This window comes from Triticum urartu, chromosome 7A, assembly GCF_056163025.1.
Source record: "Triticum urartu cultivar PI428250 chromosome 7A, HENAU_Tu73, whole genome shotgun sequence".
In the NCBI taxonomy this organism is placed as follows: Eukaryota; Viridiplantae; Streptophyta; class Magnoliopsida; order Poales; family Poaceae; genus Triticum; species Triticum urartu.
The window spans coordinates 50,594,537-50,665,076 of record NC_141879.1 but is presented as its reverse complement, the minus strand read 5'-3'; the positions used below and the strand labels follow the sequence as shown (position 1 = coordinate 50,665,076).

General features: G+C 43.9%; 5 protein-coding genes, 2 non-coding genes and 2 pseudogenes across 11 annotated transcripts in view; 6 read left to right on the top strand and 3 right to left on the bottom strand.

The window, feature by feature from the left end:
* Positions 1–4,898, bottom strand: part of LOC147957606 (uncharacterized) — a 5,132-nt gene extending 234 nt beyond the window's left edge. Inside the window, exons 1-7 of the mRNA XM_087534432.1 lie at positions 4,675–4,898; positions 4,010–4,355; positions 3,813–3,902; positions 3,610–3,720; positions 2,670–2,786; positions 726–2,577; positions 1–224 (exon numbers count right to left, since the gene is read on the bottom strand). The exon at positions 1–224 is cut by the window's left edge and continues 234 nt beyond it. Coding sequence (XP_087390558.1) covers positions 762–2,577; positions 2,670–2,786; positions 3,610–3,720; positions 3,813–3,902; positions 4,010–4,329 — 2,454 coding nt within the window. The 5' untranslated portion in view covers positions 4,330–4,355; positions 4,675–4,898 and the 3' untranslated portion in view covers positions 1–224; positions 726–761. The remainder of the gene's footprint in view (positions 225–725; positions 2,578–2,669; positions 2,787–3,609; positions 3,721–3,812; positions 3,903–4,009; positions 4,356–4,674) is intronic.
* A 22,805-nt stretch (positions 4,899–27,703) lies between these two features.
* LOC125529876 (uncharacterized) lies at positions 27,704–45,924 on the top strand. Of its 2 annotated transcripts, XM_087536042.1 has the most exons (9): positions 38,435–38,548; positions 38,647–38,890; positions 42,972–43,341; positions 43,435–43,582; positions 43,800–43,889; positions 44,761–44,815; positions 44,891–45,013; positions 45,283–45,339; positions 45,426–45,924. In XM_087536042.1, the coding sequence occupies exons 1-9, from the start codon at positions 38,474–38,476 to the stop codon at positions 45,554–45,556; spliced, it is 1,293 nt and encodes a 430-aa protein (XP_087392168.1). In that variant the 5' UTR covers positions 38,435–38,473; the 3' UTR covers positions 45,557–45,924. The 2 variants fall into 2 exon arrangements, with proteins under 2 accessions (XP_087392169.1, XP_087392168.1); XM_087536043.1 differs by lacking the exons at positions 38,435–38,548; positions 38,647–38,890 and adding an exon at positions 27,704–27,941.
* A 489-nt stretch (positions 45,925–46,413) lies between these two features.
* On the top strand, positions 46,414–48,180 carry LOC147957601 (small ribosomal subunit protein uS10-like). The gene is made up of 3 exons (XM_087536048.1): positions 46,414–46,651; positions 46,738–46,851; positions 47,872–48,180. The coding sequence occupies exons 1-3, from the start codon at positions 46,525–46,527 to the stop codon at positions 48,012–48,014; spliced, it is 384 nt and encodes a 127-aa protein (XP_087392174.1). The 5' UTR covers positions 46,414–46,524; the 3' UTR covers positions 48,015–48,180.
* Positions 46,989–47,074, top strand: LOC147957605 (small nucleolar RNA SNORD36; annotated as a pseudogene).
* On the top strand, positions 47,179–47,262 carry LOC147957604 (small nucleolar RNA SNORD36). Its single transcript, XR_015612443.1, has one exon. It is a non-coding gene; the product is annotated as a small nucleolar RNA SNORD36 (small nucleolar RNA).
* LOC147957603 (small nucleolar RNA SNORD36) lies at positions 47,439–47,518 on the top strand. Its single transcript, XR_015612445.1, has one exon. It is a non-coding gene; the product is annotated as a small nucleolar RNA SNORD36 (small nucleolar RNA).
* LOC147957602 (small nucleolar RNA SNORD36) lies at positions 47,692–47,766 on the top strand (annotated as a pseudogene).
* Positions 48,181–48,993: 813 nt separating the features above from the next.
* On the bottom strand, positions 48,994–56,232 carry LOC125521452 (lipid phosphate phosphatase 2-like). 4 transcript variants are annotated; one of them, XM_087536045.1, is made up of 11 exons: positions 56,134–56,232; positions 55,845–55,938; positions 54,165–54,305; positions 53,444–53,503; positions 51,640–51,861; positions 51,452–51,539; positions 51,263–51,372; positions 51,040–51,133; positions 49,805–49,993; positions 49,639–49,698; positions 48,994–49,551 (listed from the first exon to the last, which is right to left on the bottom strand). In XM_087536045.1, the coding sequence occupies exons 5-11, from the start codon at positions 51,853–51,855 to the stop codon at positions 49,331–49,333; spliced, it is 978 nt and encodes a 325-aa protein (XP_087392171.1). In that variant the 5' UTR covers positions 51,856–51,861; positions 53,444–53,503; positions 54,165–54,305; positions 55,845–55,938; positions 56,134–56,232; the 3' UTR covers positions 48,994–49,330. The 4 variants fall into 4 exon arrangements, with proteins under 4 accessions (XP_087392171.1, XP_087392173.1, XP_087392172.1 ...); XM_087536047.1 differs by having other exon boundaries at positions 53,444–54,305; XM_087536046.1 differs by having other exon boundaries at positions 51,640–53,503.
* A 6,931-nt stretch (positions 56,233–63,163) lies between these two features.
* Positions 63,164–65,237, bottom strand: LOC147957600 (uncharacterized). Its single transcript, XM_087537609.1, has 4 exons — positions 65,014–65,237; positions 64,349–64,694; positions 64,152–64,241; positions 63,164–64,059 (listed from the first exon to the last, which is right to left on the bottom strand). The coding sequence occupies exons 2-4, from the start codon at positions 64,666–64,668 to the stop codon at positions 63,891–63,893; spliced, it is 579 nt and encodes a 192-aa protein (XP_087393735.1). The 5' UTR covers positions 64,669–64,694; positions 65,014–65,237; the 3' UTR covers positions 63,164–63,890.
* Between the last annotated feature and the right edge of the window lie 5,303 nt (positions 65,238–70,540).

Sequence of the window (70,540 nt, the reverse complement as noted above, 5' to 3'; positions counted from 1 at the left end):
AGCTATAACTAAACAGCTAACCATCGACTACTCTGTTTTCAGTCGACACTGTCCAGAAGATAGCACCGGATCATCATCTCTAGTCCATTGCTACAGAACTTAAGTTACACCCTTCATATAAACAAAATCATATCGAATGATGTCGTGTTATCTCCGTCCTTCCATCTAAATACAGAGCCCACTACCATGAACTCTCTTTCACCACATCGGACCTCCAAGTGAACCTGCACCCATAAAAACGTTGTTTGATTAGCCAAGCAGGTTGGACAAACAACAGCAGTCTGAATTCCATTCATCGGTGTGATCCTCTGTGCTACCAGTGGAAAGCAGTTAGTTCAGCAGTAGGATTCTACCGAGAGAGAATATGCAAGGCAAACCAGATCGATTTTATATCAATAAAAACAGTGTGCAATTGACAAATGCTATGCAATGGTTTGCCCCCTCTTAAATCCTAGGAATATTGCTTCTCTGAGTCAAATCATATCCTGAACTCCAATACCATTTAATTGCATGCACCCTCAACTATCCACATTGATGTTTGAGTCAGTGCGGGGCTTGTTTCATTACAATAATCACTGTGAACATCACTGAAGAATTCCATCCACTATTTAAGATGTCACTTTTCCAGCAAAATTGACCAATTTGAACAGAACGTTTCGAACTGGATAGATCAAGGGAAGTGGTTATTTTATTGGAGAAAATGTGCGGCAAAAGACAAGATATACCTGCTATACATACTGCAGATGAAGAATTTGCTTTGTCTACAGAAGAGCTTCACACGTTGCCTTGTTGTGGCCAGCCTGCTTGCACCTGCTACAGAGCCGTATAAGAGTGGTTACCTTGTTGGGATTAAACCTCTTTCTTCTTGGTTTATCTGATGTGCGTGGCTTGGGAGGTGGGATCGTTGCCCCGGCACTAAAATCAAAGGTATCCATGTCAGGAATTGGGAGGATTGTTCCTGAATATGTCATATGGTAGCTCTCTATTTTAAAAAACTTGGAACAGTAGTCGTAGAAAGATCGTCCAATCCTGTTAAACACAGCAACAGCATGCATACAAGGGAGGCCAGAAAGTTGCCACCTCCGACATGTGCATTCCCAATTTGCAAGATTAACAACAAAAATACCACTGCCCCGCACTTCAAACACAGTCTCGGAAGAGCACAGCACGGTCAGCTTACTAGCCTTCGACATCTCACCCTGCGCTTTGAAATCCATGGAAGGTGTTAAAGGCCCTTCCCATGACTTGCAGGCTTCACGCCTTGCTTCCATTATCTCCGCTATTTTTATTCTCAGAGAGTCTATCATCAGCACCATGGACCCCTCCTTCTTTGTTGGTATCCAGTTATTAAATGCATCAACAATGTTTGATGAGAAATGGTCATACCGACAGCCCGTGAAGACGGCATCTGACCAATGCTCTGGCTTACTCGCAATGATCCAGTCGGCAGCTTCAGTGGATATATTCCTTATGCTCTCAATTGATGCATTAAACTCATCAATGCTGCATGCTTCGGCCGCACGAGTAAAATCTTCGACCATCGCATCTCTTATCTGTTGCGACCATGGTCCCTTCCTCAGTTCTCCTCTGAATTCCTCCATGATATGATGTAAACAGAAGGCATGGTGGCTATCTTCAAACACATGTGGGACAGCAGCATCCAGACCCTTTTGTCCATTGGACAAGAATGTCATAGCATTGAATGGGTAGCTGTGATATTGGAGAGCAATCCTCAGCTGCATCAAGAACCAAACCCAGCTGTCATAACTTTCATCTTCAACCACATTAAATGCCACTGGAAAGACACCATCATCTGCATCAACTGCAGCCGCAACCAGCAACTTGTACTCATTTGTGGCCTTGAGCGGAACCTTGTCAAGAAAAAGGAGGGGCCTGCACCCATTTGCAAAACCGTGTAAAGAAGCATGGAATGCGATAAAAACACGGCGTGTATCCACTGTCTGAGACAATTCAAGTGAGCTCCCTGGGTTAGTCTGAAAAAGTCTATCACGGTACCAGGGCAAATGGCCAAATGTCTCCCTCATAACATGAAACATCTCCTTCTGTGCCACTTCTCTACCCCGCCAAACCTGTGAATAGGTCAGCAGAACTCCATATTCTTCATATATTTCTTTGACAAGGTCCTTCGGCTTGAGTGATGCATTCACACGCAGTTTCTCCTTAATGATGGTAGTCAGCCACTGCCTTGTTGCTCGCCGCTGACCCTCTCCACCTTCTCCTCCACATGTGTGCACATCAGTCATTTTCTTGATAACAAACTTCTTGCTACGAGATGACTCAGATGCATGCAATCGCCAGGTGCAGCCATCCCCAACACACTTCACAGTCACTCTGGTGGTTTCATTTTTTATGAACCGGTACGCAAATCCTTTCGCGATGGAATACTTGCACAACTGAGCTCGGAAATCCTTCACGTTATCAAATTCTTGACCAACACCTTTAATAATGTCATCCCAGAACATAGTGGGGTTACTGGTAAGTTCCTGGGGAGGATCTATTATTATCTCCGAACCATCATATGCATTGATTGAATCATCAAAAGGCCCAATTAGTTCCCTGCAAAAGCCATGCAAGCATCGTTGGAACTTACATTTTTTGATTTTTACGAACTTTGTAAAGCACAAGACATAACTTGACTAGATAACTACCTTTGTGTGGTATCAACGAGAGCAAGCTTCTCCTGATTCATAACCTCTGGAGCAGAGGAAACAGCTTCAGCTGTGGTGGCAAAGGTAACATCACGTCCAAATTCTAGTTGAAAATCCCTAGTTTCATCAAGGACAATAAATTATTTGTTTCAAACAGCATCACATCACAAGTAAAATGATTGATCCTTAGTCCTTACAATCTACAAGTAAAGTAATCGTGCATAACAGTCCAACCAACGGATAACATATACGTAATCATGTGGCTGGAAGAGGGGCATCTATCTATGATGAACTAACAGTTCACTAAGCATTAACTGATCACAAAGTAGGGTTCATAAAAACAAATCTGTAACTCCTTCAAATGAAAGAGGAACAACAAAAGTAGCAGTAACAGAAAAATACAGAGACTGCAAAAAAAAAATCACCTAAGGCACGCAATCAGAACATGGAACCATTCAAATAACAATGCGAACCGCAGAAAGTGTCACGGGAAACTAGGTAAAAGAAACAGCTATAACATGGGCTACTAGTAGGTATGAATTAGCAGTTGCCATAATTGAAAGGAAGGGACAGACAGAAATTAGTGAAGATATGACATGTTTCATAGACAAAATGATGCTATAAACCAAGGTGCTGGCGAGATTTAACTAGAGATTTCACCAAACATGAATAAATGAAAATGATGGTATCGGTGGCAGAACTAAATACTCCAGCAAATAATGTAGGGTTTAATTTTCTATGATAACCACAGCTTGACAATCTGCACCTCTTTAAGTAGGCATATATTTCATTGACTGAAGAAAGGCTACATTAAAAAAATAGGGATTCTGAATTTCCTGTTTCTGTTTTGAAGGGCACAATAGATTGTAACCAAGGTACATGTCATAAGGTAGCAACAAAGGCACAACAGAAATGCAAAGATGTAGCAATAGAAATGTACTCGTTGTAATCATTTAAAGTCTCCACCGGTCTTGGCTGATTGAAATCATGGGTATTAGCTTGAACTGCAGCACCGTTAGCATTTGGAATCTTCTTGTTACTTTTGGATACCCTGGACACACACACACAGAGACCATTGAGTATAATGTGAAAGAGTAATAACTAATAACATTAGAAAAACAGAATCAGAGCAGTAGCACCTACTTGTTTTTGGAAGCTGGCCTTTTCCTTTTGTCACCCTGTGCATTAGATCCAGCTTTAACAGTGGAAGCTCCAGTGTAAGTTACAACACTCCTAGTTACCCAGTATAACAAAAATGTCAGTCGCATCAGAGATACTTGATATTGGCTCTTCTAGATGAACTATAAAAAGGCTACACAAAACAGTAGAAGAAGAAATACCTGTTCTCCCCTGTACTAATGACAAAAACGTCTACTTGCGCAGCACTAGCAGTAAAATCAACCATCCGTTGCAAATCTCGGTCACATGAGATTGTGATGAGCGTTCTGTTGTTGTTCGGCAGAAAGTATTTGAACGACATGTCAGTGACATCGACATGGAACACCTTGGACACCTCATCCTTGAAGATGTCCAGTGGCATCTCCCGAGAGACGTCAACGGCGTGCGCTTCCCCCCCTTTGTAGACCAAATTCCCATTGGGGCCAGAGGTGAACTCCCCGCCGTGCTGGCAGATGGCCACCACAATACCACCCTCCGTCATGCTTCCTCTGTTGTTCCGCAATGACACTGCATTTTAGAAGAAGAAATTACATTCTGGTACTGGAAAGTATATATACCATAAAGTTTATTCCCCCTTCAAATATTTAACTCCGCATATATAATTCATTTTCTCTTCATAGAATAATTGTGCAAACAAGAGGCTCCAAGGATTTCTGGTTCAGAAGAATACGAACTCTAGAACAGAGGTTGGATTGAAGATGAAATTTCAGATAATTCACCAATTGTATGACAAGTTGGCATAGAATTTCTTACACACGAGCAACAGAGGGGTGCAATTCCTTCTGATCTTTCAGGAGATACAAGCACGACCAGAAAAAGAAATCACCTTTAGGCTTCGCCGGGGAGGGGGGGCACGGACGGGACCGGCTCCGTTGGTCCTCGGGAGGCGCAGCGCTCTTCGGCGGGTTCGGAGAGGCAGCTGGCGTCGGGCAGGGCTGGGCGGCGGGGAGGGCGGCGCGGGCGGCGGCGCGGCGCAAACCCTAGGCCGCCGCTCCGTCGCGGATGGAGACGAGCCGGGAGAGGAGAGGAAAATCGAGGGAGGAAAGTGCGAATATACACTCAGTGGCAGACGTTCCGTAATTTGCTCTCGAGTCTAGGGGCATTTTTGAAATACTAATTGGAGACATAACCTGCGCACCCCCTCTCTTTAGAGCAAAATAATTTTTTCACGGGAACAAGAAAAAAAATTGTTTGCGGGTGAAAAAGAAAATATGTTAGCTTAGGCATGTCCCAAGGAGGATTTCTAAGCCGGACATCGGTTTTTTCTTACCTATAAAATACGGAGTATATTTTTAGATGAGCAAGAATACGTAGTACTGGATTTGTGTGCGCTCGATGAGAAACAACTTGCTATACTTTTCGGGTTGTATGTTGATCTTTTCTCTTAAACCAAACTGCCATGGTCATTTCAAGTAAAACTGAATTATGTGCGCTCAATGAGAAACAACTTGTGCTTGTCATTTTGTAAGAAATCGAAAGCTTCCTTGATGGGGTGCACTTGTGCTATGATATTTTGTGAGAATCTAAGAGCTTAATTAATATATTGCGCTATCTCATTTTGTGAGCAACTCCAATAGCTCCCCTATCCATAGAAAAACTGATGTTTACGGGAAGTTGGAGCGAACCTCTCTAACAGTTCCGTAAACCATTTATAACTATTTTAGGGGATCATATAACCTCTCTAACTGCCACCAGACCGCCTCGCACCGTCCCTCGCTAGCGGCCGTCACATGTGCCACTGATTGGCGGGTCCAAGACCATTATCTATTTTTTGTTTAATTAAAAAAATGAATTTAGGGGAAGAAATTTACAGGAACTGGCAAAAGTAGCTCTTAGACCACTTCCACTAAATTTATAAGTTTCTTAAGTGAGCTGTTAGAATTGCTTTTAGACTGTGAAATATGTGTTGTGCACTTGTGACTATTGGATATTGTTTGGATTGTTAGTCTCAAAATGGTCTATATTTTTGTTTATTTTCCTGTGGTATTGTCGAGAGGACCTGATATGGACATTCATTAGGTTTGGTCATGGACATAAAGTTTAGCTCGTAGGTTTTTTCCTTGGGTGGGTATAGAATGTCTTCATGAATTTAGGTATGGATTTGATAATGTTCAACCCGAGCTGAAACCAACCTATTGCCACTTTGTGTCATAAAAGTAGCATGCATTGGTGCCAAAATTCCTCTCACATCCCATGAACACCATTGTGGTGGTGCGTAGGAGCTTTGAGAAGTGTGGCTCTATGGTCCTTACACGAGCCGCACATGAACATCTGTCGATTCAGCTTGCATACATATGTTACTTCATACCGAGTCTAGCTTCGTCAGAGCATGATATGTGCATTTTGCATCACAACTTCATAAAGATAAATTGCTCAATATGCATACTCAACTATAAGTCTACTATTTTATCTCTACTTTCTCTCTTATTGCAAGGTTGCACGAAGGGGGGGGGAGGGGGGGCTGGAAGTCTATCAGAGCCGGAAAATGAAGGTTTCATGAAAAATACCTTTCGAAGAGAGAAATAATTAAGCATAAAATACAACAGTCTTTTTTGAAGGAAAAGATCATTGGAGACAAGATGGGTCCATATGGTGGCATATGGGGCCCATGCTCCATCGGCCCATGACGCGTGTGTAGGATGTGCGGCGCCCACATAGCTCCCCTGATTGCCTACTTTTACATGCCACCATCATCTCAACTGCCATAAAAACAACACCTGGCTTTACCATATTTTTTCACCACTTGGGAGGGACAAAGAACCATACTTTTCACCCTTACAAAGGTTGATCCTATGGGGTATGCTGCCTGTGGCCGGTTGAGTTCAAAACCATTGTCACCAAGTTAAAGGCCCTGATTGCGAGCATATTCATCCACTCCAGCATCACCAATTCCGTCCACAACACCAACCCATGTCTCCATCTCCAACAATATCTCAACAGTTGAACCGTTATTAAATGGTGTAGATGATGTCAATTTGCTCCACAGAGATGATGTTGTTATAAAGCTGTGAAATATAGCATACTCCGATGAGTATGTTGCATGTAAGACACTCAAACAACATGGCCCCTTGCTCGGAAATCTAAATTTTGTTGAACTGCAACCAAATTTTGTCGAATCTTGAACATAGGGCTCTAGCTCGAGGAATTTTTTCATGCACCCCTCATGTGGTTACCACGCGCATGTGCGACTGTGTCCAGATACCATGCCACGTTCTGTTTCCTAGATAACTTCGATTTTACTCTTTTTTTGTGAAGTAGTACCTTCCAGTTGGTTTACAATCATCCTCGTCCATAAGAAGAGTTGGGCCGTCGACTTCCTGATTCGCCAAATTTTCCTTGATCTCAAGGTTAGGCTGCAAACATTCCTTCAAAAAGTAACACATCTGATGAAGCACTTGACCTTGGATAGATCAAAATTCTGAGATTTTCGTGCATTAGATTTACTGGCCTTACCATGACTTGCAGTCAGTGTATCCGCCACGCTTCATCTAATTAGAGCTTTCACCACCTTCGCGCCTTCCTTTGCTACTTGGGGTCTCAGTAGCACACGAGTACAAGAGTTAGTTGTCTCATCCTCCCATGTTGGTGTTGCAGGTGAGTAGTTACCTTTGTTATGGTCATATTCTTGATGTATTGGTAAGCTGCTCTGATGATATACGTGAATTGTCAATCTTTGAACGGAAAATTTTCTCCATTGTCTCAACTTCCTTGAGGTTTCCACAAGAAAATTTGGTGGTGCGCAACCCTTGCACCTCTTCACCGCTCTCTTCGGTTTATATACTAGAGCTACAGACCAATGCACGGAGACTTGCCCCAACACAATAATTTGCTACAAACACCCCATTCCGGTTTACAAGTAAGTGACTCATACGTCATGGCTTTGATAAACAAAAATCTAGACAAACTCAATAATATACCACTCTCTCCATTCACTTTTATAAGTAGTTTCAGACAACTGAAATTGAGTTGTTTTGCACGCTGTCTGAAGTGTCTACAACACCTTATAAAAGTGAACAGAGGAAGTATCTTTTTTTTTTGCGAATGTGATAATAAACTATCTAGTATTATGCTTTCAAAACTATCTAGTATTACTAAACATCTGAACACAACTAGGTTGACATCTTCAAAGAATCGAAGTGTCACAGTATATAGCCACATCCACGCGATGCCCATCATCTATGACCACTGCACCACAATGGTCACTATCGATACAAAACTTATATGTCTTTTTTTTCTTTTTGGAGGAAAAAGAACTTATATGTGTTTCAGCAATATGCGCAACTGTTGCTCATGATGAATATTCCTCGTATATTTTTAAATCTTTCCCTGATTTCTAGTTTTCCTTTTTCTTTTAAATGGGAAACACTTGAAAATATCCTACTGGTAAATTTTGAGCTACAGATTGCTTTTCTTTCCCCTCTCGCAAGGCGACTATGGAAAGCCTTCCTCCTCTCGATCTCCATCGGCGAGCCTGTGGATTCGCCTCCCCTCTGCCTGTCGCTCCGACGGACAGTTGCGGGGAGGGTATTTTTGGTGCCTCGTCTCCAGCTAGTAGATAGGTAGGGTTTTAGTTCTCGCAGTGGCGATGTTTGGACGGAGGGCTGCATTTTCTTTTCAGGCCAGTCTTCCGGCCTTCGATTCTTCTCAAGTTCATCCGCTAGGACGGATTAGACGGAGCTCTGGCGTAGATTCCTGCCAGCTCTTTGGCACGGCGAGGTTAGGCTTTCTCATCGTGTGTACGAAATGCGATACTCAGTGTCAAATTCTTCGGATCGATTCAAGAATCCAACGGCGACGACTGCGACTCCGGGACGCTGGTCCTTAGGGGCACGTGCACGAAGACTTCTCTGCTGTCATCGACAAGGTCATGCTGGCTTCAGTATGGGAGTGGCGACAACGGCAATGGTCTTTCAATGGTCCATGGATCTCGATATAATTTTTATTATATCTTAGGTGTTTTGTACTTCAAGTGAATTTTTATAACAGATCTGATCTTTTTGTGAAAAAAAAGTTTAAATTTTGAGCTCTTACAGTACCCAGAATTTTGAGTATATTTACAGGGGCGATAGTTAAAGAGTCGCCTGTATGAAGCGTATGGAGCTGGAGAGATTGATCCTCAAGCGGAAATCAAATGCCAGCTGACAACAACAGTGGTCGATCATCGGTTGGACCCGCGAGCGGGCAGGCGGCCTCCTCGACGATGCACGGGAAGATCTCCGTGAGGGTCTGCTCCCTCCCGGCGAGCAGCTCCCGCAGCCGGCACTGCAGGTGCAGGCAGTTGTCCCGGTCGGCGGACAAGATGGCGCAGCAGTGCTCGAGCAGCCCCGGGATGCCGCCGCCCGCCGCGAGCTCGCAGGTCCTCCCCGCCGTCGGGTCGATGTAGCGGCAGCCGTCCGCCTGGGCCTCGACGGAGGCCACCGCCGCCACCAGCACCATTGCCACCACCACCGCCTGGGCTGCGCCGGTCATTGTCGCCAGCTTCCTCGTGGCGACGGCCATGGATCGTGGCTGCAGAGCAGATGCTGCTTTGAAGCTGTGTGCTGGGTCGGTTAGTTTCCGTTTGGAGCCCGTTGCGGTTCCTCGAGTCCGTTTTATAGACTCGTTGCTGTTCCTTAACTATATCATCAGTTAGCTGGAGGGATCAAGAGATGAATCAAGTAAACGCACTACTGTAAGCAAGCTGCATTATTATTATTGCAACGGAATTGGTTAGTCGTGTGCCAGGTCAGGGGAAATGCTTGCTTAACTATAATTCGCTGGCCCGATATATACGCAGCCTTTTAAGAACCCTGGCCTGTAGACATGTAGTAGTAGTAGTATATACTATATACATACAATTTGCATTTCAATATATTATCAGCACGTCGCAGGATCAGAGGCGGTTAGTAAACTAATGGGGCACGCAGCACGCGCTGGATCAATATGACTAAACCAAGGATTTGCATCGCCACGCCCATAGAAAATTTAAGGTTGCATTTTCAAGGCCCTTCTTCCTTGTGCGAATAACGATGGAGGGCGAGTAACGATGGCGAGCCACGGTGGAGCGGGCTAGCCATCTACGTGTGCCGAGGTGGTGGTGGTGGTGGAGGCAACAATTGGAGTGATTTGAGGAGACACCAGAGACAGTGAAGTACTAAGTGTTGACGGGCGATTCAGTGATTTGAGGACGATGAAAAGGCGAAAAAAAAGGCCCGCCGGAAGGGAATCATCGGTATCGCCCTCGGGTCAACAAGGCTAAGTTTTTTTTGCAGTAGGTGGCGGCGGCCTGACTTGGGGCAACGTCGGCCGGTCTAAGAGATTGATATGAATTGTTGGATCCGAATCGGAAAAGGTGGTCGTTGGGAAACTGAAAAGCAATCAGAGAGGTATTACCTACGTTGCATGCCCTAATTTACTCTTAAGTTTAGTGAGACTAGTACGCTACCACCGCCCAGGGGATTTGGACATGACGATTTCCTTCTAGGTGACCTTACCTAGAATTAACGGCACGAATATTTCTTCCATGCTTTTCTATCCTGAGTGGTATACTACTCTCTAAACCAATATATAAGACGTTTTAGATCACTAAAAGATTTAAACATCTTATATTAGTTTATGGAGTAAGTAGCTCATTATTATTTTCCTGTATGTATGAAAGAATCAAAGGAAGCGTCAAGAGGTCTTTTTTTCAAGTGACGTAGATATAAAATATTCAGAAGTGTCGTGGTAAAAATGAATTAACTGTCCGAGCATGCATCATCTCACCCAGTGGTGAATCTAAGGCCGAGTGTGGTTTTCTGTAGCTTGAGCTACATGGCAACCCTTATCATTGCCATCTATTTCTGCATCGTGATCCGTGCAGACACATTTGTCTTTTTTGTTTCTCTCAAACGACACAACATATAAACTTCAAATTTTGCAGAACAACAATACATTCTAACTACAATGTGGGAAAAAACTTTCAGATTTTTTTCATGCATTTTAAATACTTAAAAATATTTTTAGTCAAACAAAATCTCATTTTGTATATTTATATCAGACCAAAAATCTGAAAGTTTTTTCACACATTGATGTTCTAATGTTTGTTCGATCTGCAAAGTTTGAAGTTCATATATTGTTTCATTGAGAGAAACAAAAACGAGAAATCTTCTTGTTGTAAGTTAGTTGGAGAGCACGGATCTCAAAGTAAGGCTGGAGGGTTGAGGATAAGAGGTTTCATGTAGCCTGAGCTACACGGGACCTTTGTCGTCCCGTCCCCCCCCCCCCCCCCCCTCCAGAAATTGGAAAAAAATATTACTACCATTTAGCCCAGCCTCGTATCAAAATTTTAACATTATTTGGATAGAAAACTGCGAGTTAGTGGCTTTTTCTTCACATCGTTAACTTTGAGCCCCCTTCATTTTCTTCCAAGATTCGCCATTGATCTCACCAGGACTATCCGTATCCAATTTTCCATTATGCCTAGCCAGAAACCAAATGTAATACCAGTAGTATGTCCTACCAGATTTTTGTCCCGTATTTACCGCAAAAAAAGTTTTTTGTCCCGTATACAATCGACTATAATGTTATTTTGGATTTATAGCAATAGAAAAGGTCCGGTCAAGAGCTTGACACCCTCCGTGCAATGACTGCCAACGAGCTTGCTTAGTTGGGGAAGGGAAGCAGAACGACAAGATGGATATGCGTGCTTTATGGATAGACCGGTGAATTTTGCTATGTTTTTCCTTTTTACTCTACAAACTAAACAAGCAAAAAATATGCAGTGGATATAAAGAATCTCAGACTTGATATGATAGTTCATTGTTGACACAAAATAGAAAAACGAATATTTTAGTCTCAGTCAAGCTGCTGCATGCTCTTGAAGCCCACAAAACTGAAAAAGTATAGTTCACAAATTTGGAACTTGTTCGCTCCAGAAATCAGCATCAAAAGTCAGAACAAACTGCAGCTTGCAAGTTCTAATGACTGCCCTGTGGACAATTCTGCCATGTTCAGAAGAACGTGAACAGACAAACAAGTTTCCCGCAAAAAAAAACAGACAAACAAGCATATATATAAAAGCGACAAGTAGCAAAGTACCAAGCCAAAAGAATATTGTTCTCCCTTCATGTACACCATATTTATTTATTTATTGCTTCTCACTGGCCAGACCAAACAAATTAATGTATAAAATAGCTCTTTGTGTGTGGAAGGTGTAGTAGGTGCAGACGTGCATCATTTATGACATGCATATGCAAGGATACAACACCATCCCAATCAATATCATGATCTCACCGTGAGCTAAACACCTTTCTATCAGCTTCAATTCACATGACATGATAATTGTACTCTACTTGCAATTGAATGAGTGGGTGCTTGGTAACGGTGCAAAGGAAAATCAAACATGCAATTGCAAAGTTTTTCCAGTGGTTTTTCAGTTGCAACTCAGTGCTCCAACTCCATGAGTCATGACCGATGCTTGTTTTTTGCTGCAATATGATGCTTTCTGTTCTGACAAAACAATTTAGTCTTTCACTTGAGCGACTGTCCCATGCAAATATTTTGCATGGGTTTGATTGATAAGGACAAAGTTATAAGTAACACAAACTATTGCTCTTAATTCAATAAATTTGCAATCAAATTATTACCTTTCGCTCTAGCTCAGCTATATTCACATGCAGCGCATACATAACCTTTCCTGCAAAAATGCAAATGCAGAATTCATCTTAAAAACTGAGAGAGAAAGTGAATTCATAGCACATTTAAACCCTAACATTTTGTGCTAACTTGCACCATATAGATAAGATGAACATTTGGCACTTCACGAAGTTTTTCAGTCCAGATTTCCCACCGCTCTCCTCTTGTGTGAAGGAAAAGGAATTTTTGGTTGACAAAAAATCGGTACATCCTTGAAAAGTTGGAACTCTAAGTTCCATGCTATCTTGCCAACAATAACACACCAATTCAAGTTGTATGGATCTAACATGGCACTGTAATGATTCATCTATTTATCCCTTCTTTCCTTTTAATTACATATATGCTAATTAATATGGGCCTTTTTACCAAAAAGAATACAAACTTCATTTTTGCCAGTACAACTGAAGGATACGTAGAAGAAATATTCTTATTTGTAGTAGGAAAATACTACAAAAGGAAAATTTTAGTACAATGTGTTGATGTTGCACAAAGCATCTAGCTCACTTCCAAGAGGATGCATACATAAAAGAATGGCTCATGCACCTCAAGTTGAAACAAAAAAGGTTTTTGGAGGCTCATTCATCTAAAGTGAGAGCTATTGATCGGATGGAAACCTTCACTGCTAGGTCGAGATCCTCTTTCTCCACAATTTGACCAAAACTTTATCTTTGTGCCACTTTTTAATTTGCCCCAAACCAAATGCAGGTCGCAATAAACGATAAATCCCACAAGTCACATGAGAAGTCTGAAATCCCAGAATCCAATATACTCAAGAATTAGTAAAATGATGAGTCAGATCTACTTCAGCTAGGAATTGTCGGCCCCTGAGCATGTTGGAGGGGAAGCATTGGTGAAAGTTCACCATATTGCCAATATTACATTTGTCATTCTTAACTTTGCTAATTTCCTCATTTTCGGTGAACAACCAAACAATTCCTCAAGGTTTTCTATGTACATAATGTAAACCATATGCACATCGGAGATCTCTCCAAATATATTTTACTCGATGTGCAAGAATAAATTGTCAAATGACTCAAATTTACAAGAGTGACAACTTCTATCTCCATAGTGTCATTTTTGGTCAATATTATTTAGTAACTAAACATAGAAATATGTTGATCTTGAAAAGTTCCATAGGATTTCTTTTGGAAAATGGAAATGAACAACTACATGGGCTTGTAAAAATAGCTAAGCGTAAAACCTTTTGTTTATGCTGGAATAAGCATTTTTAGTGGCCTTGCTAAGACGAAGCGTTACCCACACAAAGTTTTTCCTAAAACTGGTTGTATTGTATACTTATATCCCACCGTGGTTGAGGACACTTGTGACACAAATCCAAACATTCCTACGTACTAGAACAATGCCTGTGTGTTGCTACGAAACTAAAATTTGAGGAGTAAGCTCACAGCTTAATAGCATAATTTTGAGTTGGATTCAGACTTTTGCATTTTGCTATTTGTGCATTCTTCAAGTGTTGATCTCACATAAAGTAGTAGTGTAATTGTTAGTTTGTTTTAGGTCCCACATATAAGTAAAAGTGCATTTGTTTATTTATATCTCTTGGAAGGTTGGTTCCCACATATAGAGTACATTTATGTATTGGTGAAGGTTGTTGGTCTTACAAGTGAACTCACCACCAACTCCAACCTGTTGGAAATATGCCCTAGAGTCAATAATAAATTAGTTATTATTATATTTCCTTGTTCATGATAATCGTTTATTGTTCATGCTATAATTGTATTATCTGGAAACCGTAATACATGTGTGAATACATAGACCGCAACATGTCCCTAGTAAGCCTCTAGTTGACTAGCTCGTTGATCAATAGATGGTCATGGTTTCCTGACCATGAACATTGGATGTCATTGATAACGGGATCACATCATTAGGAGAATGATGTGATGGACAAGACCCAATCCAAAGCCTAGCACAAGATCGTGTAGTTCGTATGCTAAAGCTTTTCTAATGTCAAGTATCATTTCCTTAGACCATGAGATTGTGCAACTCCCGGATACCGTAGGAATACTTTGGGTGTACCAAACATCACAACGTAACTCGGTGACTATAAAGGTGCACTGCGGGTATCTCCAAAAGTGTCTGTTGGGTTGGCACGAATCGAGACTGCGATACAATGTGACCAATGAGTTGATCACGGGATGATGTGTTACAGAACGAGTAAAGAGACTTGCCGGTAACGAGATTGAACGAGGTATAGGGATACCGACGATCGAATCTCGGGCAAGTATAGTACCGCTAGACAAAGGGAAATGTATACGGGATTGATTGAATCCTTGTCATCATGGTTCATCCGATGAGATCATCGTGGAGCATGTGGGAACCAACATGGGTATCCAGATCCCGCTGTTTGTTATTGACCGGAGAGTTGTCTCGGCCATGTCTGCATGACTCCCGAGCCCGTAGGGTCTACACACCTAAGGTTCGATGACGCTAGGGTTATAGGGAAAGTATGTACGCGGTTACCGAATGTTGTTCGGAGTCCCGGATGAGATCCCGGACGTCATGAGGAGTTCCGGAATGGTCCGGAGGTAAAGATTTATATATGGGAAGTCCCGTTTTAGTCACCGGAAAAGTTTCGAGTGCTATCGGTAATGTACCGGGACCACAGGGAGGGTCCCGGGGGTCCACCGGGTGGGGCCACCAGCCCCAGAAGGCTGCGTGGGCCAAGTGTGGGAGGGGGACCAACCCCAGGTGGGCTGGTGCGCCCCCCACCAAGGCCCAAGGCGCGTGGAGAGTGGGAAGGGGGCAAACCCTAGGTCCGGGTGGGCCTTAAGGCCCACCCTAGGGCGCCCCCCTCTCTTCCCCCCCTTGGTCGCACCCTAGATGGGTTTTGGGGGCTGCCGCCACCCCTAGGGATGGAACCCTAGATGGGGGCGCAGCCCCTCCCCTTCCCCTATGTATACTTGAGGTATTGGGGCTGCCCAACACATGATTTGATCTTCCTCTTGGCGCAGCCCTACTTCTCTCCCTCCTCGTCTCTCGTAGTGCTTGGCGAAGCCCTGCTGGAGTCCCGCGCTCCTCCACCATCATCACGCCGTCGTGCTGCTGCTGGACGGAGTCTTCGCCAACCTCTCCCTCTCTCCTTGCTGGATCAAGGCGCGAGAGACGTCACCGGGCTGTACGTGTGTTAAACGCGGAGGCGCCGTTGTTCGGTGCTTAGATCGGAATCGACCGCGATCTAAATCGCTGCGTGTACGACTCCACCAACCGCGTTCTTGCAACGCTTCCGCTTAGCGATCTACAAGGGTATGTAGGTGCACTCCCCTTCCTCTCGTTGCTAGATTACTCCATAGATTGATCTTTGTGATGCGTAGAAAATTTTAAATTTCTGCTACGATACCCAACAGTGGCATCATGAGCTAGGTCTATGCATAGTTTCTATGCACGAGTAGAACAAAAAGCAGTTGTGGGCGATGATTTGTTCAATTTGCTTACCGTTACTAGTCTTATCTTGATTCGGCGGCATTGTGGGATGAAGCGGCCTGGACCGACCTTACACGTACACTTACGTGAGACAGGTTCCACCGACTGACATGCACTAGTTGCATAAGGTGGCTAGTGGGTGTCTGTCTCCCCCACTTTAGTTGGATCGGATTCGATGAAAAGGGTCCTTATGAAGGGTAAATAGCAATTGGCATATCACCGTTGTGGTTTTGCATAGGTAAGAAACGTTCTTGCTAGAAACCCATAGCAGCCACGTAAAACATGCAACAAAAATTAGAGGACATCTAACTTGTTTTTTGCAGGGTATGCTACGTGATGTGATATGGCCAAAAGGATGTGATGAATGATATATGTGATGTATGAGATTGATCATGTTCTTGTAATAGGAATCACGACTTGCATGTCGATGAGTATGACAACCGGCAGGAGCCATAGGAGTTGTATTAATTTATTTATGACCTGCGTGTCAACATAAATGTCATGTACTTACTTTACTTTATTGCTAAACCGTTAGCCATAGTAGTAGAAGTAATAGATGACGAGACAACTTCATGAAGACACGATGATGGAGATCATGATGGTGGAGATCTTGGTGTCATGCCGGTGACGATGATGATCATGGCGCCCCGAAGATGGAGATCAAAAGGAGCAAAATGATATTGGCCATATCATGTCACTATTTGATTGCATGTGATGTTCATCATGTTTTACATCTTATTTGCTTAGAACGACAGTAGCTTAAATAAGATGATCCCTCGCAATAATTTCAAGAAAGTGTTCCCCCTAACTGTGCACCATTGCGAAGGTTCGTTGTTTCGAAGCACCACGTGATGATCGGGTGTGATAGATTCTAATGTTCGAATACAAAGGGTGTAAGCCAGATTTACACACGCAATACACTTAGGTTGACTTGATGAGCCTAGCATGTATAGACATGGCCTCGGAACACGGAAGACCGAAAGGTCGAACATGAGTCGTATAGAAGATACGATCAACATGAAGATGTTCACCGATGATGACTAGTCCGTCTCACGTGATGATCGGACACGGCCTAGTTGACTCGTATCATGTATCACTTAGATGACTAGAGGGATGTCTATCTGAGTGGGAGTTCATTAAATTATCAGATGAACTTAATTATCATGAACATAGTCAAAAGGACTTTGCAAATTATGTCGAAGCTTATGCTTTAGTTCTACTATTTTAGATATGTTCCTAGAGAAAATTTAGTTGAAAGTTGATAGTAGCAATTATGCAGACTGGGTCCGTAAACTGAGGATTGTCCTCATTGCTGCGCAGAAGGATTATGTCCTTAATGCACCGCTCAGTGAGCTGAACCTCGAGCGTCAGTTGTGGATGTTGCGAACATCTGACATACATGTTTTGATGACTACATGATAGTTCAGTGCGTAATGCTAAATGGTTTAGAATTGAGGCACAAAGACGTTTTTTGAAACATCGCAGAACATATGAGATGTTCCAAAGACTGAAATTGGGATTTCAGACTAGTGCCCACGTCAAGAGGTATGAGACCTCTGACAAGTTTCTTAAGCCTGCAAACTAAGGGAGAAAAGCTCAATTGTTGAGCATGTGCTCAGATTGTCTGAGTACTACAATCGCTTGAATCGAGTGGGAGTTGATCTTCCAGATGAGATAGTGATGGTTCTCCAAAGTCACTGCCACCAAGCTACTAGAGCTTCGTGATGAACTATAACATATCAGGGATAGATATAATGATCCTTGAGCTATTCGCAACACCGCGAAAGTAGAAATCAAATAGGAGCATCAATTGTTGATGGTTAGTAAAACCACTAGTTTCAAGAAGGGCAAGGGCAAGAAAGGGATACTTCATGAAACGACAAATCGGTTGCTGCTCTAGTGAAGAAACCCAAAGTTGAACCCAAGCCCAAGACTAAGTGCTTCTGTAATAAGGGGAACGGACACTGAAGCAGAACCACCCTAGATATTTGGTAGATGAGAAGGCTGGCAAGGTTGATAGCAGTATGTATTGGACATACATTATATTAAATGTGTACTTTACTAGTACTCCTAGTAGCACCAGGGTATTAAAATACCGGTTCAGTTCCTAAGTGTTCGTAACTCGAAATAAAAGGCTACGGAATAAACGGAGACTAGCTGAAGGTGAGATGACGATATGTGTTGGAAGTGTTTCCAAGGTTGATGTGATCAAGCATCGCATGCTCCCTCTACCATCGAGATTGGTGCTAAACCTAAATAATTGTTATTTGGTGTTTGCGTTGAGCATAGACATGATTGGATTATGTTTATTGCAATACAGTTATTCATTTAAGGAGAATAATGGTTACTCTGTTTATTTGAATAATACCTTCAATGGTCTTGCATCTAAAATGAATGGTTTATTGAATCTCGATCGTAGTGATACACATGTTCATGCCAAAAGATATAAGATAGTAATGATAGTACCACATACTTGTGGCACTGCCATTTGAGTCATGTTGGTATAAAACGCATGAAGAAGCTCCATGTTGATGGATCTTTGGACTCACTCGTTTTTGAAGATTGAGACATGCAAACCATGTCTATTGGTAGATATGCATGAAGAAACTCCATGCAGATGGATCGTTTGGACTCACTTGATTTTGAATCACTTGAGACATGCAAATCATACCACATGGGCAAGATGACTGAAAGGTCTCGTTTTCAGTAAGATGGAACAAGAAAGCGACTTGTTGGAAGTATTACATTTTGATGTGTGTAGTCCAATGAGTGCTGAGGCACGCAGTGGATATCATTATGTTCTTACTTCACAGATGATTTGAGTAGATGCTGAGTATATTTACTTGATGAAACACAAGTCTGAATTATTGAAAGGTTCAAGTAATTTCAGAGTGAAGTTGAAGATCGTCGTGACAAGATGATAAAATGTCTATGATATGATCATAGAGATGAATGTCTGAGTTACGAGTTTGGCACACAATTAAGACATTGTGGAAATCGTTTCACAACTAATACCGCCTGGACCATCATAGTGTGATGGTGTGTCCAAACATCACAACTGCACCCTATTGGATATGGTACATACCATGATGTCTCTTATCGAATTACCACTATCATTTATGGGTTAGGCATTAGAGACAACCGCACTCACTTTAAATAGGGCACCACACAATTCCGTTGAAACGACACTATATGAACTATGGTTTAGAGAAACCTAAGCTGTCATTTCTTAAAAGTTTGGGGCTGTGATGCTTATGTGAAAAAGTTTCAGGCTGATAAGCTCGAACCCAAAGCGGATAAATGCATCTTCATAGAATACCCAAAAATAGTTGGGTATACCTCCTATTTCAGATCCGGAAGCAAAAGTGATTGTTTCTAGAAACGGGTCCTTTCTCGAGGAAAACTTTCTCTCGAAAGAATTGAGTGGGAGGATGGTGGAGACTTGATGAGGTTATTGAACCGTCACTTCAACTAGTGTGTAGCAGGGCACATGAAGTTGTTCCTGTGGCACCTACACCAATTGAAGTGGAAGCTTATGATAATGATCATGAAACTTCAGATCAAGTCACTACCAAACCTCATAGGTCGACAAGGATGTGTACTACTTCAGAGTGGTACGTAATCATGTCTTGGAAATCATGTTGCTAGACAACAATGAACCTACGAGCTATGGAGAAGAGATGGTAGGCCCGGATTCCGACGAATGGCTCGAGGCCATAAAATCTGAGAGAGGATCCATGTATAAAACAAAGTATAGACTTTGAAAAGAACTACTTGATGGTCGTAAGGCTGTTGGGTGCAGATGAATTTTAAAAGGAAGACGGACAATGATGGTAAGTGTCACCATTAAGAAAGCTCGACTTGTCATTAAGATGTTTCCCGACAAGTTTAAGGAGTTGACTACGATAAGACTTTCTCGCTCGTAGCGATGCTAAGATTCTGTTGGAATTATGTTAGCAGTTACTGCATTATTTATGAAATCTTGCAGATAGGATGTCAAAACATTGTTTCCTCGACGTTTTTCTTGAGGAAAGGTTGTATGTGATACAACCAGAAGGTTTTGTCAATCCTGAAAGATGCTAACAAGTATGCAAAGCTCCAGCAATCCTTCTAAGGACTGGAGTAAGCATCTCGGAATTGGAATGTACGCTTTGATGAGATGATCAAAGATTTTGGGTTTATACAAAGTTTATGAGAAACTTGTATTTCCAAAGAAGTGAGTGGGAGCACTATAGAATTTTTGATGAGTATATTGTTGTTCACATATTGTTGATCAGAAATGATGTAGAATTTCTGGAAAGCATGCAGGGTTATTTGAAAAGTGTTTTTCAATGGAAAACCTGGATTAAGCTACTTGAACATTGAGCATCAAGATCTATAAGGATAGATCAAAATCGCTTAATAGTACTTTCAAACGAACACATACCATGACAAAATTTTGAAGGAGTTCAAAAATAGATCGGCAAAGAAGGAGTTCTTGGCTGTGTTATAAGGTATGAGTATTGAGTAAAACTCAAGACCTGACCACGGCAGAATAGAGAGAAAGGACGAAGGTCGTTCCCTATGCTTTAGACGTAGGCTCTAAAGTATGCAATGTTGTGTACCGCACCTGAAGAGTGCTAAGCCATGAGTCAGTCTAGGGGTACAAGTGTGATCTAGGAATGGATCACAGGACAACGGTCAAGGTTGTCCTTAGTAACTAGTGGACTAAGGAATTTTCTCGATTATGGAGGTGGTAAAAGAGTTCGTCGTAAAGGATTACGTCGATGCAAACTTTGACACTAATCCGGATGACTCGTAGTAGTAAACCGGAAACCGGATTCATATAGTAGAACAGCTATTTGGAATAGCTCCAAGTAGCGCGTGGTAGCTGCATCTATAAGATGACATAGAGATTTGTAAAGCACACATGGATCTGAAAGGTTCAGACACATTGACTAATAAACCTCTCTCACAAGCAAGATATGAACAAGCCCCATGGGTGTTGGATTCATTGCAATCACATAGTGATGTGAACTAGATTATTGACTCTAGTGCAAGTGGGAGACTGTTGGAAATATGCCCTAGAGGCAATAATAAATTAGTTATTATTATATTTCCTTGTTCATGATAATCGTTTATTGTTCATGCTATAATTGTATTATCCGGAAACCGTAATACATGTGTGAATACATAGACCGCAACATGTCCCTAGTAAGCCTCTAGTTGACTAGCTCGTTGATCAATAGATGGTCATGGTTTCCTGACCATGGACATTGGATGTCATTGATAACGGGATCACATCATTAGGAGAATGATGTGATGGACAAGACCCAATCCTAAGCCTAGCACAAGATCGTGTAGTTCATATGCTAAAGCTTTTCTAATGTCAAGTATCATTTCCTTAGACCATGAGATTGTGCAACTCCCGGATACCGTAGGAATGCTTTGGGTGTACCAAACGTCACAACGTAACTGGGTGACTATAAAGATGCACTGCGGGTATCTCCTAAAGTGTCTGTTGGGTTGGCACGAATCGAGACTGGGATTTGTCACTCCGTGTAACGGAGAGGTATCTCTGGGCCCACTCGGTAGGACATCATCATAATGTGCACAATGTGACCAATGAGTTGATCACGGGATGATATGGCACGGAACGAGTAAAGAGACTTGCCGGTAACGAGATTGAACGAGGTATAGGGATACCGACGATCGAATCTCGGGCAAGTATCGTACCGACAGACAAAGAGAATTGTATACGGGGTTGATTGAATCCTTGACATTGTGGTGCATCCGACAAGATCATCGTGGAGCATGTGGGAACCAACATGGGTATCCAGATCCCGTTGTTGTTTATTGACTGGAGAGTTGTCTCCGCCATGTCTGCATGACTACCGAGCCCGTAGGGTCTACACACTTAAGGTTCGCTGATGCTAGGGTTATAGGGAAAGTATGTACGCAGTTACCGAATGTTGTTCGGAGTCCCGGATGAGATCCCGGACGTCACGAGGAGTTCCGGAATGGTCCGGAGGTAAAGATTTATATATGGGAAGTCCCGTTTTGGTCACCGGAAAAGTTTCGGGTGCTATCGGTAACATACCGGGACCACCGGGAGGGTCCCGGGGGTCCGCCAGGTGGGCCACCAGCCCCAGAAGGCTGCGTGGGCCAAGTGTGGGAGAGGGACCAACCCCAGGTGGGCTGGTGCGCCCCCCCACCAAGGCCCAAGGCGCGTGGAGAGTGGGAAGGGGGCAAACCCTAGGTCCGGGTGGGCCTTAAGGCCCACCCTAGGGCGCCCCCCTCTCTTCCCCCCCTTGGTCGCACCCTAGATGGGTTTTGGGGGCTGCCGCCACCCCTAGGGATGGAACCCTAGATGGGGGCGCAGCCCCTCCCCTTCCCCTATATATACTTGAGGTATTGGGGCTGCCCAACACATGATTTGATCTTCCTCTTGGCGCAGCCCTACTTCTCTCCCTGCTCGTCTCTCGTAGTGCTTGGCGAAGCCCTGCTGGAGTCCCGCGCTCCTCCACCATCACCACGTCGTCGTGCTGCTGCTAAACGGAGTCTTCCCCAACCTCTCCCTCTCTCCTTGCTGGATCAAGGCGCGGGAGACGTCACCGGGCTGTACGTGTGTTGAACGCGGAGGCGCCGTTGTTCGGTGCTTAGATCGGAATCGACCGCGATCTGAATCGCTGCGTGTACGACTCCACCAACCGCGTTCTTGCAACGCTTCCGCTTAGCGATCTACAAGGGTATGTAGGTGCACTCCCCTTCCTCTCGTTGCTAGATTACTCCATAGATTGATCTTGGTGATGCGTAGAAAATTTTAAATTTCTGCTACGATACCCAACACAACCTTTATAAGTAGGAAAGATATTGTGCAATATATTATACCTCATAGTATATTTTTAATGGAAAAGTGAAGATTGTTATTTGTTCTCATTATCAATTAGAACCGTAATAATCAGTAAAGAAAAATACAAAAATGTCATGATACAAAAGATGAAGAAGTCATCATAATTCGCAAAGAACAACCAACACAAAGATTCACTGTGTAGTGGTGTAGACACAATACATCCAAATATAGGGTTAGAAGATCTGCATCTGGAACACAATGGAAATGTCAAATCAACCTCGATAATAGGAGATACATTTTTCTCTTTTTGCAAAAAACTTCTAATTTATTCATCATTAATCACGATAGTACAACGAATACCAAAAATAATAAAAATTACATCCAGATATGTAGACCACCTAGCGACGATGAAGCGAGCCGAAGGCACGCCGTCGTCATCGCCCCTCCCTCACTGGAGCCAAGCAAAACTTGTTCTAGTAGACAGCCAGAAAGTTGTCGTGTTAAGGCCCTATAGGACCAGCGCACCAAAACAGCAACCGAGGTCGTTGAAGAGAAGTTTAGATAAGAAGGATCTAACCTGTAGACACACACGAACAAAGACCGGATCCATGTGGATCCACCGAAGACAAACGCCGACCAAATCCTGTGAGATCCGCCGGAAACAAATCTCCACACACCCTCTAATGATGCTAGAAGCACCAGTGGGACGGGGGCTAGGTGGGGAGAACCTTATTCCATCTTTAGAGAGCCACAACCACCTCTTCTCTCTGTGCAGGAAACAAACCCTAAGAAAACTCAGAAAAGCATCCAAAACCAAAGCCCTCCCACCGGCAAGGGTCGGGATCCATCATGCCTCCGTGGCCTCAAGGCCAAAGGACACGAGGCAGACTGACGCCGACGGGAGGCAGGAGAAACCCTAGTGGCGGGGTGCTCCCTCGTGAGTTGGCACAATGCTAGCCACAGACGCACATTTGATTGCTAATAGGACATAAAATTGCAGGAGAATTGATAAATTTACCTAAATCATCATGGGCAGCAATGCAGGCTGCATCCACACAAGCAAGATGGTTGCAGTACTACTCGGGCCACCATTGTTGGCAGATTCCAAAGCTTAAATAAGATGGCAGGGGTGGGGGGAAGGGGAATCAATATGATCCTTTCATGAGCGGAGGAATATATATACACAAAATATAAACGGAAAAACATCTAGGTAACCCCAAACAATATAAGAACTTGAAGAAAGCAAACTCATAGGCTTGTCAAAAAAACTTCATTAATTTTAATTATACACCATAGTAAAATGTGAGTTCCAAAAAAGAAAAAATAGAAGAAAAAATCTCACCTCGGGCTCGCACCGTCAGAAAAAAAAAATCCATGGGCACTAGCACCCAGGACATTTTTATAGGAGAAGCCCACCCAGATGAGATCGCGGCGCCCCTGACAAAAGTCAAACTCCGGTCTGCAAGGTGCGCCACAGCGACCTTGCCACTAGGCTATTGACTAGTCCTCCACCGTCGGACTACTCACAGTGAGAGTAATATAAATGGTAACATCACACTTATCTAGATAAAATAGATGATGTGGCATGTAATTAATGAAGAAAAAGAATCATGTAGTAACATAGCTAGTTACTGTAAACATCACACATATCAAAAAAGATGAGTCTAGAACGTAATAAATGAAGTGATGCATGACACAACACATATGTTACTACCCACAGTATAGATAGTACTCCCGACCGTGATATGCCAATTGCTATTTACCCTTCATATGCATGCGAAAGTGAAGGAAATATGCCCTAGAGGCAATAATAAAGTTATTATTTATTTCCTTATTTCATGATAAATGTTTATTATTCATGCTAGAATTGTATTAAACGGAAACATAATACATGTGTGAATACATAGACAAACAGAGTGTCACTAGTATGCCTCTACTTGACTAGCTCGTTAATCAAAGATGGTTATGTTTCCTAACCATGGACAAAGAGTTGTTATTTGATTAACGGGATCACATCATTAGATGAATGATCTGATTGACATGACCCATTCCATTAGCTTAGCACCCGATCGTTTAGTATGTTGCTATTGCTTTCTTCATGACTTATACATGTTCCTATGACTATGAGATTATGCAACTCCCGTTTGCCGGAGGAACACTTTGTGTGCTACCAAACGTCACAACGTAACTGGGTGATTATAAAGGAGCTCTACAGGTGTCTCCGAAGGTACATGTTGGGTTGGCGTATTTCGAGATTAGGATTTGTCACTCCGATTGTCGGAGAGGTATCTCTGGGCCCTCTCGGTAATGCACATCACTTAAGCCGTGCAAGCATTGCAGCTAATGAGTTAGTTACGAGATGATGTATTACGAAACGAGTAAAGAGACTTGCCGGTAACGAGATTGAACTAGGTATTGGATACCGACGATCGAATCTTGGGCAAGTAACATACCGATGACAAAGGGAACAACGTATGTTGTTATGCGGTCTGACCGATAAAGATCTTCGTAGAATATGTAGGAGCCAATATGGGCATCCAGGTCCCGCTATTGGTTATTGACCGGAGACGTGTCTCGGTCATGTCTACATTGTTCTCGAACCCGTAGGGTCCGCACGCTTAAAGTTTCGATGACAGTTATATTATGAGTTTATGAGTTTTGATGTACCGAAGGAGTTCGGAGTCCCGGATGAGGTCGGGGACATGACGAGGAGTCTCGAAATGGTTGAGACGTAAATATCGATATATTGGATGACTATATTCGGACATCGAAAAGGTTCCGAGTGATTCGGGTATTTTTCGGAGTACCGGGTAGTTACGGGAGAAGCAATGGGCCTTGATGGGCTTTAGTGGGAAGAGGAGAAAGGGCCAAGGGGCTGCTGCGCCCCCCCTCCCCTCTAGTCCGAATTGGACTAGGGAAAAGGGGGCCGGCCACCTTTCCTTCTCCTCCACTTCCTTCTCCCTTCCTCCCCTCTTGGTGGACTCCTACTTGGACTTGGAGTCCTAGTAGGACTCCACATCCTGGCCGCACCAAGCCTTGGCCGGCCTCCTCCTCCTCCATCCTTTCTATATAGGGGAAAGGGGCACCCCATAGACACACAAGTTGATCTTCGTGATCGTTCCTTAGCCGTGTGCGGTGCCCCCTTCCACCATAGTCCACCTCGATCATATTGTAGCGGTGCTTAGGCGAAGCCCTGCGATGGTAGAACATCAAGATCGTCACCACGCCGTCGTGTTGACGGAACTCCTCCCCGACGCTTTGCTGGATCGGAGCCCGAGGATCGTCATCGAGCTGAACGTGTGCTAGAACTCGGAGGTGTCGTAGTTTCGGTGCTTGATCGGTCGGGCCATGGAGACGTACGACTACATCAACCAAACGCTTCCGTTGTTGATCTACAAGGGTACGTAGATCACACTCTCCCCTCTCGTTGCTATGCATCACCATGATCTTGCGTGTGCATAGGAATTTTTTTGAAATTACTACGTTCCCCAACAGAAAGTGCCTAGGAGCACTCGGCGGCTACCCCCCTGGAATCTGTTCCATCAATTCTCCTCGGGATCCGAAATTACTATATTAGCTGTTTTGTATTTAGACATTCTTCCTCGCGTGTTTATCATGCACTGCAGTGTATGTCCGTACTAGAGTTTACGCGTTTCTGTTCCTAGGCAGAGAAACTTCTGTCCAAACGCGAGACTGCCCACATGCACCATCTCCCCAACCACCATCTTCCCAACTACCAAACATTGTTAAATGTAGACAATAAATCAAGTAATCATTGAGTCTTAAAGCACTGTCTGCCCCCATTAGACGGACTATGTAATTCCAATTACCATGCAATTTATTTAATATTTCATGTTCCGCGTCTACTCATTTGCAATACTAATATCATTTTCACTTTAGCAAATCTTTATTTATTGTCTTTTCTCTCCGTCACTCTGCTACACTCCCCTCAAATTATTAAAATAAAATTGCATGTACTCATCTGCTAGGACTTATTTGTTACACAAATTGATTTTTTCTTAAACCTCAAATTAAAGGTCCGTCTGTACTGTCATATAACTAATCGACGTAATAACCTTTATCACACACAGCTCAAATATCTCATTTCGTCCCGTGCACAGCATGCATTCAGCCCTTTGCTCACAACTACCATGCATACATTAAATGACTGCAGAAATTACACGCCAATTCAATGTACCATGTCCCACCACGCTGACCAGCCAACACTCCATCGCTTTACCACAATAGAAGCAGTTTCAACAATCTTTTTAGTGAGCGGGTTGTGCAGTAAGAATATGAATGATTTTCTTTAAAAACAAGCTAGTTTACCTTCCATAGAAGCCGTTTCCCGGATCTAGCGAGCCGTTTCGTGGATCGAGCTGGGATCTGGCAACGGAATCATATCTTTTCTCCAAGATCTACAACTCCTTGGACTTGTACCAAAACAATATCTCTTGTCTGGTTAAAGAAAAGGGATAGTAGATCGTTGTGGAAGAAGAACAGTATGATTCGTTGAGAACTTTCTTCCCTCTCCTCAGATCTGGCAATGCAGTCTTCTTGGGGTCGGACTTACCTCGTGAAGGTATATGCATGAGTGTTGAATTGATTATGATGGCTGAACTGTACAGTGCTCTAATGGGCCCCTATGCAGTTACAGTTAATGCCGATGGACAGGTACAAATTGTTTAAGAATACGCTACAGGTCGTGTATAGCCGGGAAAAACTATTTTACAATTATGTTGCACACATCCCGAGACAGTGCAGCAGTGGACATGATTTCGATGGGTGGAGTCGCCGAGTGCTCTAGGTTACTCCCGACCGTGGTCTCAGGAAAAGAGAAGAAGAAAAATCGCACCTCGGGCTCGCTCGGTCGGAAAAACGTCGAGAAAAAAGGAGAGAAGAAAAAAGAATTGCGGCTCGGGCACGCAGGATTTGTTCCCCCTCGCGTCGCATCTCCCCCAACCCTCTCGCTCCGCCGCCGACCGCCCGCACGCCGCTCCTCCGCCGCGCGCGCCCTCCTCCTGCTTCGCCTCCCACGCCGTCCCGTCGGATGCCGCGCGCGCTCCGCTCCGCCGCCGCGCTGCCCCTCCGCCGCGCGTGCCCGACCCCTCCTCCTCCGCCGCCGCCGCGGCCTCGTTCTTCCAGGCCCGGTAGGAGCCCGTGAGGTGCGTCCGTCGAGCTTATCTACCGCCGCTTCCTGCTTCTGAACCTAGCGAGACTTGTCTGCATAATTTGTTCGTTAGTTTACCACATGGCGTCCCTTTCAGCCGAGCGCCTCAGGCTGATGCCCCACCTTGCTTCTATGTCCAGCATAGCAGTGTTCACTTTCTTAGAACTTCACAAGATTGATTGATGTCTGGGGTTTCATCTGTGTTTTACTTGTTATAGACTACTGTATTTGTTAAGGTAATCACTAGGCCTACGGTAGTTTTGCCTGACTTTATATATACTCTGAGCATACATACATCTACCACTAGTAAAATGCCCGTGCATTGCTACAGGCGAAATATAGAAAAATAAATCAAACTGATGATTAAGTGACAGTCCTTCGAATATATGTATTGCCTTTATGAATTTCTTTAGCGGATACTATGAGAGCAATTATGCACCAATCGCCTGTATTTTTTTTGGTGGTAAAATTTTGTGATCATCTTCTTCCTCCTCTTCGTCTTCCTCCTTCTGTCCCAACGGCCCATCCTCCTACTCTGGGCGTGGCCGATGTCGATGTCTTGCTCCAATCTACCCGAACCGCCTTCTTCGTCAGTTCATCGTTGCCCCGACACTGGTCGCGGCCAGTGTTGATGTTGACCTGCCCAGGCATAAAACATTATGCAAATCTCAGATAATCTCTTAAATGAAAGTTCTTGGCAATGACATATGCATAGCTTTTTTTTTTGAACGGTTGGGAGGGGGGGGGGGGGATCCCTCCCCACATGAATATATTGCTCAAAAAGTTGCCGAAGCCAAGAGTCACCCCTTAAGTTTCGGTTGATCTAGTTTATAAGGGAAACATGATCGAAAACTTTAACAAATTGACCTGTTTAGGAGGGAAACTGGGCCGAAAACTGTACAAGTAGCAAAGGTTACAAAAGATGAGAAAAGTTTGATGCACATCAATGATAAATGACGGGGAGAAGAAAGAGTGCCCAGGACAAGGCACAACCTAGCCAGCAGAACGAAGGACCATCACCACAAAAGGCACAAGTAGATGTGGGATGTCGTCGAGGGATCACAATATCAAGACTAAGAAAGCAACCTAATGCCCCGCACCGGCATAGAACCAACAACGACAATACAAACCTTGACTCGGAGCTCCGCCATGGGAAGTAGGGATTAGCAGGTTTGGGGAGGCATCTTGCGTCATAGAAGAGCAAAGATGAACCGGAAGAACACAAGAGAAGTAAGCTCACCGCAACACAACCGCCACCATGAGAGGTTCTTGAACACACACAACAACATGGCCAACACCAGGGAACACCACCAAAGACGCCACCACCAACACCCTCACACGCCTCCGCCGACGACACCACAAACCCAGCCCCACCCTCAGCCAGACGGTCCTACAACAGCAACAGGGACTCCAAAAGTGATGACTCCAAGGAGTATGTGATGTCAAGAACACCGCCGCCGCCTGATCATGCATCACTCGATCTAAGGTTTTCACCGGAGCCTGAGGCGTTGGTGTGGAGCTGCCACAAAATCCACGACGACACCCCCAAGGGGAAAAACGACGTCTGAGGACATCGTTGCCGCCGGCATCGACAAGGTAATTGCAAGGTTTTCATCTGGATCAGTGCAGCAAACCAACGAGCTATAGAGGAAGCCGACCACCGAGCCCCAGCTAGAATAGGCAAGGGCAGGTCACCCTGCCGTGCATCGGGGAAGGGCAGATGACGCGCCATTGAGGCAAAGTGAAGCACCAAAAAGCCTCCTCCCCTCCCCCCCCCCCCACCCCACCACCAAAGCCGATCGCCGACGTTGCAGGCCCACCATAGCCAGGAATAGTGTCACAGGCCCTCCGGGGCCCAGATCCGACCCGCAAAGCCGACGGACACCGTGCCGCTACCAAGCACTCTTCGCGCCACCACCAACCAGCCAAGCTGCACCACGCCACCATAGGACTCCCTTCTAGTGTCGTGCCTCAGCAGGAAGGAATGGACACCTCCAGAACTGGGCACGAGGTCCACCAGATCTGGCCAGCCACCCTGGTGCACCATGCTCGCCGAAGTCGAGTCGACGCCAGGAAGACGCGCGCCCCCACTCAGGACCGCCAAGTCAGGTCCATGAGGGCATGCACCATCATCCAGAAGTCGCTCACCGCTGCATCTTTTCGCCACCATGGGAGCACCAAGGTCCACCAAGAAGAGGAGAAAACGATGAAGCATGTGAAAGAGGGTATCATGTTTTAGAGGGATGGCTTGATCAATACCATCATGTATGGAAACTTAACGCCTTCCAAGATTAAGCCACAATGTTTCCAAGCAAAGCACCCTATTTTCTTATGCTAGAAGGATGAACACATATGCAAAGGAACTGAAATCAACTTCAATGTTTGGCACATTTTTTTGGCAATCACTTCCGATTTTCAGAGCACTAACTGATGTACCTGCCAACAAAGACACAACTCACCCTTTCACTCCAGCTTTGTTCTGTTTATCTAACTACCAATGCCACATGAAGATAACCACAAGTGTCACATCTTCACTGTGGCCATGTGGCAGTCCAGGAGCCTAACCCAAATATCCTCAAGCATGAGTACAAGCTATGCCCGCTGCACATTCTTATATCTCTCATATTTATAAAACAAGAAAAATATAGTTTGGTGCAGCTAGGATAGATAACTTTGGTACTTTAGTGCTCTCTCCTTTCCTAAATATACGATGTTTTGGGAGGGAGTACTTTCCAATTAACATGAAAATTGTACACCTATATAGATCAGAAGCAACTTTTGCAGGAACAAAATCGGATAGCGAAAAAACAGTTTGATATAACCAAATACATATAGTTAAAACACAAATAAAGGTTTGCACCCACTAAACGAAATAGAGTAGGACGGATGCAGTAACACCATTTGATATGCATTGCCGATAGTTGATTTCAAAGTGTTAGGATCTGAAAGCCATGAAATAAAACATCTTCATGGAAGAAATTTGGACAGAAAATAGTAACTTTTACACTGGAGGAATGTATAAAAGGATTATAACCTTCAAACTGTAGCTAATATGGTATACATCTTCCTAGTAGGTATATTGAGCTAACATAGAACTATTATGTAAAACTAATGATGCAATACAAAAAAAAAGTGTCTAGTTGGTATCTTCATGCATCTTGCTAGCAAGTTCAGTATCAAACTGTAACTCTTGGCAGAGATTTTGGAGGAATGATGCTTTGTTAGGAGCAGCAGCCAAAACAGTACTAAAGGATTCTGTAAGCCTATTTCTGCATGCCTGTGCTTCACGCTTACCTGATCCAAATATATTTCTCAGGTCATTCAAAGGAATAAGCTGAAACTTTTAATCACAAAAATATTTATGTTAAGATACTAACATATAAAACACTTCAGTGGTCAGTAATATAAATTGTAGAAGACCATGTATCATGTATTTAGAGTCTCACAGTCAACCCAACTTATGAACTCTTAAAATATAAATACTTATGGACTCATGCCATTTGTGGTGATAGACATCTGTACTATGAAAGAAATCTAAAGAATTGACCATCATTAAGAAATTTGTGCAAATATTGCAGGTGCTCATAAGAAAATGTCCCTAATATTTACATACACATTAGTTATTAAACATGCAAACTGCAGCTCCATCTGTATTTTTTTTACTGTATTGTTGTTTGATAAAATGCAGTTTTCATGCCTTACCCCGTACTTGAATTGATAAACTGGGTATACAGATGTTTGCTTTTTAGCATTATACTCCCTCTGTCCAAAAATAAATGTCTCAACTTTAGTACAACTTTGTACTTATTCATCTTAATGGTAAAGGGTACAGAGAGGTGATTTAGTAAAGGAGTCTATAATGACATTTAAAAGATTAAAAAATGCCAGTATAGATATGCACAATATGGACATGGATGACATAAGCAGGAAGCAAGCAGCGGCACAATTCGCTATCTCAATCTCGTCCATTTTCTTTTCACTCTCAGTCTTAAAATTTCTCTCAATCCCACCGAATCAGTAGCCCCAACCCTCATCTCTATGTCATCTCTCATTTCTACAGCGACAGAACCATCGCCAATCAGCAGCCGCTATGGAACACTAACAACAGAGTTAGCTCAGCCAGAACAGCTAGCCACATCCCATCTTCTCCGCCACCTTGAATCTGCAACCTGAAAATAAATGTCTATGTCCCTAGAAATTAGACAACTACATCTGTACTTTTTAGTTCCTGTTACAAAAAAACATGGTTTCCTTTCAGATATAACCGTGGGTATTTATTTATGGACGTTGCTACACAGCGCCCGCGCGCTATGCGAGCGGATCTCGCGGCCGGCACTTAAGGAAAGTGTCCCTATCGGTCCCCCACCCCATGTGCTAAAAAAGGCAAGTCCAATTTCCCTCGCTTGTTGCCACGTCTCGACAACCAACCATCCTTTCCCTCACGTGATCCTCCCCTCCACCCACCACCAGAAAACCCAACGCCCACCAGCCCAGATCTTCTGTGCAACTCCTTCCCCAGCCACCGCCGGACGCCATGGCGTAGCGTTGGGGAGCTCTCCCCCTACAGCGAAAAAACAGAGTAAAAATAAGGGCGAAAACAACAAAGCAAAAAATCATGGGAAAAAAAATTCTAAAAACGCAATTGTGTCTGCAACTCTTCTTGCTTATCAGGCAAAAATTCTGGTGAATTATGGGCAAAAATATTGGCAGAGTTGGGCAAGTTTCTCCCATTGAAACAACAAAGGGTAAAAAGGTTGTTCCAATTATTTTGGCCATGAACTTCTTTTAGTTCTAGAACTAGTGTATTTTCCACTCTGTACCTCCCCCCTAATCTTCTAGTTACAAAAATTGCCCCATGTACCAAAGTGTTTGCAGAACATGACTTGGATCTTGTCCCCTGTTCTTGCATCCCCGTACCCTGTAGAAATGGATGCTAGATAAAAGTTGCTAAATCTTGAATTGTATCTTCTGTATTGTCTTGCACCTTGCTTCTGCTAAAAAGAAAAGAAAAGAAGCAGAGTTATTTGTGTTATTAGTAATCTGTGTATAGTAAAAACTAGTCAATAATTTATTTGTAGTTGCTTACAAAAAAAACTTGTAGTAAATTCTAGTTGCTTACAAGAACACCAAGTAGCCAGGCGAATAAAGCCTGGAAACTACTAGTAGAAAAATTCCTGCAACCCTGTAAAGGCTGCTCACTGAGTTTGGTGTGCTTTTGGTGATTAGTGGAACCTTGTAAAGCAACTACACCTTAGGTACAAGCCTTTCAAGTTCAGGATGTGCTTCCTCAATCCAGTTATAGCAACAAAAGAGTAAACTATGACTCTCATGCAATGTAAAAATCACGGTACTTGTACTGCGGAAACCTCTCCAGGCAATTCACAATGAAATTGTATGAATCACGAGGTTCTGTAGTAGGTGGACAAACGGTATAACAGAATCACAACCTCTTTAGTCTTTGCCCATATGAACACTTAACACTATCTACATACTCCAATTATTTACTAGGATGCCAATGGCAAGGTTAAAAGAGGAGGCAACAACATTCCAAAGGATTTCTCATGGAAATTAAATCCACCATAGTGTTGACAGCCTTCCATGCCGATGTAAAAAGAAAAAGAAAAAAAAAGCCTTCTACGTCTTTAATAAAGCATGTCGCGACACTGTGGAGAACCACAAAAATGGCAGCATTTGACTTTTACTTCGCCATTCATGTCACGAACAAGATTTATTTCACAATTATAGTCATAAGTCAGCTCCTGTAGTGGTGGAATATTCTCAGCAGCAAAAAAATGATCGTAGACCGAGTTGGTTTTACCGGCTTAGGTCGATTTCTGATGGGTGTGGAGGTGCGTGTGGGCGAGTAGGTCGCCGGATTAGGCGACCTAGCACGCCGTGGGTAAGCGATTTGATATTGCCGGCTTAGGTGATTTTCGATGGGTGTGGGGGTCCCGTGTGGGCGAGTAGGTCGCCCGGTTAGGCGACCTAGCACGCCGTGGGTAGGCGAGTTGGTATTGCCGGCTTAGGCGATTTCCGATGGGTGCGGGGGTCGCATGTGGGCGACTAGGTCGACGGGTTAGGCGACCTAGCACGCCGGTGGTGGGCGAGTTGGTTTTACCGGCTTATGTCGATTTCCAAGGGGGTGTTGGGGTCCCGTGTGGGCGAGTAGGTCGACGGGTTAGGCGACCTAGCACCCGGGGGTAGGCGAGTTGTTATTGCCGGCTTAGGCGGGTTCCGATGGGGTGTGGGAGTGCGTGTGGGCGACTAGGTCGACTGGTTAGGCGACCTAGCACGCCGTGGGTAGGTGAGCTGGTATTGCCGGCTTAGGTTGATTTTCAATGGGTGTGGGGGTGCATGTGGGCGAGTAGGACGCCGAGTTAGGCGACCTAGCACGCCGCGGGTAGGCGACTTGGTTTTACTGACTTAGCTCGATTCCCGATGGGTGTGAGGGTACGTGTGGGCGAGTAGGTCACCGGGTTAGGCGACCTAGCACACCACATGTAGGCGAGTTGGTATTGTCGGCTTAGGTCGATTTTCGATGGTGTCTATGGGGGGGGAGGGGGTGTGTGGGCGAGTAGGGCGACTAGTTAGGCGACCTAGCACGCCGGGGATAGGCGAGGTTATATTGCCGGCTCAGGTCGATTTCTGATTGTGTGTGTGTGTGTGGGGGGGGGGGGTGTTGGCGACTAGGTCGACTGGTTAGGCGACCTAGCACGCCGCGGGTAGGCGAGTTGGTATTGCTGGCTTAGGCGATTTCCGATGGGTGTGGGGGTCCCGTGTGGGAGAGTAGGTCGACGGGTTAGGCAACCTAGCACACCGTGGGTAGGCGAGTTGGTATTGCCGGCTTAGGCCAATTTCCGGTGGGTGTCAGGGTGCGTATGGGCGAGTAGGTCGCCTGCTTAGGCGACCTAGCATGCCGTGGGTAGGCGAGTTGGTATTGCCGACTTATGCGGTTTTCCGATGGATGCGGGGGTCGCGTGTGGGTGACTAGGTCGACAGGTTAGGCGACCTAGCACGTCGATGGTGGGCGAGTTGGTTTTACCGGCTTAGGTCGATTTCCGAGGGGTGTAGGGGTCCCGTGTGGGCGAGTAGGTCGACGGGTTAGGCGACCTAGCACCCCATGGGTAGGCGAGTTGGTATTGCCAGCTTAGGCGATTTCTGAAGGGTGTGGGAGTCGCGTGTGGGCGACTAGGTCGACGGGTTAGGCGACCTAGCATGCCGGTGGTGGGTGAGTTGGTTTTACCGCCTTACGTTGATTTCTGAGGCGTGTGGGGATGCGTGTGGGCGAGTAGGTCGACGGGTTAAGCGACCTAGCACGCCGGTGGAGAGTTGGTTTTATCGGCTTACGTCGATTTCTGAGGGGTGTGGGGATGCGTGTGGGCGAGTAGGTCGACGGGTTAAGCGACCTAGCACGTCACAAGTAGGCGAGTTGGTATTGTCAGCTTAGGCGATTTCCGAGGGGTGTGGGGTGTGTGTGGGCGAGTTGGTTTTACCGGCTTACGTCGATTTCCGAGGGGTGTGGGGATGCGTGTGGGCGAGTAGGTCGACGGGTTAAGCGACCTAGCACGCTGCGGGTAGGCGAGTTGGTATTATCGGCTTAGGCGATTTCCAAGAGGGGTGGGGTGTGTGTGGGCGAGTAGCTCGACTTGATTCTGAATAAATTCCCTACTGAAATAGTCTTCTTGGTTTTTTGAATGATTCTCTACTTTGCCTAAGACATGGCAAAATGTTGTGGAAAAAAAAGAACGAAGAACACAATGTAAAAATATGTGTGGTTTATACCTCGCCATCGTATTGATCTGGAGAGTCCTCCATCTTAAAACCTGCCGAGCCAGGGGATGGCGGAAAAGGTTGTCTCTTGCCTAGTTTCCACTATTTTCTATTGCCTGCAGATAAAGAAACAAAAAAAAGTTTAAAGTCCACAATTAAGCTCCCTGCTGAAAACTATTCATTTCCCACTCAAGCAGAGAAAAGCATATCCCTGATTGCAAAAACATGATTACTAGAAATCATGTTCATTTCCCACTCAAAACACCAAACACGATTTAGTAAAAAAATGCAGGGGGGGGGGGGGGGTAGGTCATGAACAACACATGATTGCTAGAGAATATCAAAAGGAAAAAAAGGCATAAATTAACTGATTGTTAGAGGTTATCAGTAAAAAGGTTCAGAGTTCTACAGCGGGCATGGCACTCAACTACAGTGTGAAGAGCATTGTAATCATCTGGAGCAAAAAGGCAAGGAAATGACATGACATTTCATATCTAGAAACAAAATGTGTGGTTTCTGTAAACATAATAGGATTAGAAAATGCTACATGATGGTTTGTTCAGAAGAGGAATAATCCCAGGATGTAGTATGTATCATGGGGTCAAAACCTGGGACTCCCTATTGTAATTTGATTTTGATTATTAATTTTTCTGTGAGCACGTGAATTACAATATTTGTGTTGTAATGAACACAAACTGATCACGTTCCCCCATGTGAAAACACACACAAAAAAAGACCAAGTAACCTGACAAACATTGGCCTTTTACAAAAAAGGACCAAGCAACAATTCAGATTACAGTACTTAAGCTTGCCTGCAAACACAGAAATCGACAATATATATTTGCCTACAGAACAAACATAGATGTTGCCTACAGAAACCTTCGTCCAGCTTAACTACTGTGTGAGTTTGCCTACATATATACAGGATGAGTACTTGAGTTGCCTACAAATACATAAATGGACAACGTATATTTCCCCTAATATGTAGGCAACAGAGATGAGGTTTTGCTGTAGGCAACGTAATTAGGCAACCAACACAATATGCAGGCAAACAGAGATGAAGTTTTGCTCTAGGCAAACAGCTCTGACGCGATTTTGGTTTGAATCGCCGATGAGGACTTCGATTTCGCCTCCCCGCTCATGATTTTAGTCTCCAGTTTGCTCCCCTACCCTTCTTCCCTAGAAACGACGAGAAAAAAAATGGAGAGCCGGCGGAAAACTGACCTGCGGTTTGTAGATGTGGCAGAGACGCGTTGGTTCCTTGTCGGCCAGCCGCCCACGCGCGCCCCCTTCCTCTCTTCTCCCCGTCGCGTCCGCGACGCAGCATCTCGCCCGTCGGTCCACTTGTTGGCCACGCACGCGGTTTCCCTCTGCCCCGATGTGGGTGGTCGTTCCAACTGGAAAGGCTCTCCCCGTCGGCGGTGGACTCTTGCCGGCTACGGTGGGTCGAATTCCGGCGGCTAGGGATTGCTGGATTCTATCGACCCGTGTGGAAAGCATGAGAGAGGGGAATGGGAGATGGGGAAGAACCGGAGGGGAGCGTTTCCAAAATTCCAAAACGACAAAAGGCACCGCATCTCGGTCGGATTCTCTCCTCCACGTGTGGTGTCCTTGTTTCTGATGGACGGTCGTCGTGCGGCCGCTCCAGCGTTCGGGAGAGCGCGCGGGCGTCAGTCAGCGTTTAGGTTTATTTATTTAAGCGATCATCAAGAAATCAAAATATTGCTAATTTATTGTATAAGAATAGTGTAATTCATTTCGATGTAAAACATTGATGGCAGAAAGGAGTGATACAAAAACAAATTAACGCATCTATGAATAGACCCTAAATCTTGTCTATCACTGACTCGTTGAGAGTTTAGGAGTAGCAAGTAGAGTTCCGCACTATTGTCCCACAAAAACTGCAAACATGATGCTAATAATGATTGCAGCAAACACTTTCAATTACGAAGTGATATACACAGGTAAAACCTTTGACAAGCACTACAAGAAAATGTATTATTAACGACCACACCTATTGTTACCAAGCATTTTGGTGCCTACATATGTAGGTGGTGTTTGGTTCTCTAGTCCTAGAACTTTTTCTAGTCCCAATTAAAAAGTCTCTAGTCCCTAAAAAGTCCTCCCCTGTTTATTTTCATAGACTAAAAAGTCCCTAGTCCCTTAAGTTATTAAATGATCATGTTGCCCCTAGTATATAGAAAAATAACAATCAAATAACACCATGGGATGGCGGGCCAATGGGTGCATGGAGAGGCATTGTTGGAAAAGTCCCAAAAAGTCCCAAAAAGACTCTCCTTAAGAGTCTTCTCGAGAGTCTTTTTCATTTAGTCCCAAATGTCTAGTTTAGTCCCTAAAAAGTCCCTCCCATTTGGTAAAAAAATCTTTAAGAGAGACTTTTTCTAGTCCCTACACAAAAAAGTCCCTCGAAACAAACGCCCCCATACTAATTGCAACCAGTTTTGGACAAACTTGGTTACGAATCGGTACTATTGTCCCACAAAAACTGCAAACATGATGCTAATAATGATTGCAGCAAACACTTTCAACTAGGAAGTGATATACATAGGCAAAACCTTTGACAAGCGCACTACAAGAAAATGTATTATTAGCGACCACACCTATTGTTACCAAGCATTTTGGTGCCTACAGATGTACTAATTGCAACCAGTTTTGGACAAACTTGGTTATTCAATCACGTGAGTACCTATAGCAACCAGGGAGGAAATTGAAAAAAAAGCCAAATCGGCTCAGTCCATGGCATTCATCCATCCCCACGCTCGAAGCAAACAGAGGCGAGGCAGAGGCGAGGTAGCGGCGGCCGACGGCAAGGTGACTCGCCCCAAATCCCCCAAATCAAATCGTCCCTGGCGGCGGTCGACGGCAACCGCGGGTCCTTGCTGTAGGCTGACTTGTTCCTTCCGGCGAAGGGGGCGGCGGAAGGCGGAGGGCGTGTTCCTTGCGGCGGCGGTGGCAGCGCGGCTGCGTGGGGGAGGGGAAGCAGCAGCGGCCGCGGTAGCAGAGGGGCGCCCGCCGCGTGGTCAACATACCTAGGCTGCTGCAACATACGCCTAGGGTTCCTCGTTCCCCAACCCCAACCAGCTCTGAACCAACCGACGCTCCAAGCTCGCCAGATCTCGCTCTCACCATCAAGACCAGCAAAGGCTACAACCCGTAAGAATGATCTCGCCTCTGTCCTTGCCCCCTTCCCTGTGTTTCTCCATTTATTTGCTTGGACTACTTGATGGCTAGATCATGCACATCAAGTGTTTGTGGAAATGTGGAAGTAAAATATACATGCACCATTTGGTCTGTGATTTGAAAACTGGCTTGGCCTACGATGTAGAGTTCGGTTTTGTGATCTGAATATAATATGAATGTAGTAAAATATACAGTATATTGATACTTACAACATCAGGACTTGTAGTATATTTTACTAGTACAATGTTTTGAAAGGATATACAGTTCTATGATGACTATCTTCAAATACTCTTCTGTGAAGACTGTCTTTGTATAATGTTGTAGTATAATATTTGAAGACTGTCTTTGCATACAATTCTAGTACAACATTATAGAGTTCCATGGACTGCTGTTGCTGTAATATTATATTTTAGTATAATGTTACTGCATATAAAATAATTTCATATGCAAGCTGCGGGTTTAGTTTGATAAAGTGCAAGTTTTCTTTTGAAAATACAGTGGCAATGTGACACATATATATGGGGTACTGTAGGATTGTTATTTTGATAAATATAAGCCTGATTTAACCAAAATTCAGTAGATCAATTAGTTTATCATGTCGGGTGGACTGGTTGAAAATGATTTGTAGGTAATGTGGTTATGTTGTTATATTTTACATTTCTAGTACTATTTTGGTTTACTTGTAGAGTGCTTGTGCAGGAAAAGATAGAGTATGGATAAGAGTTGGATGAGGTTGCCTGATAGGTTTTCAAGCGATTACGTTTCAGGGGTGAATGCATTCATTGATTTTGCTTGTCAACATAACAGCGGCAATGATAAGATGCGTTGCCCTTGTGAAAATTGTATGAATATAAGTCAGCAGAGTGTTAGTCAAGTTCGAACCCATTTGTTATTGTATGGTATACAAACTTCATACACAAAATGGGTATTCCATGGAGAACAAACTATTATGTGTACCATAGAATTATGATAGTTATGCATACCAGCAAACTATTATGTGTACCATAGAATTAAACCTTGATAGAATAGCCATAGCCATGCCAAGAAAGAATTACAAGGTGCACTAATATGTCCTTAGAATACAGATAAGCCCCTGCAGTAATGAAGAACAAAGCTAAAATTAGCAATCAGTTAGTGCATCTATAAACGAAATATTGGTTGATTACCTTAATGGTAAGAGGTTCACAATTCTGGTCCTGGTCTGTTTATACAAGAAGTTGAAAGAACATAATAGTTAGTAAAAGTATTAGCTCTAAAACAACATGTTTAGATACGAAGTGCAGATGCAGTCATCAAATTTTCATAAGACAACACGCTTGCTAACACCATACCATTGTAAAGAAAACATGAAAATGTTGAGTAATTTATCAAAAGTGCAGATGCATTGGCAATATAGATGTATACACTTGGTAATGCCAATATCTAGAAGAGATATTTAGTAGATATAAGATATACACATGCCACAAATGATGTTACCTCGCGTTGGAAGGTTGTCATGTAGAATTAGATGGATGCCCTTTTTTTTATAGAACACTATATGTTAGTATTCTCCAACGCTACATGTATACATAACATTGATAACATATAAAAGAAGGGGAAGCACGGATGCTATGGCCTATCTTCAACAAAAGGGAAAAGAGAAGAAAAACTCCATGAGCAAGTAGAACCCACAAACAAAGTAGAAGTATATCATCAATGATATACAGAAGGAAAATTATTTTTTGTTACTTCATTACTATTTGATTTCGAATGCATAATCCACACAACAGTAATCAAATATGTTATATCTGCATCATGAACCAAGAATCCCTAGCAGCAATTTGATCGACAATCCTTTTGTGCCCATGAAACCATCTTCACCAGGATTGAGAAGTACATAGATCTTCTATAGAAGAAAATCAACACTTCCATTAAACCAACAAACTGAGGAGTAATTGATGAATTGAATCCACAAAAAGGAGATAAGCATGCATTTGAAAAATTCTCAAACCTGAATCAGTGGCGTCCAAGAGAGTAGCACCTACGTTCACAATCACTAAGGACACTGTCAAGTCAGCGAGGTCAACAATCGGCGAGGTCGAGCATGAACGACCTGACCAGCTTGGCAGTGGCGAGTGCGCCGCCGAGTGTCATCGCCCGAGCAAATGTTCCAAGTGTCTTCAAGGTTGATCCATTGCAAACTTCTTCACCCACGACGTGCTTCTCCCATGTCCTGGTAAATAGATGTTAGTCACAAACATCATAGTCTGGGGTGAATAATCAGTGATCTCTGCAGTAAAGAACATATATAACAACTATCCATTACCGGAGAAATAACTAAAATGTTCAGAAGCTTCAGGCAATAATGAATAGCAAGTAATTAGTAATACTCTCCAAGCTTCAAGGCTCAGGCAATGAATTGAAATTGACAGCAAAAATATAAGAAAGAAATAACTGAAAACTGTTCAGAAGCTTCAGGGAATCCATAACTGAAGCGAGAACCACCAAAGCGTAGAGCTCTCAGTTTGGCGACGAGGACAACCTGCCTTTCCTCCAGGCCTTGGCCGCGCCTCCTCAACTTGGATGTGGATCCGCACAGAAGTGAACATCGGAGCAAATAAAACATGTAGGCAATAAGATTGATATGCTCCTCAATGGATCCTGCAGCGACCACCGTGGCCACCTCGCTAGCATCGTCGGTGGTGGCCGATGTAGCTGCATTGGTTGTGGCCACCGCCAGATCCATGGACCATGGCGACGGAAGGTCGGGAAGGAGACGAACGACGACAGTGGAGGTCCCCCTCCATTGATCTAGCGACGTGGACGTAGCCAGCCGGGAGGAGATCGATGAAGGTCGAGAGACGGCGACGTGCAGGTCAAGGCTGGCCGGTGGCGATGAAGAGGAAGGCGTTGGTGGAGGCCATGGTTGGATCCAGCGACCCCAGCCTCCTGAAAGGTTGGGGCGATGGGGGCTCAGGCAATCTCATGAGCGAGAGGGGCTGGGAGCTACCTTATCCACCAGCCCTGATTGTCGTCGCCAGTGGGGAAGGAGCAGGGTGTAGCGGAGAGGATGGGGCTGTGGTGGAGCCGATCAACCAAAGGGGAAGAGCAGAGGGCAGGCGATCGCGAGGTTTGGGAAAGAGAGATCGTCTGTGGGCCGGGGATGCACCGATCGAGGGATCGTTCTTAAATTCTGTTATTTTTTCCTTAGAATTCGTCATTTTATTTCCTAAAGCAAATTGCATTGATGAGAAAAATCAGTTGATTTAGGTAAGTTAGGATAGGAAAGTTAGATTTGTGATCTTTTGTACCTTAGGAAAGTCTTGGTTTATAAGAAAAGAATGAAGAGGAAAATAAACCAGTAGAAAAGAGAGGAGGGAGGGGACGAAAAAAAACCAGACGAAAGTCGTGGGACTATTCAACCAACTCGTCCATTAGGAGTAGAGATGTGCCGTAGTGTTATCTCATTATTGCAGTTTGTGTTCCCAGGCCACGTAGTAACTGCAACCATAATGTCGTACAAATTCTGACAGAAAAATTCAAGTAGGTTCACATGGTGTGTTTACTACTCCCTCTGTTCCTAAATATTTGTCTTTTTAGATATTTCAAATAGACTACCATATACAGATGTATATAGACATATTTTAGAGTGCAGATTCACTCATTTTGCTCCGTATGTAGTCACTTGTTGAGATCTCTAGAAAGACAAATATTTAGGAACGGAGGGAGTATGTCACAAGGTTAAGTTAAGATTCAGTTGACACACTTAACAAATAAAAAGATAATTGTGCTGCGAGCATTAAGCTGGCTGCTATTCACTTTATAACCTTTTCTGTTTAGCATTCGAAAGCGTACGTGGAATTTGAAAATTTGTTATTGACAACATTCTATGTTTGTAATCTTCCAGGTTACCGTAGATGTATGTATTGACAACAAATAAAAGAGAGAAATTGTGCTGTGAACATTAATTTGGTTGCTATTTACTTTTGCAACTTCTCCTGTTTAGCTTTTGAAAGTATATACGTGGAATTTGAATTTTTGTAATTGATAACAGTCCATGTCTTTAATCTTCCAGGCTACCGTAGCGCAAGCCCAGGCAGCAACCCGGCCCAGCTCACCCGTCTTCATCAGCAGGGGTTGTCCGGCCGCCACCGCGCGTCGCCGGTCGTGTCACCGCTGCCACTTCCGCTGCTTATGAGAGCCCTCACTGCCGCTACAATCTCCTCCCCTATACGCGCCCTCCTCCACCACCCCTCCTTCCGCTCACCCCTCCGCCTCCCTCTCACCATGAACCCCTCCTCCTCCTCTGGCTACCGCTCCAATGCTGCCGCCTTTGCCTCCACGCACCAGCCGCGTGGCGGCCGTGGCGGTGGCAGGCGACCGGGTGGACGTGGCGGTGGCGGTGGCGACGGCGGAAACCGCATCGACGCCCTCGGCCGCCTCTTGTAATACACTGGCACAAAGCCCCAGGTCCCCTCTCTGCAGTCGCGTTGATGCTAGCCGGGTACTCACTAGTGCTTCTGTGCTTCTCTTCTCAGGACGAGGGTCTTGCGGCACGTGGCGCCGGAGCTGAGGCTGAACATGAGGAGCGACGGGTATGTGCGGGTCCGCGACCTGCTCCGCCTCAACCTGGAGACCTTCGCCAAGGTTCCGCTCAACTCCCACACGGTGGATGAAATCAGGGAGGTAATATTGCTCATGCTTCATCTTCCTGCTTAACACTAGATGATTTTTCTAAGCACCCTGGTGTACTTGTGTCTGCTACATGTCGTTTTCATCTTGTTAGCTATCACCTTGAGCTTAAATTGGGAAATATCTCTAAGTTGTAAAATTAATCAGGTTACTATGGAACTTGTTGTGAGTTGTAAGCCGCTTTAGTAAAACTCTGCAATTTTGCATGTAGGCGGTCAGGCGAGACAACAAGCAGAGGTTTGGTCTGTTGGAGGAGGATGGCGAGCTGCTGATTCGAGCTAACCAGGGGCACACTGTGACAGTATGTTCTCTGCCTGAACCCCCGTGCACTAATGTATTCTTTCTTCTACAAGTATGGTGTGTTTATCATGTTCATGATCATCTGCCTTGTAACCATTGTTATTCTGTAATTTCTGAGAAAATTAGACATATAAAAGGAGCCCTAATAGTGGCATGCACCCTCTTTGGAATTTTCACATCAGACTATTTTTTGAATCAATTCCATATGGGGTATTGTGTGCTTTAGCTCGAGATGTGAATGTTTTTACAGTATTATAATCTCGGTAGTAGTTTTCCTATTATTAACTAGTCATAAGAATTATATCGTCGGTCCTTGTTGGCCCATACTGGGGATGAAGTTGCAATTCATCGTGCTTATAATGGCTTGGACCTATCCTGGTCTGGCTTCTTCGATGAGCTATACAGGCATACAGCTGTAGTGTATATTCTTCTGTAGCACTACGGTTGAGCTTCCATGTTAGTAATTAAGATTTAAGACGCTCCTGTCCTCTCTGATGCCCAAGCTATTGCAGGATTGTACTAATGTAGTGGATATGTTTTGAAAGAAGTCATACCTGATCTTAAGTCAGAGAATACAATCAACTTATCTTTTAGTGGTTTCTCTTCATTGTTACATGTTCCATCACAGTTCTTGAGGTCATATGCCAAATACCCTAATTTAATCAGAAGACACATAATTCCAATGTATCTTCATTCCTATTTTTGCTTATTTCTGGGAGCAGAGTTCCTGTTCTGTTTCCGTGTTGAGGTGGTTTGTGGCATGTGATCTGCTACCCTATTCTAGCATCAAGTGAATTTATTTGCAAGTAACTAGCTTAGTGGAATTAGCGAATCATGTTTGCCATTATAATAATCAAGTAAACCTCTTGCAGACTGTTACATCAGAGAGCTTGTTGAAACCAATTCTATCGGCTGATGAAGTCTCAGGTATTTGATTTTAACACTCGTGTTTGCATCCTCTCCTGAATGGCTGGCGTTTGTGCTAATTTTTTCTATCCACAGTCTGTGTCCATGGAACTTACAGGAAAAATGTTGATTCAATATTGAAATATGGGCTTAAACGTATGGCAAGGCTACATGTACATTTCTCAAGTGGTTTACCATCAGATGGGGGAGTTATTAGTGGTACGATTTTCCATTTCAAACATACTATTATTGAGTTTATTCTTATGGAATCAAATAGAAGGACTAAAGCTGTTCTTCCAAGTAAAATCATGCTGAAAATTATCCATATTTATCTTTACAATGTAAATCTGATGTGCTCCCAGTTATTGCGGTTCTCCATTATTTAGGTGCATCATCAACTCATACCCGATAATTATTTATTCCCACCTTGCGGTCTAATTTTTCTTCCACGTCTGCCTTGTCATGGACTAACAGTTTGTCTTCTTCAGGTATGCGGAGTGGCGCAAACATATTGATATATTTGAATGTCAGAAAGGCACTGCAAGGTATGCCTGCCGCATGTAAATACCAGCCAATCATTTGGGTTCTCTAGACTAGAGGCTAACATTTGATTTCTGAATTCGTTTCCCAGACGGGATGAAGCTATACATCTCAGACAACAAGGTGATACTGACAGAGGGCTTCGACGGAGTCGTCCCCGTCAAGTACTTCGAGAAGATTGAAACATGGCCAGGACGTGCACCGATACCGTTCCAGAGGTAGAAGAGACTTTACTGTAGCACTGGAGTTCCTGCACGGCCTCTCGCTGAGCGAAAACTTGGGATGAATGCACTGCACGACAAGATTCTCCTTGCCGAAAAGGAAATCAACCGTGCTGTAATATCTGAAAGGGCGCCGTTTCATCATGTAACCCTGGTATATGAGAGGGAGCATCATTCTGCTGCTGCTGCGGACCTTGTACTGGTTGTGCAAAACCTGTGCATGATGATGATGACCGGATGTTATGGAGTAGCAAATTTGGTTTATGGTGTGTGAATCTGCGAAGTCTTGTCCAAAAATACATAAAATTTGCATGTATTCTGTGGTGTTTTTTTAAAAGAAGTAAAATCGTAAAGTGATTTCTGCTGGCCTGCCAGCTGTGTGATCAATTGACCTGCGATTGCTTCAACTGTTTATTTTGTTCATCATCAGCCAGGGGGCAATCACTGATCTTGCCCCACGGGGATTGCCATTACTGTGTTGTCTGAGTTTTTACCATTGGATCTTCGATGGAGTTTTGATACTTGTCATCTGTTGTAGCAGCGTCTGTTAGGTTCAGTCTAAGTATCATCATATAAGCTCACTAATAAAGCACGCCCCCTTTCAGTTGAGCTCGGTTTCTTTTAGTTAAGCCAACTGTTAATTGTGAGTTGCTCATTGTTCATGTTTCGGTTTCTTTCAGTTTTACTCAGTTTCATGCTTGCCGTTTGCTCGCAGCAGAACAACCTAACTTTTATTTCTCCGCAATCTGGCATGATCAAAATTGTTCTATGAATATTGACCGGGTGCATGTAAAATCCCTGACTGTGGCTATAATTGGATTTATTTCTTGGTCATGTTATTAGCATTAGATTTAGAGCAAACCTAGCGAGCTCCATCCCCAGCGCCGCCGCCGCCTCCTCCTCTGCGCCCCAAACCCTAGCTCGCTTGCAGCGCCGCGGCCTCCTCCCTACCATCCTCCACCGGCAGCCATGGCGACGGAGCTGGCCTACGCGCCGCCCATGAAGTCGGGCAAGCTCGGGTTCGAGGGCACCCAGGAGGTGCAGCACCGCATCCGCATCACCCTCTCTTCCAAGTCCGTCAAGAACCTCGAGAAGGGTGGGTGCCCGCCGATCCCTTTCCTTCCTTGTTCCCCGTTCGCTCCCGCTTTGTGCGTCTCCGATCTGACGCGTGTTGCTTCGCAGTGTGCTCGGATCTGGTGAAGGGCGCCAAGGAGAAGCAGCTCAAGGTCAAGGGCCCCATCCGGATGCCCACCAAGGTGCTCAACATCACCACCAGGAAGTCCCCCTGTGGAGAAGGTACCCACCCCCTCTCCCCTGCTTGATCCCATTTTTATTTTGCCTACATGCCGTGCATCGTATCAGGTCCTGGTAGTCCATGTGAGTAAGGATGTGTCTTATGGTTTGAATTGCCGTTACGTTGATGGTGGTGTGCTGAGCAGAGGATGTGAAACATTTAGACCGCTGAGGCCTCTCCGGCCTTTGATGATCTAAAGATCGAGCTTTTTAAAACTGATGCCTAGCATGCCATCAATCAACGTACTGCTTTGTTCTTGTGTATCTGAGATGCAGCTCTATTACAGTGGTAATAATGTAGAGTAGTTGCATATGAACCGTTTGTCAGCTGAGCACATGATGTTACAAGGAGATGCTACTGAGATGTCACATCGTTGAGGTATCTTAAACCGAGCTTTTTAAAACTGTTGCTTGCTTCATTCGCTGCTAAGTTAGATTACGAGTATCGTTCTTGGTTGTTGGTCATCCTACATATTTTGGTCATCTGTTTCTCAATTGAAATCTATGGCACACTGAATCTAGCAGTGGTCCTATCCACGGCAGTTGCTCATGTGCGATGTTGATTTTCTGTTTATGTTTTATGATGGGCTGGTCAGATGATGCTAAAACAACATATTCCTGAGATTTTCTTCGAGGAATACAAAATCGAGCTTTTTAAGACTGATGGCTAGCCTGTCTTATGATTATTTTCTTCTTTGCACCTGTTCCTTCTAGTAGGAGTGTAGTCCTCTGCACGTTTTTTTTAACCTGTACCACATGATTGTCGCTTATGGTACAATTAGTTTTAACAATTAAACATCTTATCTTACCAAGAATGAAGCATTTGCAGTTAGTAGATGGGCTGAGCAAATGATGATGCATATGATTAGTCTGATCCATTTGATGTTTCGAAATCGAGCTTTTTAAACCTGATGCTCAGCTCATCACAAATCAGTTGTCTCTTTATCTTTCTGTGCATTTTTCTTAAAATAAAATTTTGAGAAGAACTCATTCTAACTACTTGTTCTTGGTCTGCTAAAACAGGTACCAACACCTGGGATCGGTTTGAGATGCGGGTGCACAAGAGGGTGATCGACCTCGTCAGCTCCCCAGACGTCGTCAAGCAGATCACCTCGATCACCATTGAGCCCGGCGTTGAGGTCGAAGTGACCATCAGCGACCAGTAGTTATGCTACCCCTTGATATGTGTCTTTAAATCCTTTTACAAGGGTGGAGAGACACCAGCGTACCAAGATATTTTTGAAACTTTCTGTAGTATGAGAACTGGGTTTTGTATGACTAGGTTCTTTGCTTCGTGATTCTAAGTGCCTACTGTCCTAAATTATCTGTCAATTTTCCTTGTTGCCCTGTTGTGTGTGCCGGGTTGAATGTTTATACATGGATCGCTATTTATCTATGAGATTTGGTAGCGTTTCCTTGATATCTTCAGTGATTTGTGTTCGACAGTGTGGAAGAGGAATAGCTGCGAGTAAAATGGTCCCAAAAACCTAATCATGATCGAACATATGGCAATTTTCTGCATTCAAGCATGCCACAATTCTTACAAAATTGCCATGGCAACTTTAGGTGGTTTGGCATGGCAAGTTTGGCTTTCGCTAGGACAAACGCTCCCGTTCCAGATGTGGTCTGAGTAGGAATAGGCGCTTCTTCAAACTAGAATTACCGCATTTCTATCAGCTGGTGCACAAGATTAGAGAGGAAATTCAGTTGTGGAATTTGGCCGGAGCTGGAATTCCTTTTGACCCTGGCTGAGTGTACTTTTGTACCTCCTTTTGTTTTGTATTCCTCTTCTTCTTTTGCACCTCCTTTTGTTTTGCCGGTGCTTGCCCTCCTGGGCACTTATTTTTGGTCCTGGTTCTTCTCTGATCAATGAATTTGGTAGCAATTTCTGAATCAGATGTATTACATTGAAATATACAAAACAGCAGCAAAATTTGGTACTCCCTCCGTTCGGAATTACTTGTCGCAGAAATGGATGTATCTAGATGTATTTTAGTTCTAGATACATCCATATTCGAGACAAGTAATTCCGAACGGAGGGAGTAGTACTTAGAGAATCCCTGCATGTTAGCAAAATTTTCTGATTATACATCTTTGGATAACAAACCAGTTTATCTGAGCAGCCAATCAATAGCACAGGTTGGATAACAAAACAAAACAAAGCAATCATATATACATACTGCTTGCTGAAAAAGCAAGAAATAATTAGTGCACAATGTCCTCACCCACTCCACTAGCACTGACTAGGTAATGTACCACGCCAGATCCTCACTTGCCTAACCATCCAATCAACCTCTAACAAACAAATGGTGAACAACACAAACGCACACATACATACAAAACACCAGCAGGTCAATAACACACCAATCAAACCAAAGTGTGATGAGAAAAACAGCTCCCAGACAGCCGCCTGCGACGTGCATCGAAAACGTAAGCCCACGGACGGTCGTTGTAGTTAGGGTGTCGCCGGATCCTTCCACTCCTAGTTTTCATCATATTTTAGGGCGTCTCTCAGGGCGACCCCACCCCGGCCTTGCCCTTCTTCTACCATCTCCTCCGTGGGCCGCACGGCGTCTCTCAGGGCGATCCCACCCTCACCTTGTCCTTCTTCTACCGTCTCCTCTGTGGGCTGCACGCTGAAGGAGTTTGCTGCAATGCCCGCCTCGGCTAGCTGGAGGGTGTTGTACGCGTAAGGCCACAATCCTGCAATGGAAATCAGTACTTGCTAAGTATTTTATCACTGAGAAACCACGGAGGACTCAAAACTCGATTGGTAAAAGGAGGAGGCACCATCTGCGTCGAAAGGATATGGGAAAAATTGCAGGTAACAGAACGAGGACACTGTGAGACCTGCAAAGGGCAACAGGAGAATAATTTTTTTTATTAATCAACTATGGGCGTCTAGAAGGTCATCTGTATAACTAATTTACGCAACAACGACAAATGGCAGACAAACCTATGATAGCTCCTGCAAACACATCTTGCCAGTGATGCCAGTAGTCATCCACCCGAGAAACGGCAACGAGCGCAGCAGTAAGTAGAGGCAGAACAATGATGCACAGCTTTGCGATATGGCCTTTACGATCGAAAACTGCGATTTTCCCAGTTAAGTACCACGTGAGGAAGCCCAGGCCAGCGAAAGACCCTGGAATAGATTGATTATTAGCACAAGGTGAAAGAAAACAGGTTATTATACTGACGGTCTAGTTAGGTGATCTAGCCACAACCTATTTGATGCAATTGTAACAACACTACAACATATATAGATTGTACATGTGGGCAATAAAAAGACTGAGACCCCCAGTTTTGATACTGAATTGGCCTGAAAACTTATTGCTTTTACCTAGAAAAAAATGCTTTTGATAGGACTTGCATTTCACCACACAGGGCATGTTTTGGACGCAACCTTGAGACAAGGCTAAGGCTAGGCCAATTTTGTGGGGTCCCTAATCAAACACATGACCTATGTGCATTGTCCATTATAAGATATACCTCCACAAAATGGTACACATGACAAACCCAATGTTTTTATGCTCTGGAGTAGTTCCAGAACTAGTTACCGCACAACTACTACACCAAGCAGCAACCAAAGCATCTAAACTGAAATGGGGCACTTCCTGGTTCGCTGCCACATCGCACCAATGTAGCCAATGCGCCAGGCTGTCTTATGCCCAATTGTGGCCTAGCCACCCATCAGAGTTCCCCTGGTTCAATGACTGCCACCAAGGCCTTGTACAATGCAAGGTGATTAGAGACGTGCTTAGGAAAATAAACCAAGTTTTTCTTAAGCACCAGTGCTTATTTCTACAGGAGGGATGCCTAATTAAGCATCTAGCCTCTACAAATAAGCAGCAGTGCTTAAGGAAAAACTGGTTTATTTTTCTACTAGGCACCTAGCATTGTACTCCCTCCGTAAAGAAATATAAGAGTGTTTAGATCACTACTTAGTAAACAACAGGTAGAGGCTAACACAAGCCAGCTAACACAAGCAGCCCAACCAACCGCAAACAACAGGTAGCCATCACTTATTCCCAGGTCCCAGCACGGTTTGTGTCAACGAGGATTATCATAAAGATGTAAAAAACGACTTCAAGTATGTAACTGGGTTTTAAAGAATTCCATAGGCATAGCTGACCAAATGCCTGACACCAGTATTACCAATGGAAACATTAGGTATATTAAATGACTTACATGATGAGTGTCCACTTGGGAAGCTCTTGTGACCTTCCTTGATGACACTCTTCTCCCCATGGCACAGAACGCCAGTAGTGACATTATCATAAAGCTGAAAAAGAGTCCTTCGATGAGTTTTGGTTAATATGGACTCCATAGATGATAAGAACTGAACAATGGGCAGGTAAACAAAGATGAACTTGTGACTGGAAAAAGTGAAGTTCTTGGCTAGTAATCTTACATCCTTTCCATCTGGGAAACAGCGCCAGAAGAAATCAGGACGCGGTCGGCCAACTCCATCCTTAATTGCATCAGTAATCACTGCAGTTATAAGCACCGAATAAAGAATACCTACAAAAATATGTGTTTCGAATTATTTCTTGTACATACAATATCAACATATTCATATGCCTAAGAATATGTTAGATACCCAGTATGCCATGGTGCAAATCATAGAAATTCTTCTTCTTGAAGTAAATTCCACCAAAGATGGCAAAGGGTAAGACAATTCCAATGACCTGCAAATCATGTGAGTTCCAAAAATGGGACTATCTTTTCGAATGGCACAAAAATGATGTAAACAATGGAAAGTCCAAAATTAGCAGCACAAGAACACACCGGAACAGCCCAAAAGGGCACAGTATTGCCCTGTAAGGGATATCTCAAGTCAGTCATCATGTCCTTCCCAACGAAACGGTGAAAAGGCTCAATTATATTCAACAATCCATCTATGACAGCAAGGAGGACAAGTATTATCCAGTCATACATGTGGAGTCTTGCAATTTTGGCCCCATGGGACTTTATAGTGTAACAGCTTAACTGGATATCCGCCATTATGTCCTATAAATAACAAAGGGAGCAAGACAAAGAATTGTTGAGTAAAGTTGCAATAGTTACAAGATAGACTGGATGTAATACAGCTATGATTAATTAAACTAGTCGTCAACCCGTGCGTTCGCACGGGCTAATATATTGATAACGCTAACTATGTACAAACTTAAACAAACAATACCATTAACATATTGATGCGATTATCAATAAAATTATGTTTACAGTAAATTATGCACCATTTTGCCATAGCAAGATGCAGGTTTGTTGAAAAATGCACAACTAACACTTTTAGAAAATAAGTTGTTAGTCGAGAGCTTGTACAAACAGGGAAATTGAAGTTCAGAAATATTTACCTATAACCGAACAACACGAAGTGCAAATAGTAGTGCAAGTACATTCTTATACTTGTTATGCTGCAATGTTTAACTATCAGTACCATAACTAATAAAAACCATATGCCGAGGTAGAACATGTATGCTTAGATACGATTATTATTTTGAGGAGCATAAATGAAAGCTTAATAAATAAAGCATTTTTATCTGCTAGTCCTTCAATTACTCTTATGTTCTTCAAATTCAACCGAATAATTTTACATATTATATGTGAAATGTGAACATGATATAAATTGTTGAAAAAAAGAAGGAAGAAGAAGGTATTGCAAAAAAGGCAACCTTTTGAATAGCTCCAGACCTACAAATTTCAAATTCAGATGTAATACAAAGATGTAATTTAGAAACCTCAAACCGAACTAAACTGCATATTTATACTATTCGTTTTAGACTGTTTGTCTTCTGCTTTTCTTCTAATACGTAAAGCTTTTGCGCTGTCGCAAAAAAAGTCATGAGCAAAACTATCTGGTAAACAACAAATAAAAGATAAGTGTAAGCCTACAAAAATAGACCAAGAAGACATAATACTTCTAGTTCTAAGAATACATTAGACAGCTGAACACCTAGTAGCACAAATCACGGTCATGTTGAAAGCTTGCCATTCTTCTAAACCATATCATGACCCTTGACAACTTACAATTCTAATCACCCTAAGAGACTAAAAAAATGGAAAACACAAAAAATACTTTCAATAGTATCATACAGCTGAACACTTGTAGTCGTATAAATCACACTCTTGCTGATGACCTTGCAAAGCTTGCCATTTTTCTCACACACGTAATGTACCCCTAGCTATGTCCAATACTCCTCATCTGTATCTGAATCGAATTATTTTCTGGGAAAAACAGTTGAAACTAAAATGCCGCGTGAAATGACAAATTAAGAAGAATCATAAGAGAGCGTAAGGTATTAAGTATACATCACAAATAGTATATAGAGTGCTTCAATAGAAATAAAGATTGTATGTTATATAATTTAGAAGATCACAGAACCACATACAATATTATCTAGATTAGCCATGCTGGACTCTCTTCTATTTGTAGATGAGAATAATGCTCCATGTCTGGTGTTGCAACAAAAATATCATTGGATCTAAAGGAAGGAGAAGACCAAAAAATACATAAAAAGATAATGTTTGAGAATCACAACTACTGGCACATATAGTGGTGAGAAATTAAATTATCTGCATTGTCAATTATTACCTCTGGAACAACAGAGCCATGACCAAGGAACCCTTGCGAACAATAGAACCAAGAGCAAGCCTGAAAAATCAAAAATATATTAGTAATACTTCTATGCTTCTAGTAATATAAATCCTACTACCCCACTTTGTTGCAGACACCGTAGGCTCGATAGCATGCCATACTGTTATGTTTAGAACTCCCATCCTTCACTAATTCCAACAGTTAGAAAACAGTTTTGCTAAATGCAAACTTGGCAAAAGGGGAGATCAGAGAAACTGAATTCATCTAATGACAAAAATAAAAAATCTAGGAGATGACACTAAAAGTTAATTACATTAATTGGCAGTAGTAATGTTGCACTCAGTCTAGTTTTCAGGGCAAAACATGAACGGACACACGACTATTAGGGTGTTACTACTATCAATTTTTTCTGTAAAAAATTCAAACAAACAGAAAGGATTACACTTGTCCCGCTCTGCATCAATTAGCTGTTGAGTGCTACGTGACACTACCATCACAGACAACACAGATCCCTTCTTGTTGTATGCATCATCTCCTCCTTCCTGCAGTGCTGGACGCTACACCGATGGTAGATGGGTGAGAGTTTCCATTACATATACAACTAATTTGTCCCTTCCCCGACATGATTGATACTGCACGTTATCCCATCTCTCACAGTTAAGCTCAAATTATCTAGAGAAAAGATTTAATGGAGAATCGATTTTAGATCATGGTGCACCTTTCTCTTTCAAGTAACTGTCGACGCGGGTCGTAGGAGGCTGTCAAAGCGCTAAAGCTCGTACTTGCGTCGGCGGCGGCCACCTTCTCTCTAACACGCTGGTACACATGCTGCTGCGTCGCTTACTTTAATCCCGCAAGTCTGCAACACCATGGAGCTCCCGAGAGTTAGGGATCTGCAGAGCACACACGTGTCCTTCATGATTGATATCAATCTATGTGAAAACTGAGCCGAAGTAGACATTTACAGAGAGGGGGCGGATTCCTACCTAGGAAACGGGAGAACGGGGGCAAACATGGACTGCTGGAGGGATGCAAGTACGATTAGATTGGAAAGACCTAGGAGATCGGATGGTAGAATATAATTTTAACTTTCTGAGAAGACAAACCATGGAGCTTAATTTGTGTGGGCCTACAAAATTAGCTTTTTTTTCTTCTCACTATAGATTAGATATTTTTGGTATTAAACGTGGAGCCTCTTGTGGGCCCAAAAAATCTGTTTTTTTCCAAACAAATCAGTTTTGGTCCTATTTTTTTTCTCTGGATTAAAGATATAAACGATGGAGCTTTGTGTGGGCCTACAAAATTAGCTTTTTTTCCTTCTCACTCTAGATTAGATATTTTTGGGATTAAACGCGGAGCCTCTTGCGGGCCCAAAAAATCTGTTTTTTCCAAAAAGAATCAGTTTTGGTCCTATTTTTTTCTCTAGATTAAAGATTAGATCTACACCGTAATAATTCGGTCCCACTTGATTAACGGTTCATAATTACTGATTAACATGAGAATTTTTAGGGAGTCACAAATTAGTATAGGTATAGATAGATAGATAGATATAGATAGATAGATAGATAGATAGATAGATAGATAGATAGATAGATGAAAGGTAAAAAAAGAAGCCAAAAAAGGATTAAAAACGAAAACAGGAGCACAATACTTGCATTTCTGATGAAGACAATGTTATTCTGTTTGACTGGCTTCTGTAATAATTCTGTGTTCCTATATTTCCTCAGTTTACTTGTACACACGATGCTCCTAGAATTCCAAATAACTTGCAACCTTGATTGGAAAATGATCATATGTACAGGCTATAGTTTCCAATCATCAAGGAGTGCGCGAAGCGTGGGCATACAAGGTTGCCATGACCCATGCCAAGATGGGACAGGTAAGTTGTTCAGCAGTTCCCTTTCTCCCGCTCAGGTGCCCTTCTGTATCGACGAAAATTCTCTCTCAATACCGGCGAACAAACTTGACTAGATGTACCAAAAATCGCCTCCGATTACCCCATCCTAATTTTGTGTCCAACGGTGCGCAAACACGTACGTAGCTACTTGCTACTCCATGGGCAAACAAGCAACTTTGGGTCCCCAAAGAGTTGTCAAAATCGGAAGGAAGGAAGGAAGGTGCTCCTCCAAGCCTAGGCATGTTCACACATTCTTGTTGAATACTCCCTCCGTCTGGAAAAATTTATCCCTCAAATTGATGTATCTAGCACCAAGTTAGTGCAAACTTTTTCGGAGGGAGGGAGCATAAATTAACATATTTGTGTCGTTGTAAAACCATGGACATTCTTTGCTGGCAATTCGGCAATATTTACTGTAGATGACAAGTCAACAGCATGGAGATTCTCTGCAAAGCACTGGTACTAAGAGGAAGATTAGGATTTAGGGGCGGGCCAAATAACCTGGAATTCAGGGGAGGAAATCAAGCTGCTGCCGTGAAGCTCATGGGCGCGTCAGCCCCGTCTCGTCTCGTCTCCGAAGCTCCTGCTCCTGCTCCTGCACCGGGAAAGCACGCCTAAAGAAATGCGCCAAGGACCCGCCCCCGCTACTGCCACGCCGCCGGCAAGAAGCAGCAGCCCCGCCACCGCGCGCTGCCGGCCAAGCTCGGGCTTGCTCTGCCTGCCCCGCTAGCGGCGCCCTGTGTGCAGAGAGAAGAACGGAGGGAGGGAGAAGAGAAAGCGAGGGACTCACTCATGTAGTCCGGCCGCCGGCGGAGCCCCAGATGCGCGCCGCCGCGCGGGTCGTCGGGAGACGAGAATCGATGGGGGGCTCGGGGTGGGGGAAAGTATCCGGGCCGTCTACCAAAGCATCCCCTGCTTATTTGCTTTCTTTAAGTTGATTGTTTTTTTTTGTTCTTTTTTGAGATAGCTACCCGCTCATTCCCAGCGGTTTTAAAATTTCCCAAGTGGACTACCTCCGTCACGATTTAGAAGGCGCGTTTGAAAATTCTCTGGGACCTAGGTGGTTATCTATTGGTTGTGAGATGGGCTAAAAAATAGCATTCACACTATGCATGCATATAGAAATAGTATATCGGAGTACTAATTAGCTATTAGAAATAAATACAATGTGCCCTAAACCTTGTCTATTGTGGAAACGCACGCAAATTTAATTGTGCCTTCTAATCTGTGACGGAGGGAGTACTAGACTTCACCAATACTCCACGGATGACAAATTGTTTATAAAACAAATTTATCCATCTACCATCGAGTCGGATGTGGATTTTTGGAACCTTGGTCTAGGCACACCCGCTTAGAAAAAAAACAATTTAAAAATAGTAAAAAAATATCTAGGCAAAATACTCGGATGTGCCGAGAGCGAGAAGGTCGGGCTTCCTTGAGAAGATGATCATCCTCTTTCGAATTATATGGATAACAGAGTCAGTTCTCACTTTTATTACCTTCATGAATGAAGAGACACACTTTCCCTTGAAACTGTAACTGCTCGTATCATAACAAAATAATTGGATTTGCTTCCCCACTTCCTCGAGGGGATTCATACATTGAATGAGGATTCCTACTATGGTACAACTGATCGATTCATTCAAATAAGTGAAACCAGTAGGGTGAGTTCTTCTCGTGATTGTAATAAACCCGCTTGTGGCTCTCGCCACTTTGTGGGTTGGTGCCGTCCACCTAAGCCATCCCATGTGGTTTCGCTACATACCAGGGTTTGTAGCTTGTTTGATGATCGATGATTTAGCTGTGGAAGCATGCGCCCGATGAGAGCATGTGACATGCTGAATATATGATTTTACTACACATAGAGGTGAAGATAGAAAATCAAAGCTGACTCGCAAAAATACTTCTCAGAAGCAAACAATAGTCATGTAATGCGGTGGGTCAGTGTAGCACCTTCATGTCACCATACCCAACCAATAAATACCAGTCTCCCCCATGCCTCTCAACTCCAATTCCAATTTCTTATCTCTCATGTCTCCCAGTTCCAATTCCAATTTCTTATAGCAATGAGGGGTTATCCATATATCTAGAGAGTGGAGAGCAACTATTTTGAATTGTGTAGGCTTGAAATGCACCGGGAACAATTTTACGGAAACAAGGCTCTGTTTGTTACAATAGTTTATGTCGCCAACCTCATTTGATGGAGGACTTGGTGCACCGATGGGGAGAGACCTTAGCAGGCCAGCAACAATAACAGACATGTACAATCCTTGCGACAAGGTGCATTGACACTCTGACCCGACATTTAGACATCTCTCCACCTGAGGTCACACCTCTTCTCATTAGAGTATTTTTTTTGATTGGGTAGAATATAGATTGCCATGTGATGCTCTTGTTTTTTCTAAACACGAATTGGGCCACTTGCTTATGCTAATTGTCTGCCTAATTGTGTCTACTAAAAAGTAACACTAATTAAGTGCCCACAGCGTGCTTAACACATAACGCAACAAGAATGAGCATCGATCTTCTATGTTGGTGGTGGGCTCTCCCTCCATATGATCTCGTGTTGAGATCCATACTTGAATCGTTTCATTTAGGTTGAGCATTATATTTAAAGCTTTTAATTGAGAGCTGTTGTGTCCCTTACCTAGCTTGCATGACACCGAAGCAAGCAATGCTTTCTCCTAGCAAGAATTACATGCCATTGGAATTAAATTTCAAGCAGTGAAGTTTTTCCTCTCGACTAGTTTTATTGAAGCTCAAGTCAAACCTCTGTTGGATAAACATCTATTCTAGCATCGACTTCTTATGTTCTTAACAAACAAGCAATGTATTGGATGATCATCCCCATTGTAAAACAGAACATGACACCCCTTTACATAGGGGCTCAGGAAGGCGTTATACTGGATGTGTACAATGAGCTAATAAGACTTCATTCATATTTATCTATATGATCCGTCGTAGTTTGTTTTTTCATAGCAAACAGATGGCATGATTCCCAAGGAAAGAGTTGTCGGCATCTCGATTCAAGAAGCTAGGGAAGAATCTAGACGTAGATGTGCTGAGAGTGAGAAGGCCAGTCTTCATCGAGACAATCTTCCTATTCTGAATTATATGAATAACAAAAATAAATCCTCACATGTATTAACTTCATGAGTGAAGATATAAACTTTCCATAGATATTATCACCACTATCAACATAAAATAACTGGATTTGTTTCCCTAGTTCCTTCGGGGGATTCATACATCAGATGAGGATTCCTATAAGGGTACAACAGATCAATCCTTTGAAATCAATGGAACCATTAGGGTGAGTTTGTTGGGTTCTACGGTAGGGTGCGTCGACTACAAATTAAAATTTTCCTACGCGCAGAACAACCAAGAACGTGCTACGGGAGATGGATCACAGTTCGTTACCACTAGACGCGCAGTGCCGTGCAGCGGAAAAAGAGTTGGGCGGTGCGTTCACGTGGATCGTCTCCTCCTCGTCCGATCTCCCTCGTACAGCCGGTAGTCGGTTCCCATGTACAGATTCGCCGGAGTGGCGCAAGTGTACCGCCTCTAACGATATCCGCGCGTGCAGGAGGGACGTCGTGCGGCGGACTGCTAGGTCTGATCACACAACCGGCGGCGAGTGGAGGTGTCTATTCGCAACACATGCAAACCCTAGTGACAACGCCGAAGCGATCAATCGCGTGAGTGTGCGGCACCTCCACTTTATATAGGCGTCCGTCGCAGGCTCAACACTTGGGCCTTGCACGGACCCTAAAGCCCATAAGTCTACTCGGCCACAATCCGAATAAAGCTCGGATCACATCCGACCAGTGTCCTCAGATCCGACCTCGTAGACTCCTTCCCTTAAGCGCGCGACCCCTTAGGTTCAAGTCGGCTTGGACGTAGTTCGGATCACCTCCGAACTGCACAGTCGGTAGCGGCCTCTAGCAAGGCATGCCGAACACCAAACAGACTATGTAGCTGGTTAGGAGAACCTGTACATCATACTTCCATTCCTTTTGCCACACGATATATGTTGTCGGGCTCAAGGCGAGTCTGTCATCCTTGTGCTAGCCCGACCTCTTTCTCGTTCCAGTGATGCATTGCCGACCACAAACCGGATTATATCATAATCCTTGTCCCTTGGCCATGCTTATCCTGGTCGGATCACACGACGGCCCCAGAGTATATTTCTCCTGATCGGAGGGGCAAATCCCATCTTGCTCGACCATGTCTCGCAGCATGGTTCTGGACAAACCCGAAACCTACCTTTATAACTACCCAGTTACGGAGTAGCGTTTGGTCGGCCCAAAGCAAGTCTGTCACCATCCCGAGTACATGCGTCAGCTCTGGTCTTAGGACACAGAACATATGTTGTACTCGAGACTCACAGATGACATATCGCTGCGTCTCATAGTTGGGTCTGTCTGACTCGGACCTTATCTCGACTCGGATCCGACTATGTCGAATCTGACCAGATCCTTCCAAGTCCATATTATCCGGTTAGCATCCAATGCTCCATGGCTAGTGAGACCAAGCCATCGACCGTGTCATATGCTAGTCTAGTTGGCAGAGCGTCCACACAGCCCTTTTGACTAGGGACCTCTTAGGACAGTCATCATACAATGCATAGTCCCACAAAGAAGTCACGTACTTGTCGATACACATCATTGATAATGTCCAAGGACTATCTTTATTCATAAACACATAGGAAATATCATCATACATGATTGCCTCTAGGGCACATCTCCAACAGTCTCTCACTTGCACTAGAGTCAATCAAATAGACATCGAATGTCCATAGCTCTAACGTGCCCCTCATGCTTGGGTTGTGGAAGTGGCTTAGTCAACGGATCCGCAACATTTGCATCCGTGTGAATTTTGCATAACTCTACATCACCACTCTTTACGATCTTTCGTATCAGCTGATATTTCTGATCTATGTGTCTAACCTTGTGGTGATTCCTCGGCTCCTTGGCTTGTGCGATGGCACCAGAATTATCACAATAAAGGTCCAACGGTTTTACCGAGGCTGGGAAAATATCAAGATCATCCAGAAAGTTCTAGATCCAAACACCTTCCTTTGTAGTTTCACAAGCCGCAATGTATTCGGCTTCTGTAGTAGAATCAGCCACTGTATCTTGCTTGGAACTCATCTAGCTCACTGCTCCTCCGTTCATGACGTACACGAATCCGGACTGTGATCGACAATCATCTCTGTCGGTTTGGAAACTAGCATCGGCGTAACCCCATACGACGAGCTCTTCCTCACCTCCATAAGCTAGGAACATCTCTTTAGTCCTTTTCAGGTACTTCAAAATAGTCTTTACCGCTGCCCAGTGACTCTCACCTGGGTTGGCCTACTATCTACTTGTTAGGCTTATTGCAAAAGCAACATCAGGCCGCGTACATATCATGGCATACATGATGGATCCGATTGCCGAGGCATACATAATCCTACTCATCCTGCTTCGCTCATCAGATGTCGAAGGACTCCGAGTCTCGCTTAGCCTTATACCGTGTGAGAGTGGCAAGAACCCTTTGTTTGCCTCACTCATGTTGAACTGCTTCAACACTTTATCTATGTACGTGCTCTGGCTTAAGCCGAGCAGCCTCCTTGATCTATCTCTATAGATCTTAATGCCTAAAATGTACATTGCCTCACCAAGGTCCTTCATCGAAAACTTGCCATTCAATGACTCCTTGACCAAGTTCATCATCGAAATATCATTTCCGATCAGTAGTATGTCATCCACATACAAGATCAAAAACACTATCGAGCTCCCACTTAACTTCTTGTATAAACAAGAGTCTTCTTCGCTTTTGATGAAGCCGAAACCAGTGACGAACTCATCAAAACGAATGTTCCAGCTCCAAGATGCTTGCCTCAACCCATAAATGGATCTCTTGAGCTTGCATACCTTACTAGTGCTAGTCGGATCGACAAAACCCTCGGGCTGTATCATATACACGTCCTCGGTTAAATTTCCATGAAGGAAAGCCGTCTTGACATCCATCTGCCATATCTCGTAATCGAAATATGCAGCTATAGCTAGTATGATCCTCACCAACTTCAGCATCGCTACCGGCGAGTAAGTCTCGTCGTAGTCAATTCCTTGAACTTGTCCATAACCCTTAGCGACAAGCCGAGCTTTGTGGATCCGAACATTTTCATCCACATCAGTTTTCTTCTTAAAGACCCATTTGCAACCAATGGCTATTACGCCAGGCGGCGGATCAACCAAGTCCCAGACTTGATTCTCATCCATGGACTTTAACTCAAATCTCATGGCCTCCAGCCATGCCTCAAAATCTGGGCTCACCATCGCTTCCGCATACGTGGCTGGCTCATCACTTTCTAGCAACAATACATCACACACTCTGCGCAATCTTTCCGACCACCGTGGTTCCGGTGCCGCTTCCACTATGGGTTCCCTAACTGACTCCGGTATGATCTCATCACCAGTCGAGCCGTCCCCGAGTGGTCCTCGAATTTCTTTGAGTTGGACTGTCCTCCCACTAGCCTCCCAACTGAGAAACTCTTTCTCAAGGAAAACCCCATTCCGAGCAACAAACACTTTGTTCTCTTCCCGGTTGTAGAAGCTATATCCCAAGGTTTGCCTCGGATATCCCATGAATATGCATTTATCCGACTTGGGTGTAAGCTTGTCTGACATAAGTTTCTTGACAAATGCTTCACAACCCCAAATCTTTAGAAAATACAAACTGGGACTCTTCCCGGTCCACATCTCATGTGGTGTCTTGTCTACGGATTTTGATGGTACCCTGTTAAGTGTGAAAGCTGCAGTTTCTAGAGCGTATCCCTAGAATGACAAGGGTAAATCCGACTTGCTCATCATAGATCGAACCATGTCCAACAAGGTACGATTACTCCGTTCCGATACACCATTTCTTTGTGGCGTACCCGGAGGTGTGAGCTGAGGTACTATACCTCTGCTTTTCAGATGATCATCAAACTCCTGGCTCATGTACTCACCTCCATGATCAGATCGTAGAAGTTTTCTAGTCTTGCCGAGCTGATTCTCAACCTCGTTTTGAAACTCTTTGAACTTTTCAAAAGTCTCTGACTTGTGCCTCATCAAATAGATATATCCATATCTACTCAAGTCGTCGGTAAAAGTCACGAAGTACTGATAGCCACCTCTGGCAGTTGTGCTCATTGGTCCACACACATCACTGTGTATCAGCTCCAACAGCTCGGATGCCCTCTCACAACTCTTTGCGAAAGGAGACTTAGTCATCTTGCCGAGCAAGCATGATTCGCATGTCTCGAACGACCCAAAGTTGGTCGAAGTTAGGAGCCCACCATCATGGAGCTTCTTCATGCGTTTCAGATTCATGTGTCCAAGCCGGCAACGCCAGAAGTATGTCGGATTTATCTCATTAGGCTTATGCCTCTTGACATTCACGTTATAGACCGGTTCATGTTCTAGATTCAATATAAATAACACATCAACAATGGGTGCATAGCCGTGGAACATACCATTCAAATAAATTGAACAACCATTGTGTCCTTTAAATTGAATTCATAACCCTGACTCATCAAGCATGAGGCAGAAATAATGTTCTGACTAAGTGCAGGAATGTAATAACAATTATTCAATTCTAAAATAAATCCAGAAGGAAGCTGGAGCTGCAGCGTGCCGACCTCCAATGCAGCAACTCTTGCTTTGTTGCCGACCCTGATGTCAATCTCCCCTTGCGCCACACGCCTAGTTCTTACCAGCCCCTGCACTGAGTTGCAAATGTGAACAACCGATCCGGTATCAAATACCTAAGAGGACAATAAATTATTTGTTTCAAACAGCATCACATCACAAGTAAAATGATTGATCCTTAGTCCTTACAATCTACAAGTAAAGTAATCGTGCATAACAGTCCAACCAACGGATAACATATACGTAATCATGTGGCTGGAAGAGGGGCATCTATCTATGATGAACTAACAGTTCACTAAGCATTAACTGATCACAAAGTAGGGTTCATAAAAACAAATCTGTAACTCCTTCAAATGAAAGAGGAACAACAAAAGTAGCAGTAACAGAAAAATACAGAGACTGCAAAAAAAAAATCACCTAAGGCACGCAATCAGAACATGGAACCATTCAAATAACAATGCGAACCGCAGAAAGTGTCACGGGAAACTAGGTAAAAGAAACAGCTATAACATGGGCTACTAGTAGGTATGAATTAGCAGTTGCCATAATTGAAAGGAAGGGACAGACAGAAATTAGTGAAGATATGACATGTTTCATAGACAAAATGATGCTATAAACCAAGGTGCTGGCGAGATTTAACTAGAGATTTCACCAAACATGAATAAATGAAAATGATGGTATCGGTGGCAGAACTAAATACTCCAGCAAATAATGTAGGGTTTAATTTTCTATGATAACCACAGCTTGACAATCTGCACCTCTTTAAGTAGGCATATATTTCATTGACTGAAGAAAGGCTACATTAAAAAAATAGGGATTCTGAATTTCCTGTTTCTGTTTTGAAGGGCACAATAGATTGTAACCAAGGTACATGTCATAAGGTAGCAACAAAGGCACAACAGAAATGCAAAGATGTAGCAATAGAAATGTACTCGTTGTAATCATTTAAAGTCTCCACCGGTCTTGGCTGATTGAAATCATGGGTATTAGCTTGAACTGCAGCACCGTTAGCATTTGGAATCTTCTTGTTACTTTTGGATACCCTGGACACACACACACAGAGACCATTGAGTATAATGTGAAAGAGTAATAACTAATAACATTAGAAAAACAGAATCAGAGCAGTAGCACCTACTTGTTTTTGGAAGCTGGCCTTTTCCTTTTGTCACCCTGTGCATTAGATCCAGCTTTAACAGTGGAAGCTCCAGTGTAAGTTACAACACTCCTAGTTACCCAGTATAACAAAAATGTCAGTCGCATCAGAGATACTTGATATTGGCTCTTCTAGATGAACTATAAAAAGGCTACACAAAACAGTAGAAGAAGAAATACCTGTTCTCCCCTGTACTAATGACAAAAACGTCTACTTGCGCAGCACTAGCAGTAAAATCAACCATCCGTTGCAAATCTCGGTCACATGAGATTGTGATGAGCGTTCTGTTGTTGTTCGGCAGAAAGTATTTGAACGACATGTCAGTGACATCGACATGGAACACCTTGGACACCTCATCCTTGAAGATGTCCAGTGGCATCTCCCGAGAGACGTCAACGGCGTGCGCTTCCCCCCCTTTGTAGACCAAATTCCCATTGGGGCCAGAGGTGAACTCCCCGCCGTGCTGGCAGATGGCCACCACAATACCACCCTCCGTCATGCTTCCTCTGTTGTTCCGCAATGACACTGCATTTTAGAAGAAGAAATTACATTCTGGTACTGGAAAGTATATATACCATAAAGTTTATTCCCCCTTCAAATATTTAACTCCGCATATATAATTCATTTTCTCTTCATAGAATAATTGTGCAAACAAGAGGCTCCAAGGATTTCTGGTTCAGAAGAATACGAACTCTAGAACAGAGGTTGGATTGAAGATGAAATTTCAGATAATTCACCAATTGTATGACAAGTTGGCATAGAATTTCTTACACACGAGCAACAGAGGGGTGCAATTCCTTCTGATCTTTCAGGAGATACAAGCACGACCAGAAAAAGAAATCACCTTTAGGCTTCGCCGGGGAGGGGGGGCACGGACGGGACCGGCTCCGTTGGTCCTCGGGAGGCGCAGCGCTCTTCGGCGGGTTCGGAGAGGCAGCTGGCGTCGGGCAGGGCTGGGCGGCGGGGAGGGCGGCGCGGGCGGCGGCGCGGCGCAAACCCTAGGCCGCCGCTCCGTCGCGGATGGAGACGAGCCGGGAGAGGAGAGGAAAATCGAGGGAGGAAAGTGCGAATATACACTCAGTGGCAGACGTTCCGTAATTTGCTCTCGAGTCTAGGGGCATTTTTGAAATACTAATTGGAGACATAACCTGCGCACCCCCTCTCTTTAGAGCAAAATAATTTTTTCACGGGAACAAGAAAAAAAATTGTTTGCGGGTGAAAAAGAAAATATGTTAGCTTAGGCATGTCCCAAGGAGGATTTCTAAGCCGGACATCGGTTTTTTCTTACCTATAAAATACGGAGTATATTTTTAGATGAGCAAGAATACGTAGTACTGGATTTGTGTGCGCTCGATGAGAAACAACTTGCTATACTTTTCGGGTTGTATGTTGATCTTTTCTCTTAAACCAAACTGCCATGGTCATTTCAAGTAAAACTGAATTATGTGCGCTCAATGAGAAACAACTTGTGCTTGTCATTTTGTAAGAAATCGAAAGCTTCCTTGATGGGGTGCACTTGTGCTATGATATTTTGTGAGAATCTAAGAGCTTAATTAATATATTGCGCTATCTCATTTTGTGAGCAACTCCAATAGCTCCCCTATCCATAGAAAAACTGATGTTTACGGGAAGTTGGAGCGAACCTCTCTAACAGTTCCGTAAACCATTTATAACTATTTTAGGGGATCATATAACCTCTCTAACTGCCACCAGACCGCCTCGCACCGTCCCTCGCTAGCGGCCGTCACATGTGCCACTGATTGGCGGGTCCAAGACCATTATCTATTTTTTGTTTAATTAAAAAAATGAATTTAGGGGAAGAAATTTACAGGAACTGGCAAAAGTAGCTCTTAGACCACTTCCACTAAATTTATAAGTTTCTTAAGTGAGCTGTTAGAATTGCTTTTAGACTGTGAAATATGTGTTGTGCACTTGTGACTATTGGATATTGTTTGGATTGTTAGTCTCAAAATGGTCTATATTTTTGTTTATTTTCCTGTGGTATTGTCGAGAGGACCTGATATGGACATTCATTAGGTTTGGTCATGGACATAAAGTTTAGCTCGTAGGTTTTTTCCTTGGGTGGGTATAGAATGTCTTCATGAATTTAGGTATGGATTTGATAATGTTCAACCCGAGCTGAAACCAACCTATTGCCACTTTGTGTCATAAAAGTAGCATGCATTGGTGCCAAAATTCCTCTCACATCCCATGAACACCATTGTGGTGGTGCGTAGGAGCTTTGAGAAGTGTGGCTCTATGGTCCTTACACGAGCCGCACATGAACATCTGTCGATTCAGCTTGCATACATATGTTACTTCATACCGAGTCTAGCTTCGTCAGAGCATGATATGTGCATTTTGCATCACAACTTCATAAAGATAAATTGCTCAATATGCATACTCAACTATAAGTCTACTATTTTATCTCTACTTTCTCTCTTATTGCAAGGTTGCACGAAGGGGGGGGGAGGGGGGGCTGGAAGTCTATCAGAGCCGGAAAATGAAGGTTTCATGAAAAATACCTTTCGAAGAGAGAAATAATTAAGCATAAAATACAACAGTCTTTTTTGAAGGAAAAGATCATTGGAGACAAGATGGGTCCATATGGTGGCATATGGGGCCCATGCTCCATCGGCCCATGACGCGTGTGTAGGATGTGCGGCGCCCACATAGCTCCCCTGATTGCCTACTTTTACATGCCACCATCATCTCAACTGCCATAAAAACAACACCTGGCTTTACCATATTTTTTCACCACTTGGGAGGGACAAAGAACCATACTTTTCACCCTTACAAAGGTTGATCCTATGGGGTATGCTGCCTGTGGCCGGTTGAGTTCAAAACCATTGTCACCAAGTTAAAGGCCCTGATTGCGAGCATATTCATCCACTCCAGCATCACCAATTCCGTCCACAACACCAACCCATGTCTCCATCTCCAACAATATCTCAACAGTTGAACCGTTATTAAATGGTGTAGATGATGTCAATTTGCTCCACAGAGATGATGTTGTTATAAAGCTGTGAAATATAGCATACTCCGATGAGTATGTTGCATGTAAGACACTCAAACAACATGGCCCCTTGCTCGGAAATCTAAATTTTGTTGAACTGCAACCAAATTTTGTCGAATCTTGAACATAGGGCTCTAGCTCGAGGAATTTTTTCATGCACCCCTCATGTGGTTACCACGCGCATGTGCGACTGTGTCCAGATACCATGCCACGTTCTGTTTCCTAGATAACTTCGATTTTACTCTTTTTTTGTGAAGTAGTACCTTCCAGTTGGTTTACAATCATCCTCGTCCATAAGAAGAGTTGGGCCGTCGACTTCCTGATTCGCCAAATTTTCCTTGATCTCAAGGTTAGGCTGCAAACATTCCTTCAAAAAGTAACACATCTGATGAAGCACTTGACCTTGGATAGATCAAAATTCTGAGATTTTCGTGCATTAGATTTACTGGCCTTACCATGACTTGCAGTCAGTGTATCCGCCACGCTTCATCTAATTAGAGCTTTCACCACCTTCGCGCCTTCCTTTGCTACTTGGGGTCTCAGTAGCACACGAGTACAAGAGTTAGTTGTCTCATCCTCCCATGTTGGTGTTGCAGGTGAGTAGTTACCTTTGTTATGGTCATATTCTTGATGTATTGGTAAGCTGCTCTGATGATATACGTGAATTGTCAATCTTTGAACGGAAAATTTTCTCCATTGTCTCAACTTCCTTGAGGTTTCCACAAGAAAATTTGGTGGTGCGCAACCCTTGCACCTCTTCACCGCTCTCTTCGGTTTATATACTAGAGCTACAGACCAATGCACGGAGACTTGCCCCAACACAATAATTTGCTACAAACACCCCATTCCGGTTTACAAGTAAGTGACTCATACGTCATGGCTTTGATAAACAAAAATCTAGACAAACTCAATAATATACCACTCTCTCCATTCACTTTTATAAGTAGTTTCAGACAACTGAAATTGAGTTGTTTTGCACGCTGTCTGAAGTGTCTACAACACCTTATAAAAGTGAACAGAGGAAGTATCTTTTTTTTTTGCGAATGTGATAATAAACTATCTAGTATTATGCTTTCAAAACTATCTAGTATTACTAAACATCTGAACACAACTAGGTTGACATCTTCAAAGAATCGAAGTGTCACAGTATATAGCCACATCCACGCGATGCCCATCATCTATGACCACTGCACCACAATGGTCACTATCGATACAAAACTTATATGTCTTTTTTTTCTTTTTGGAGGAAAAAGAACTTATATGTGTTTCAGCAATATGCGCAACTGTTGCTCATGATGAATATTCCTCGTATATTTTTAAATCTTTCCCTGATTTCTAGTTTTCCTTTTTCTTTTAAATGGGAAACACTTGAAAATATCCTACTGGTAAATTTTGAGCTACAGATTGCTTTTCTTTCCCCTCTCGCAAGGCGACTATGGAAAGCCTTCCTCCTCTCGATCTCCATCGGCGAGCCTGTGGATTCGCCTCCCCTCTGCCTGTCGCTCCGACGGACAGTTGCGGGGAGGGTATTTTTGGTGCCTCGTCTCCAGCTAGTAGATAGGTAGGGTTTTAGTTCTCGCAGTGGCGATGTTTGGACGGAGGGCTGCATTTTCTTTTCAGGCCAGTCTTCCGGCCTTCGATTCTTCTCAAGTTCATCCGCTAGGACGGATTAGACGGAGCTCTGGCGTAGATTCCTGCCAGCTCTTTGGCACGGCGAGGTTAGGCTTTCTCATCGTGTGTACGAAATGCGATACTCAGTGTCAAATTCTTCGGATCGATTCAAGAATCCAACGGCGACGACTGCGACTCCGGGACGCTGGTCCTTAGGGGCACGTGCACGAAGACTTCTCTGCTGTCATCGACAAGGTCATGCTGGCTTCAGTATGGGAGTGGCGACAACGGCAATGGTCTTTCAATGGTCCATGGATCTCGATATAATTTTTATTATATCTTAGGTGTTTTGTACTTCAAGTGAATTTTTATAACAGATCTGATCTTTTTGTGAAAAAAAAGTTTAAATTTTGAGCTCTTACAGTACCCAGAATTTTGAGTATATTTACAGGGGCGATAGTTAAAGAGTCGCCTGTATGAAGCGTATGGAGCTGGAGAGATTGATCCTCAAGCGGAAATCAAATGCCAGCTGACAACAACAGTGGTCGATCATCGGTTGGACCCGCGAGCGGGCAGGCGGCCTCCTCGACGATGCACGGGAAGATCTCCGTGAGGGTCTGCTCCCTCCCGGCGAGCAGCTCCCGCAGCCGGCACTGCAGGTGCAGGCAGTTGTCCCGGTCGGCGGACAAGATGGCGCAGCAGTGCTCGAGCAGCCCCGGGATGCCGCCGCCCGCCGCGAGCTCGCAGGTCCTCCCCGCCGTCGGGTCGATGTAGCGGCAGCCGTCCGCCTGGGCCTCGACGGAGGCCACCGCCGCCACCAGCACCATTGCCACCACCACCGCCTGGGCTGCGCCGGTCATTGTCGCCAGCTTCCTCGTGGCGACGGCCATGGATCGTGGCTGCAGAGCAGATGCTGCTTTGAAGCTGTGTGCTGGGTCGGTTAGTTTCCGTTTGGAGCCCGTTGCGGTTCCTCGAGTCCGTTTTATAGACTCGTTGCTGTTCCTTAACTATATCATCAGTTAGCTGGAGGGATCAAGAGATGAATCAAGTAAACGCACTACTGTAAGCAAGCTGCATTATTATTATTGCAACGGAATTGGTTAGTCGTGTGCCAGGTCAGGGGAAATGCTTGCTTAACTATAATTCGCTGGCCCGATATATACGCAGCCTTTTAAGAACCCTGGCCTGTAGACATGTAGTAGTAGTAGTATATACTATATACATACAATTTGCATTTCAATATATTATCAGCACGTCGCAGGATCAGAGGCGGTTAGTAAACTAATGGGGCACGCAGCACGCGCTGGATCAATATGACTAAACCAAGGATTTGCATCGCCACGCCCATAGAAAATTTAAGGTTGCATTTTCAAGGCCCTTCTTCCTTGTGCGAATAACGATGGAGGGCGAGTAACGATGGCGAGCCACGGTGGAGCGGGCTAGCCATCTACGTGTGCCGAGGTGGTGGTGGTGGTGGAGGCAACAATTGGAGTGATTTGAGGAGACACCAGAGACAGTGAAGTACTAAGTGTTGACGGGCGATTCAGTGATTTGAGGACGATGAAAAGGCGAAAAAAAAGGCCCGCCGGAAGGGAATCATCGGTATCGCCCTCGGGTCAACAAGGCTAAGTTTTTTTTGCAGTAGGTGGCGGCGGCCTGACTTGGGGCAACGTCGGCCGGTCTAAGAGATTGATATGAATTGTTGGATCCGAATCGGAAAAGGTGGTCGTTGGGAAACTGAAAA

Coding starts and splice junctions, on each gene's coding strand:
- LOC125529876 (XM_087536042.1), top strand. CDS start 38,474: ATGGCATTCATCCATCCCCACGCTCGAAGCAAACAGAGGCGAGGCAGA. Junction 38,549..38,646: donor TAGCGGCGGCCGACGGCAAG/GTGACTCGCCCC, acceptor CTTCCGGCGAAG/GGGGCGGCGGAAGGCGGAGG. Junction 43,890..44,760: donor ACCAGGGGCACACTGTGACA/GTATGTTCTCTG, acceptor AACCTCTTGCAG/ACTGTTACATCAGAGAGCTT.
- LOC147957601 (XM_087536048.1), top strand. CDS start 46,525: ATGGCGACGGAGCTGGCCTACGCGCCGCCCATGAAGTCGGGCAAGCTC. Junction 46,652..46,737: donor CGTCAAGAACCTCGAGAAGG/GTGGGTGCCCGC, acceptor GTTGCTTCGCAG/TGTGCTCGGATCTGGTGAAG. Junction 46,852..47,871: donor GAAGTCCCCCTGTGGAGAAG/GTACCCACCCCC, acceptor CTGCTAAAACAG/GTACCAACACCTGGGATCGG.
- LOC125521452 (XM_087536044.1), bottom strand. CDS start 51,855: ATGGCGGATATCCAGTTAAGCTGTTACACTATAAAGTCCCATGGGGCC. Junction 51,373..51,451: donor TTTGCACCATGGCATACTGG/GTATCTAACATA, acceptor ATATTTTTGTAG/GTATTCTTTATTCGGTGCTT. Junction 51,134..51,262: donor GTTTCCCAGATGGAAAGGAT/GTAAGATTACTA, acceptor ACTCTTTTTCAG/CTTTATGATAATGTCACTAC.
- LOC147957600 (XM_087537609.1), bottom strand. CDS start 64,668: ATGACGGAGGGTGGTATTGTGGTGGCCATCTGCCAGCACGGCGGGGAG. Junction 64,242..64,348: donor ATTAGTACAGGGGAGAACAG/GTATTTCTTCTT, acceptor CTGGGTAACTAG/GAGTGTTGTAACTTACACTG. Junction 64,060..64,151: donor AGGCCAGCTTCCAAAAACAA/GTAGGTGCTACT, acceptor GTGTGTGTCCAG/GGTATCCAAAAGTAACAAGA.